Genomic DNA, 60948 nt, shown 5'->3' with positions numbered 1-60948 from the left:
CCAGGGATGGGGACTCCACCACTTCCCTGGGCAGCCTGTTCCAAGGTCAACATGGCTTTGGTGTAGGAGGATTAGCCAAGCCCTTAAGGTGGCATCTTTTAGTCGTTTCAAACCTCTTTCTACCTCGACAGCCAGCAGACACCATTTAACCCATTGCCCTGCAGAAATCATTGCTCGGGCGGTGGGTCTCACCGTCCCACTCCATGCTGGAGGAGGTGAAATACCCTCACCACATCCGACAAGAGCTGGGGCGTTGGGATACGGTCCCGAGATGAGGAAATCACAGTTTGTCTCCCCAAACTTTCACCGGAGACATCCCACCTCCCGTTCCCGACCACCTCTGTGGTTCCACTGCCGCTGTTCAGCGGGCGAGCAAAAGCCGACCCTCACCGCTGGGAGATGAAAAGACCCCGATCCTGCCAGAATCCAACCCATTTGAATCCCACTGACGTCAAGGGAAGCGGGGAGCAGGACGGGCTCGTCCCTGTTGTGTCTTGAAATGCCAAGAATGCGAATGCGAGTTTGCCGGGGCTCGCGGGGCTTTCCCCGGGTTAACGTCACATCTGGGGGGGCTGGTTGAAATTGAGGGCTCCTTGCTGCCGGAGATGGGATGCGCACGTGGTGCTGGGACCGTGTTGCACGGCAGGGTCTGGGGTGGGGGGTTTGCCGTGGCCGAGGGGTTGGAGACGGGGGAACCGAAGCACTCGCCGGGGAGCCACCGCGCAGCGCGTCCGGGGTCCTTGGGGAAGGCTGCGGCGGAGCTGCGGATTGAATCCAGACATCTTGCTTCCCCCGCCAATGCCTTCTCCCAGAGCCCGCGTTTCCTGCCAGCGAGGGCCAGCCGCTCGGTTGGAGGAGAAAATGTAAAAACATTCTCGAAAACCACCAGTTTTGGAGGGTCAGGCGGACGCGGAGCGGCTCAGACCCCAGGACACGGTTGAGGTTGCGTTTCGCAGATAAGATCCCCTCCCTCCCCACAGAGCTGCCTGCTCGTGCGAGACCGAAAGCCGCTACCATTTTGTCTGGGCAAGTTCTCCATTTCTCTCGTCTCCAGCCCCAACCTGCTGCTGAACCGCTCCGACTTCCCGGGCTGCTGTCTGGGCTGGGGCGAGGAGCCCGCTCGTGGTGTCAGCCAGCTGACCCGGGCAGACAGGCACCTCCTGCTTGCATACGAACTTTTATAAGAAACTTCTGCAAATAAAAAAAATGAGCTTATGCTGATGAACGCAGGGCCGGGGGTTTGATGGAGGCGACCAGACGCGGTTCCCTTTCCAGGCTGCTGGAGATGGATGAGGAGCAACCAGTGACTTAACAGCGGTTCCTAAATAACATCGCATTTGATTTGTCTGAGTTCATAGCCAGAAACCAGAAAAGTACCTTCTGCGTCGTTTTTAGCCTGTGACTAATTCCTCTAAGTCGGGGCTTTGTTCTGTGCCTAAGGGATGCCTCAGCGCTGGGTGAATTCACGGCTGAAGCCTCTCGGGGCTTGTTTTCTGGAGCTACTCTACAACTACCAAACTTACCGGTCAGGGATGTTGGGCAAACTTGCATCGATAAGAGTCTTTGCGGAAGGGCAAATATGAAAGCAAATGTTTGCACCGGAAAAAAATAATCCGAGGAAGGAGCAGAAGCAACACAACCTGGAGCCCATCTAGTCAAAGTGGCCTGACCGCAGCCCTGCTGCGAAATAGCATCGCCCGGAGTTATTCATAGAAGTGAAAGTAGTGAATAATTGCAAAAGGCAAACGCAGCTGGAAAAAATGGTGCAGGCCTGCAGGACAATTTGCAACTGGAATCAGAGGCCAGTTTTCTCAGAATTACTTTGCTGTAGGCGAGCCGTTGATGGCAGAGTTTGTGGTTGCTTCGTGTCTCTGCTGGAGGACCTTCACTGTTTCTCCAATAGGTTGCCACGAAGTTGGGCAGAGATGGCAGAAATCGGGGATTGATCACATAGAGATGATAAACACCTCGCACGGGAAGAGCTGGTCTTTGCCCAGGACCTTGCTTTTGTAGAAAATGGCCAATGCGTTGCATTGACGGAAATGTTTGGGGTGCAGTCATGGCACTGGCATTGCAAAAGGGCTGCCAGCCAGCCCGAACCTCATCTGTATCTTCTGCCTTGAGCTATAAGGTCGAGTCAATGAGCTGTGTGTGCCCGTGATTTCATGGGCAAGCTGCTCGAGGAGCAACCCGAGTGAGGTGGACCCGGGGTGACGACTGAATGCAGAGGTGCAGGATCTGCCCGCGGGGCTGAGCAGGCAGCTGCCCGCAGGCGACCTGTGCGCTGCCGGCTGTTTGCTCATGCTCCACACCAAGCAGCATCGCCATGGGCTGGAGAAACGCACTGCCAGCCTCCCGTCTGCTTTTCTCCAGCTGTCTGCGATGCTGCTGGGTGCAGACCTTGCGGCTTCGTTGGGCTCCATTGCTGCAATCGGTCCTGATCTTCCCGCCCCTGACCTCTGCCTTTAAATATCAGTTTTGGGGGCTTTTCCAAACCGTTCTCTTACTGGAGAATAACTATCAGCCACCCCGCGCTGGCACTGCTCTGCAAAGCTCATCTGCCTGCAGACAGGTGGGGAAAACCCTTGCGTGGATGAAAGCTGGTGGATTAGGCACATTTATAAACCACGCGTTTAGAAAGCACCTCCTGTGATCTGCCTCCCTCCCAACCCGCCTCCGTCAGCCCAGAACCACCTCGGGGGGAAGATGGGGAAAGCACTGGGGCTCAGGCAGGAGGGCAGGAGATGCCCGTGCCGGTGTCACCGCCGGCCACCGCGGCATGCCGGTGGCTCTCCCGGCGAGGCATTGCAGGCTGAAGTTTGGGGGGGAAAGTCTCCACCTCCAGCAAGAGGATATTCCATGAAGGGCTTTGGAAATTTAGCAAAGCTGCCGCGAGGCTTCTCCGCTGCCCTGTGGTCAGCGAGCGTGAGGTGGCATGACCCCGTCATCCTCTGCGGAGCAAGATGCAAACGATGCAGGAGGCCACCGTGGAAAGCACATCCGTGGTCTGCTTGGTTAAAGGGGCGTTTGGGGCTCTCAAGTCAGCGGGGTTGGGTTCCCTTTGCGATGCTGATGTCCCACAGGGAAGTCAAATGGATATAGGGTGTTTGCACTTGCCTGTAAAGCTGCTTTTGCTGAGACGTGACCCTAAGATGCTCTATCAGACCTGAACCAAAAGGGAAATCGGAGTTCCCTGTCTGACGCCAGCGCCCGTCGCAGGCAGCTGCCAGCCCCCTCCTGCCCTCCTGGGAGGGGGTGAGCACCCGTTCCTGTCCCCGCATCCGAGGGGTATTTGCAGACATCGCAGCCCTGAAGCAGCTCAACCTTTGGCCGAGGCTTGCGAACAGCCGGGTGCCCTTCGCGGGGAGGTAGGTGAGCGTGCGGGAACGAAAGCGATTCCCAAGGTTCATTTTCTCTCTCTTCACATTTGACTTCCCCAAAGGGATGGCTCGGCAGCCGGAGCCCAGCACAGCCTCACTTCACCCCGCCAGCACTCCAGCACCTACCCCGGCTGCTCTTTCGGTGTGGGGATGCAAGACCCTTCCCCAAGGGTCCCTGCAGGCACCCTGCAAACCTCAGCATAGCACAGGAGCACCCATTTGATACCCAGCATCACCCCAACATTTTGGGCCAGGCTGTAGGGAACAGCAACAAAAAATGCTCTTTAGGAAACCCCATTGCACATTCAGCTGCCGTACAGGGACAGGAGGTCGATTTTCCCACCTCACCAGGGATGGGGACGAGCGATGGGGCAGTTTTGCCAATGCACAGCTATTTTCTGAGGCAAGAAAGGGCTTTCTGCAGCCTTTTCGTGTTGCAAGACTGCTTTGCTCAGCACGTGCAGGAGGATTTCCCTGCACCCTGACCCTCGGCTCTCTGCCCGGGAGCCCTTCCGTGATAGCAACTCCTCCACGCGCCTCTCCTTGCAATTAGAAATCATATCGTGTTTTTCTGCGTCCACCCCGTTGTACTTTCCTCGTCGTCATGTGCCTTTCGGTTCCTCTTTCCACCATCCAGACGTTTCCCCTTTTTCTTTCCTTTGGAATTTTTTTTTATTTCTCCCCCTGTCGCGTTTTGGGTTTTGAAGGACTCAGCACCACCCCGGGCTCCGGCGGCACGGCCGTGGGACGGGCACTGCCCGGGGCCCCGGCGCTTGGTCCCTTCCCTTGTGGTTTCGGCTGTGCTGGGCTCCAGGGGCTCCGGGGAAGTCTGTCCAGGTGTCCCAGAAGCCCCACGAAACGCTCACCGTGACTTCAACCGTCTGCCTTCCGAAGTGGGGAACAGACACGTTGGAGATGTCTCCATGCAAGAAGAGTCCTCATTCCCCATAGGGTCTGGCACGAGGCATCGCACCCCCCTAAAACTCCTCCAAAACCCCCGAAGAGAGAGAAACTCCCATGAACTTGAATAGCTCTGAACAAAGCCCAATGTTTCCAGTTGTGCTCTCCACCTTTGGGCATTTTTGGAGGAGATGGGATGTCCTTAGGTGCTCCATAACCTTTGCATGAATAGTTCCTTTTCTCTGCATAAGCACATTCTTAAAGGAGCATTGGGCTTTCATTCTCCACTTCAACCGTCGTACTTCTCTGTTCACTTGTTTAAATCAAGCATAAAGCTCTAACTGTTCTTTGAATATTTATGACTAGTTTTTATCTCATGCCATGCATACAAAACATACTTGATTTCTTTCCTAAAAGTTTTTTCAAGTGCAAAGTTTTAAAAACATGTGGCTTTTATTGCAGGCAGGAATGAATAACAGCATTCCACCAGTAACCACATTAAATGGAACAGTAATATTCATATGCGTAAGGGCAAAAGCTGCCTTGTTTCCTATTTGCAGTTGAACTCTGAAATTAATTAAGAACTAAAAGGATCTGACAGTCATTAGGATCTTTTAAAAAGGAGTGGAAGTGGCAGATGGGACCCACGCTCCAAAAAACTCGGCCGTGCTATCAATAGCACAGAGGATGTGAGCCCTGAACATGCTCCTCATTGTCGGGCCGTTGTGGGGAGAGGAGAATCGCGGTCCCGAACAATGAAGAATGGCACTTTCGTGACTTCAGAACCGCAGGGATTCACGTCAATCGCACTCGTGCTCCTAAGTCACTTCGCAGCTTTTGAAAACCCCGTCTCATCCCGTCGGCACTGCACACGCTCGAGTATTTGCGCTACACCCGGAGCGCAGGGCGCTCGGCAAAGGCGGGTGCCAGGGGAGCGGTGGGTCCTGGCTCCCCTCGTCTGCTTAGAGAGACGATAAATCCCCCGAGGGCAGCGGCATCGCTCCTGATTCACCCCGGTGCGTGCACTTGGGGCTCAGCGCTCTGGTCCCCGAGTGGCCGAGGATGCGCGTGTGGGTGCACACACGTGCAGAATGTCCCCCTGGGGATGCTGATTGAAATGAGGACTGGTAATTAACTGCACTGGTATAAAATGGGGAGAACTGGGAGGACAGGCAAGCCCCAAAGCTGCAGGGAGAGTCAGCCACCACTTCTCCAGTGGTGGCCGTTTCTAGTTCTTCAAATGATGGTGAATGAAACCTGGTCGCAGGCAACCGGGTGGGAATCTCATGTTGATTTTCCCAGGTGACAACATTTCATGCCAGAATCTTTTGCTAAAGTCTTCCTCCTCCTCCTCCTCCACTTGCTGCCCCAAGCAAGGACGCTGGACGCCAGGCGCCAGGGCTGCGTATGCAGACAGCAAGGTGAATTTGGGCAGCCGTGGCCCCCATGGGGTTAATGGATGTCCCGGCTCAGGGTTTGATGTCAGGCTGCAGCCCTGGCCCTGGAAGCGGGTGCTGAGAAGGGTTTCCCCCACTGCGGGTATCGCCCAACCCCGGGGCGCAGCGGCCGCCGAGCAGAGCCCGGTGCAGCCCTGCTGGAGTCGTCAACAGGCCGGTCTCGCAGCTGGTCCCTCGCCCAAGCGCAGGCTTCCCCCTGATTTATGTCTGGGGCAACCACTGCCTTTTCTCCCCCCCAATTTCCCCTTCTTTCTTCCCCTGAGCCCCGCAGCTTCCTCCCGCAGGAACCTCTGCCTGCACCGCCCGCAATTGCCCCGTGGGAGCCCGTTTTAGCGGTGACACTCAGGGGTTAAAAATTGTCACCATCGTGCACCCCATTGGACCCAGCATCTGTTGTTTGATTTATGAATGAATAGCACGCTCCCTCCCTGCATGCTGCTCTCAGATCCCCTTCCCTTAACTACAAAATAGATCCAGACACCCGCATGGCCCTACTGAGCGCCGTGCTCCTGAGAGGTCTGAGGCAGAGTTTGCGATGAATTTTTAATAGAAAGCTTCCTATAAGCCTCTGCGCTCGCTTCCTTGCCGTCGAAACGAGCGGCTCTGCTGCTAAATAGCAGCTCAAATGAATTAAAAACTACAGAGGAGCCTGTAAGGGAAGTAATCCCAGCGAGTAATGATTTAAAGAGCCGCTGACCTCCCTGTGATGCGAACAGTAGCTTTTAAGTATTTGAAAAGAGGCCCATGCAAGTCCTGGGTCTTATACTCTATTGACCTCCTCCGGAGTGCAGGGAGGGTGGCGGAGGAATAATCCCCATGTGTCGATGTCTCCTGGTTTGCGGGAGACCAGAGCAGGGTGAGGTTTGCCCCCTGTTCGAGACTCTGAATCCCGCTGTGCTGAAAAGGATAATTTAAAAGAAAGATAAATCCCGTGAGGGCACGGTGCCATGGGTCCCCGTAGCTCTGGGACGGCTTTGCTCACTTGAACACCTCTTTGCAGGACCAGTGCTGGGTTGCTTTGCTGGGCTCTGCACGTCCGGGGGTCACCAGCCAATTTGGGGTTGGGGGGAGCCTGGTTTGCCACTGCCCTGTGTTTTGGGTGTCATTTTATATTTCTGCAAGTCGGCAACTAACTCTGCACCTATGCAGCGGAGAAGTGCAGCAGGGCCACACAACGGGTGATGGGGGTGAGTCTGTATCCTGACGCCCTGGAGTCAGGAACAAGCCAGGGTGGGAGGGCAGAGGGTGCGGGAGAGGGTGGCTTTTGGGGAGGGAGCAGGTACCCTGCGCACCTGGGAATACCCACCCTCAGTGACTGACTCAGGATGTTTTTGGGAGGCCGTCGTATGTCACCTTCAGGGGGTGATGTAATTAGGTGTCCTTCCTCACAGGTCGCTGCCAGTATCAAAAGGGATGGCGGGGCTGTGGGCGGGTAAAGCAAACAACCCAGGAAAGGCGGGAGATGTGAAGCTGGAAAGGAGCATCGTGCTGCAGGGGGGCAGCTCTGTCCTGCGGGGACCGAGCCCGAAATCACCCCATGGGGACACCCGCCCTGCACGGCTCCGGGGCTGCAGCTCCGGGGACGACCGGGTAACACCTCCGGGGCTGGGGCAAAGGCGGGGTAGCCCCGTGGGGAGGGGCTGGGGTGTCGGTTCAGCAGCGGGAAGAGGCGGGAGAGGCACCGCCTTGCAGAGGGCCGGGGGGGGTGTCAGCGGGCCGGGCCGCCCCTCCGCGCCCGCCCCGTCGCGGAGCCGCCACGGCGGAGCCTCGGCGCTAACTAGCGGCCGCGCCCGCGCACTGCAGCGCATGCGCAGTGTGCCCCCTCCCCGCGCACATCCCCTCCGTGCCCCCCCACCCCATCCCGGGAGGTACCGGGGGTGGGTACCGGGATGGGGACCTGCCGACCCCCCGGCAAACCCCGGCGTGGGGCCGCGGCGGCCCGGCCCGGCAGGTCCTCCCCGGCCCCTGCTCCGGGTTTTGAGTGGGTCCCCCCCGCTGCTGAACGGGGGGCGAAAAATAGAACTAAAGCCGGCGGCCGCTTTCACCTAAAAAGGGCAGGATTTCAGCGCCGGTAACTGCGGGAGACGGCCCGACACGCGGGGCTGGCGGCCGCCCCCCCGGGTCCCCGGAGCCGGTTGGGCTCGGAGCTGCCCCCGGCACCGGCTCGACGGACCCGGCTGGCCCGGCGCGGCTCCCCGGGGGGCCGGCGCAGCCACCCGCGCTGCCCGGGCTGCTAACGGCGCTGCGGCGGGGCAAGAGCCGCTCCTCCTAGTTTAAAAAAAAAAATCTATTTTTCTTTCTTTTGGACAAACACGGGGTTTTGCTGGGTCTTGCGAGCAGCGGGATGCGGAGCCCGGCCCGGGCTTGCCCCTCCGGGCGCTGCGGCTTGTGGCGGAAAATGTTTCATTAGTTTGCGGAGGGGGTTCAGGAAAAGGAGAATTTTTTTTGGTGTTGGGTTTTTTTTTGATTTGTTTTAAGGAAAATTGCATTTCACACCGCGCAGAGCCGGGAATGCTGCGGCCCGGCCGGCTCCGCTCCGACGGGCCGTCCCGGTCCCTAAACACCGTCGGCAGCGCTCGGGCGGAGCTCAGCCCCGCCGGGAAACAGCCGGGCAGCGCGGGCAAAGAAACCTCCGCCTCGCCTCCGGTTCTGCCCCCGGTTCTGCCCCTCGCCCGCCGCGCGGTTCGCCGTTTCCGCGGCCGGGGCGCCGCGGGCAGCCGCGGAGCGGAGGGAACAGACGCCTTCGTTGTGTTCCCGCAGAACCGGTGGCTTCGCCACGAATTTTCTCGCCAACGATTCCGACCGGAGCCGCCGGCCCTGCCCGCAGCCGCAGCCCCGGGGGAGCTGCCGGGGGCGCCGGGCGCTGCGGGAGCCCCGGGACCGCCGGAGATGGAGGCGGTTTTCATTTTTTTTGGGGGGGGAGGCAGAAGGCGGAGGTTGGGGAGCAGCGGTTTTCAGCGCAGGCCGTGGGGCGAGCCGACCCCGTCGGGGACGCGTGTACCGGCGGTCCCCAGCGGCTGCCCCGCGGGGGCGGCTCCCCCCGTCCCGCCACGGCCAAGCCACCGGCAGCGGGAGCGCTTCGTGGCGGGGGGACGTGCCGTACTCCCAGCCGCTCCGCACGGCGGTGGCTCCGGCCCCAAACCGGCCCCATCGCGCCCCAAAACCCTCCGCCGCCGCCGCCGGCGAGAAGCCACCGGGGCCCCGACGCGCGCCCGCCCCGCCGGGCCAGCCCAATGGGGGGCGTAGCTCTCCGCGGCCACACCCGTTTCAGCGGAGACCACGCCTCTTTCAGCCTGAGCCCCCGCCCCTTTCGGTTGTGGTCACGCCCCTTCGCCCCGCAGGAGCCGGGTGGTGGGCGGGGAGAAGGACCCCTGCGGCCCTCCCATTGGCGCGGCTCCCCGTCCGTCAGGGCGCGGCCCGCCCCCCCCGGGGCCGGCAGTAAATACGGTACCGGGCGGCGCGGCTGACACTTGGGAGCTGGTTTCGGGGCCGCCCGGCGGAGGGGACCCGCCTGCAGCCGAGGGCGCCCGGCCGCGACGTGGCTCTGCCGGGGCTCCGCGCCGCCTTTCCCCGGGCGGGGCGGACGGTACCGCAGCGAAACCACCGGGGACGAACCTCGGAGGCGGGCGGGAGCGAACACCCCGCACCGCTTTCCCCGCGTCGCCCCGCCGAGGACGGCGATCTGCCGGGACGGAGCGAGGCAGCGCGGGGCCCGGCCGCCGCTGCCCCCGCCGCGCCCCGCCACCGAGCCCCGCCGCAGCCGAGCGGTGGGCGCCGGGCCCCGCCGGGTCCCTCCTCGTACCCCCCGGCCGCGGCGGCTCCCTGACGCCCGCCGTTGTGATGCGTATTCCCGTAGACCCGAGCACCAGCAGGCGCTTCACACCCCCCTCCACGGCCTTCCCCTGCGGTAAGATGGGCGAGAACAGCGGGGCGCTGGGGGCCCCCGCACCGGGCGCCCGGGCCCGACCCGAGGTCCGCTCCGTCGTGGATGTACTGGCCGACCACGCCGGCGAGCTGGTGCGCACCGACAGCCCCAACTTCTTGTGCTCGGTGCTGCCGTCCCACTGGAGGTGCAACAAGACGCTGCCCGTCGCCTTCAAGGTAAGCCGGGAGCTCTGGGGAGGGCTGCGGCCGGGCAGGGAGCCCCGGCGGCTCGGAGCGACCGCCTCGGCTCCGGGCTTGCCCTCCGCCCCGACCCACTCGCCTCTTTCCCTCCGCCCCTTTCGCTTTAACTCGCTCCTGACATCACCTTCAAGGGAGCCCGGTTTATTATTTTTAATCAAGTCTCCGCATTGCCCCGCGGTCACAGCATCTTAGATATTCCGTACAGTTAGGAGCTCTCAGGCAACTTTGAAGTTTAATGAGAGTGGAGGTTAATTACCTTCCTGGGAGAGGGAGAGGGAGAGAGAGGCAGGGAAGGGAGATCTAATCTGCAAAAAGAAAGCGAAGAGCTGGAGCACCGGCACCGGGTTGCGCTGCCCGGGCTCCCCGCGGCCGCCCCGGCTCCGCTCCCGCCACCCGACGGGGCACCCCCGGGCCGGGCATCCCCGCTGCGCCGCCGGGGCCGGGGCTTGGGGGAACGGGGCCGAGGCGAGCAAAGCCAAAAACTCAGCAGGAGGAGAGGCGGGGGGAGCCGGGCAGGGCGGCAGCGGAGTCCCGGGGAGCCCGGCGGGCGTAGGGGGGGTGTTTGCAAACGGGGTTCCCCCGGCCGTTCGGGCGCTGGGAGGTCGGGGCGCTGCTCCCCGGGCGAGGGGGGGGGACGGACGGACCCTTCTCCGCCAGCCGGGCGCAGGCTCCGCGCTCCCCTCCGCAGCCGCGCAGCGCCGCCGGCTCCCCGCGCTTCCCCCGGGCCGGGCGCGGAGCTCCGGGGCCCCGAGAGCGGCCGCCCCGCGCTCGGCAGCGCTTTTTTTTTTTTCCCCCTTCCCCCCCCCCCCCAATTAAACAAAATAAAAGCGCGATTCCCCCCGGCGGGGCCGAGGGCGGACTGACCCTCCCCGCCCCGTCGAAGCCCCTCGCTCCTTTTAACCCCTTTTTTTAGCTCATTTTCCCCTTCCCCCTCCGATTTTCCAGCCTTCCTCAGGGGTTCGGATTGCTTTTGGTTTTGCTTTGTTTTTTTTTTTTTTTTTTTGGGGGGGTGGGTGTTGGGGAGGAAACCGTAGGGCAGGGTAGCTCCGTCCGCAGTTAATTTTAGCCTAAAACCCTCTCGTCCTGCCCTAGGTGGTGGCCCTCGGAGATGTGCCCGATGGGACGGTGGTCACGGTGATGGCAGGGAACGACGAAAACTACTCGGCAGAGCTCCGCAACGCCTCCGCCGTGATGAAAAACCAAGTAGCAAGATTTAACGACCTCAGATTTGTTGGGAGAAGCGGCAGGGGTAGGTACCGGCCAGGAAATGGTTGGCCTTTTTATTTCGCCTTTTTTTTTTTTTTTTAAAGGGTGTGGGGGGAAGGTTTAGTTTTGTTTTATTTTTAACGGCGTATTTCTCGCGGTGGTTTCGTTGCTGCGGACTGGGTTTGTCGCGCAGGGAAGAACCCCCCCCAGCCCCGAAGCGGTTCCCGAGCGGGCGATGGGAGGGGATGCGGGAGGCATGCGGGAACGGCTCTGCCCCGCTCGTCCCGGGGTTCATCCTCTGCCAAGGTGTCGGGAAAGGACGGTGCAGGGGGAAAAAAAAAAAAACTCGTTGTAAAAGCCCCGCGGTGGCGGAAGGCAGCCCCAAACCCTCCCGAATTTCTCTCCCCAGCGGGATGGGCTCGGTGCGTCCCCTCCGCAGGTGAAGGTGCTCAGGGGCAATCACCCACCTGGCAGCTCGGTTTTGAATAGTGAAAAATCAAGTGTTTAAAGTAAAATAATAAGGCAGTGCTCGGCCTGAAGGGAATGCAGCGGGTAGGGGTGCAGAAAGGCCCGTTTCGGCCGGGAGATGCGGGCGCAGGGCAGAGCTGCGAGGGCTTTGGGGAAGGTTCGCTCATTTTCTCCACGCTTGTCGCATGGAAAAGCGGGATAGAAATTTTACTTTCTGGCGGTAGAGGTTGGCTCTATCATTTAGCCTTAAACGGATCACGCTGCTGGTTTGTTTTTTTTTTTTTTTTTCAAACGTGCCATCCGAGGAGAGGGAAAAAAATCCCCCGAAAATATTGCACGGCAGCGGGTGCCAGGGGCAGAGCCCTGCCTGCCCTTCCCTCCCGCCTGAGCCCTCGCAGCCGTATCCTACCTGAATTTCAAGGAGTAGAAAAAGAATTGCAGCATTTCATCACCAATAAACATTGCAGATCGAAGCACTTAATTGTTCATTTAAACAAAAATAAGAATACTGTATTTTAATGGCCATATAGCAGCATTTTCTCAAAGGCTTCGAATGTATACACACAATGTCAGATATATTTTGACTTCTCTGCATTAATTAAAAGCAGTGATGTTAGGAATTATTTGCATGTAATAACTGTTTACTTGTTCCTCTTTATGAAACTTGAATAGTTTACATTCTTTCATACATTTCCTTTTTCCTGTTGGCTCCTTCTCCATGTTGCAGTTTCTTTAAAACTCTCCACTTAACTGGTTGCAGGTTGATGGATGGAAAATGTTTTTCTTTTATGAATTAAGCTTTCATTTCTGTAATCAATTATTCTCTTAGGCTCTTTTCTTTCTTTTTTTTTTTTTTTTTTTTTAATCCTCCTTACACAAATTTCCAAACTGAATGCAACCCAATCTTAGCTTGACTCTTGAATTCATTATTAACTTTCCTCCTCTGCAGTCCCAAGCTCTGAATTAACAGTAGTTCACAGTCTCAGAAAGCACTTGGGTGAATAGTCTCCTTCCTCGGGCAGAGTCCTGGCAAATACTCATTACAGCAGTGGAGACATCTCCGCTGTCTCTAACGGGCTTCGGAGCGTAACTCAAGTGCTGATTTTTCTTTTTAACATATTCTTATGGGATGAGGCTTTGTAATATTTGCAGAGAAATAACCCCATCGGGGCTCCCTGGGGCTGGCGTGAAGGTGGCACGGTGGGGTTTTCTCGCAGTGTGAAGCGTGTGCTTAGTTCCCCATGTCTGGCTGTGCTTTCCCGGCAAGGGGCTCTTTCAGACCTATTTAGTGTGAAAAATCGTTTCTATTGAATTTTTATTCCGGGTATCACACTTGCTTTCCCTCGTTTGGCTTAATCTCTGAAAGCCCAGTGCTGGTTTCGTTTATTCTGGCAGAAATCTGGATTTGCTGCAAAATAGTTTGTTGGAGCAGAGCTTTGTGTGTGTGTATAAATGCTTGTGTAAATCCGATGCGTGGACGCGTGCATCTGCCCCCGTGGACAGCCCGTACGTGCGCCCGAGCTGCAGGAGCTCTGTAAAATCAGAAGCAGCGAGGGTCTCGTTTTGAAAACGTGATCTGAAATGGTTCAGAATTGGGCATTTTTAGTATTAACGTGTCTGGGATCATTCCCCGGCACTGTGAGCTGGGAAGAGCAGGTCCTTACCCCCCCCCCAAATTACCATCTCCATGTGCAAGACAAAGGGAGGGGAGAAGGACCAGTTCCCCCCTATGCTTCGCTCAAAAAAAAAAAAAGCACCTTTTTCTGTTCAGACTGTACTGTATAAAATGAAAGCAAGGTCAGCGGGGTGCTGCAATGCCCGCTGCACCCCACTGCCTGCTATCCCGGCTGGAATATCCCCCTGGAGCACCCCACGGAGCCGTGGGTGCTCCCCAACCCACCCAGGAGCTGGGATGCAGCCGGGGCTGGGGCTGGGGCCGGGGAGCGGTGGGAACAAGTAACCTCAGCTCAGCTTCCCCAGAAGGCGGGAAATGAGTAAAAATGATGCTGAGTAATAATTGTCATTTTCGATTCATGGGAGGATTTTTGAGAGCTGTTAAGAGATGCAAAAATGCCCGGCCGGCCCCACGCTGCGGCCGTCTTCCCTGGAGGTGCCGCGCAGGGGTATTCGTGTCTGCAGCGAGCTGGCGGGGAATGAAACGCAGGGAAGTTATGTCACATGGAGAAGAAAAAATGAAAAATAAAAATATCAGATGTAGTAGTGAGTAGGGGAGCCGGGCGCGGAGCTGCTGGGCTCAGCCTCTCCGCGGGCATGACGGGAGGGTTTTGCGTCTCACAAGCCGGACGCAGGCAAACCGAGGGGCTCCCTCCCCTTGTCTCTTCTCCCGTGGAATTTCCTAAATAATTGCTCCTAATAATCCTCATCCCTGCATTCTGGTTCTGCAAACGTTTTGCTAACAAATATTGCGCATTGGTTGTTTTTTACGTGGCCGTGCAGGCGCCCGGGAGCCTTCATGCTTCGCAGGCTGCGGCAGCCCGGCTCTTCCGCGCAGGTTGTCAGCGCGACCGTTTCACCGAGGATTAAAATTGTATTTGGGAGGGTAAAAAAAAAATTCCTTTTTGTGCCAGAAAATGAGCTGAAACTTTGTGCGCTGTTTAGCCCTGTTTTTGAAAGCTGAGGTAGGGCATGGAGTGATGCTTGCTGCCTGCTTTAAAGCCAGCATTTCCCCCCCCACGACGCTTCCGTGGAGAAACTCTCCCACCTGGGATAATTGCAGGATGTTCTCCGGAGGAGATAATTTCATTTTTCCGTTTATTCTTTTTTTCCTTCTAGCTGTATAAATACTGTTTTGTTTTGCTATGGATATTCTCAGGTCCAACCCTGTAGACAGATGATGGTCGGGATCTGAAAACCCCTAATCCCTTTAGGGGAAAAAGGGAGAGGAGGTGGTTTCTCACTGCGTTTATTTGTGAAATAAAGGCTGGAGGAGCTAAGGGCTATTGCACGGGCATTTCCAGCCCGATTCCTGCTGGGGTTTATACCTCTGAAATACTTGATACCTTTGAAATCCCACGGCGATTGCTCTTGGGGGGTCGGTTAGAGCGGTTTGCTCCGTGGCATGTGCAACCTCCCTCCTTTACCCAAGGGATTCCCGAATCCGGGGAGGCTGCGGGAGAGCGGAGCCGCTCGCCCGCAGCCTCCCCATCGGCTGGACATCGAGTGGGTGACGGCAGCCGAGATGAGGCAAGGAGAGGGCAGAGGGGCTGGGATGAGGATGCCAAGGCTGCAGGAGGTGAATGGGTTTGGGGTGGGGGTGGGTGCTGGGAGAGGTACCAGGGTGCAGGTGTGATAACGCCCTCCGTGATGCCAAGAGGGTTTTTGGGCTGCGGATGTGTTGGGTTGACGGTTGGACTCGATGATCTTAGAGGTCTTTTCCAACCTTTTCTGTGATTCTGTGATTCTCTTCTGCCGGGTCATCGTTGTGTTCTTGCAAAATTGGGCTCCCAGGAGTTTTTCACTGCTTTACCCCTTTTTTTTTTTAAAAAAAAAAGTGACATGCTCAGTGCTTCCAAAGCATCCCTGAAAGCCCCCGTGATGGGATCCGAATCCTTTCCCAGCAGCGGGTTCCTGCTCTCTGGTCAGGGCTGGGAGAGGGGGACAGTCCCCGTAGCCAGCAGGGCCACCTGTCTGGTGGCCGCTTCTGGTGGCCAAAACTGGCCGGATTCAGTTCCCATCTTGTAGTTTCCAATTGCTGGCCCTGGCCCCCGTACGTTGGCTGCGGGTGCCCGTACGGCCGAGAGCCCGGCGCAGCTCCCCTCCAACCGTCCCCGTGTGGGAGCATCCGTGGGGCCAAAGCCACTGGGATGCCCCCGCAAACGCCAGCACCCATCGCCTGCAGACTGATGCCACCTCACCAGCTTGCTCCCATAGGAGCATCCCATGGGTGCCAGGACCCAAATCCGTCCCTCGTGGAGGGGGTCCTGTGTCCAGCGCCGCATTTCAGGGCTGGATTCCCATGGGAAAAGGGGAAGCATCCGAGTGGGAAGGCACCAGGAAGCTGCTGCGGGTGGAGGGGTCGATATGGGGACAGGGCAGGGGAGGTGGGGGACAAGTGACTTTTCCATCCAGGAAGGTCCTGGCTCCCGCTCTGAACTGGGTCCAAGCCTCTCTCCGCTGCAGCCAGCTGAACCCCAGCGGGAGCCGGCCGAGCTTTGTGTCTCGGCAATAATGTCTCATAAAATTAAATGATGTGTGTGTTGGAGTTCGGTGGATGTGGATATTTGTGTCTGAGCTTGCTCCAGCAGGAGCCTTTCGCTCCCACAAGAGCCGAACCCATGGGAATAGCCTCATTTCTCTTGTTTGTTTTTTTTTTTCCCCCCCACTTAGGAAAAAGCTTTACCCTGACGATCACCGTGTTCACCAACCCCACTCAAGTCGCTACCTATCACCGAGCCATTAAAGTGACTGTAGATGGACCCCGGGAGCCACGAAGTAAGTGATGTCTTTTATTTGGCAGCCACTGAGAAGCTCGGGGGGGGTTGCAGGGGGCCGAGCTCTCCGTGGCCGAAGGATGCAGGATGCTCTGCGGCCGGGCAAAGCCAGCCGGGGCAGGCACCGTTTGCCAACGAGTCGGCGTTGGCGTGGCCGAGCGAGCCCCGAGAGCGCGCGCTGCGGCGGGCACGGCATGGCTGCTTTTATTTTCTCCGTACAGCGGAGCACGGCGTGTGTCCCTGCCGGCTGCTTGCTCTCGCCACCTTCCGTATCCCATCGTGGAGGGGTGGTTTAATAGCTCCAGTCCTCGGGGTGGTTGGGATGTAGGGAAAATGCTTTGGGTTTCGACAGCAAAAATCCAAAGGACTCAATTCTGGCGGTGCGCAGGGCATTTCGGGGGGGTTACAAAGCCAGAGATGCTGTGCCCGGTTTCAGAGGCTGACTTGCTGATTATTAAACTAAAAATGTTTGCAGGTTTTCTCTGCGCCGTGCTTATATTTGCCTGTCTGTCCGCACGGGCCCGGGAGAGCTCGGAGAGCACCTTCCCCTTTTGGTTCTGGTGGTTTCGCTTTCGGCTGGCAGCGCCCGCGGCCGGGGGCTGCGTTGCTCGAGAAAACCAAAGAGACGATTCAACCGCAGAAACGTCTTTCTGTTTTGATCGAGTAGGCTCTCCTGGATGCAGGACGGTGCCTCTGGGTTGAGGGTGGCTCTTTGCAAAGGCGGCTGCGAATCGCCCTCGCCGGGTTGGGTTTTGGCGTCGGGCTGGTTTGAGCTCACCTTGGCATCTCCCGAGATCCGAGGAGCGCGGGGAAATGCTCCGGTGCCGTCGGCCGGAGGATTTTCCTTCTGCCATGAGGATTATTTGCCCTGTGGGACCCCCTGTGCGGTGGGACCTCGTCCCCGGGGCGCCGTCTCCGGCTTTTTGCTCCGGCTTCACCTTCCTGCTCGCTCAGCACCACGCCGGGGACTATAAAGCAGAGTTTGTTCCCTTCGCGTGCAAAGGTGTCGGTGCCCAAATTGAAGGGAAACGGTTTGATCCTTCTAAATAGGCTTCAGAAAATATTTTCTGTTGATGCTGTCGTCGGGCCATTGGTGCCCCTTGATGTCAGGCCAGGTGGAGGCTGTTACCTCCGCGTTTTATTTGCATCGGGGTTTGTTGGATTGTCTTCCCCCTTGATTTTTATTTTGGAGCGCGAGAGGCTTTACGGGAGCCTGTCGAGCTGCCGGGCTGGATTTGCAAAGCCGGCATCCAGGCGATGCAACGCTGTTGGTTTGGGGTTTTTTTTTGTTGTTGTTTTTGTTTTTAAGCCAGAAACCCAAGGCAGGTCCCTGTTGTGGGGCTGCGGCAGCAGCGGCGAGCAAACGTGGGTCGTGGTGGGTGCTGCAGACACCGGGACCGGGCTCAGCCCGGGGCTGGGAGGGGAAAGCAGGCAGGGGTTGGGCAGGGGATTTCACAACTCTTCCAGGTCAGGAATAGAAACCAGGTCTCCTGACTCCTGGCTCAGCCCCTTATCTGCTGCATCAGATTGCCTTTCTAATAATAATAATAATCAGGAATACATAAATAATAATACAAGGCGAGATAGTTACTACTCTTAGCGTTTGGTTTGCTCTGACTTCACCGATAGCCAGCGCTCGCCAAACCCCCGCTGAATCATACCCGCTCCTCCTGAATTTCAACATCTCGGCCGATCGCTCCCCATCTTTAATTTAAATTTTCTGATATGGAGGTGAAGGCTTCGTAACCAGGCCGGGGGAGCTGGGGGGCTGAGCCGCGGGCATGCTCGCCCTGCGCTCTTTGGGTTGGGGCCGTGCCTTCATTTGGCGTAATTAGGCAAAACCGGAGGATGGAGCGGCTTGCCTTGGCTCTGGCTTGTGTGCCCGAGGGATGCCCTCCCTGGGACGCCGTCCCGGGCTGCAAGGTCAGCAGTTTTCTGCCTTTTTTTTTTTTTTTTTTCTGATTCGCAGACCTCAAAATGTTTGTGCCGGAGGTGTAGGCTCCTTGAGGAGGTCTCTGGTGTTTATTCGCTGCTTATGCCCTTGCCTTGTGTGGACCCCAAAGGTCGATCGATCTCTCCCCCATCCCTGCACCCCCACAGCCCATAAATTGCTGATCTAAGGAGTATAGACCCAAGCTGTGATTTTTTTGGAATTTTTCGAGATGATTGTAGATTTGTTGGCAGTAAAGGTCGTATTTTGACTCCCAGTTTGACCCTGGGGCTTAAATTCATGATGGTTGAAAATCCAGTCTTGCACCGGAAGAAAAAAAATTTAAAAAACCCTTTTCTTTGCCACACTTTGGTTTGCATTTTCTAATGAACCTGAAATTTAAAAAAAAAAAAAAATAAAAAAATTAAATAACGCCCTTTGCCCTTCCCTCCCCGCAGTCCTCTGCAGAAACCCTTGGTGTGGAAATACCGGCTGCAAAATGATCCCAGCTCGCTCGTGGAAACCCAGCGTGGTTTTCCCGGTTAACCTGCCACTGGGTGGCTCTCCGGCATAGCACCCCTCGGTGCGCCGGCACCCGCCGGGCTCACCCGCCGGCAACCGGAGCCGGTAAAGCCCCGGTAATGGCCAAACACGATGGCTCGCGCTGCCGTCCCCTGCTTGGCTTTGGGAGGTGAGAGCTGCCAGCAGGAATTGCAGTTTTTATGTGTGTATATATATTGTATACACTTTTTAACATATATATATGTAAATACATATATGCAGGTATATATGTGCGTATCTCTCTGTGTGTGCATAAAAATATATGGGTTTTTTTTCGCCTTCTTGGCTGCAGCGTTGCAAATGAGGGGGACGCGGTGTGTGTTGGCTCCCGTGGCGCAGGATCAGCGGTGGCGGGGGCTGGTGTGAGCGGGCAGAGAAGCACCCTTAACGCGGAAAGAATCGGCTATTTGTCTTGGTATCCTGGGAAAGCCCTGGGCATCATCTTCTCAGATGCGGCAAAATTCCTCCAGCGAACGTTCTTGTGGGGTTTTGGGGTCAGAAACACGGCTGGGCTCCACACCCCACCTCTGAGCATCCCATTCATCTTCCACCCCTGGCCCATCGCTTCATCTCAGCCCTTGAGCAAGTCTTTTAACTAAAGCTGCGCCCAGAAAAACTTCTGAGGAGTCTGAGATCGAGTCGAGTTGGGTCAGAAATCGCAGGGAAGCGGGTGACAGCCAGAGCCCCTGGTGGGGCCGGGGGATGAAGCCTGGCTGGGGGGGGACCAGGAGAGCTGGACCACAGTGGTGAAGACACCCAAGCCACCTTTGAAGGACCCACAGCCAAGCGAGGAGCAGCGCCAGGGCGTGCGTGGGGCTGATAACGGCGGTGGCTTTGGCCGAGCCACCGTCTCGGCTGCTCCGCCGCGGTCCCCGAGCATCCCCTGCAAGCCATGGCGCAGGCTCCCTCCGAGCGCCCCGCTCGCCCCGAGATACTTCTTTTTTTTTTTTTTTTTTCCCTTGTGCTCAGGCTCTTTCTGGGTTAGATCTGGAGAGAAAAAGGACATTTTTTCAAGTTGACACCTTAGCTCTAAACAAATGGCGCAGCGGGTGCCAAGTGTTGACATACTTTGTACAAACAGGAAGTAATAAAATATTTGAACTTCCTGTGGAATTTCCTTCTTTTTTTTTTTTTCTTTCTCCCCCCTTCTCTGCAGCTCTTTATTTAGCAAGAGCCCGGCTCGGCCGAGCTGCAGCCCTGCTGCAAAGCCCTCTCGCATCCAGAGCTGCTTGCAAAATAATCCACAAGAGGCAGAACATGGAAAAATGAATAGCTGGAAGCGATACAGGGATGTTTAGTCTGTTCCTGGGTAAACGGGAGCATCTCCAGGGCCTCCCCCATCACACCCACCTGCTGGCTCTTCTCCCTTCCCTCTCCCTTCCCTCTCCCTTCCCTCTCCCTTCCCTCTCCCTTCCCTCTCCCTTCCCTCTCCCTTCCCTCTCCCTTCCCTCTCCCTTCCCTCTCCCTTCCCTCTCCCTTCCCTCTCCCTTCCCTCTCCGCTCTCACTTTTCCTCTCCCCCTCCACCTCCCCCTTGCAGCACCAGCCCCTTTCTGCCCATCTCCTGGGAACTCTTGTGCAGAGTCTTTTTTTTTTTTTTTCCCCTTTAAATGCCTTTTCCCCCCCTCTTTGACTTTTTTTCTTGCTGCCGTTCGGTCTTCCTTAACCTCTCCCCCCCCTTTCTAAATCTCCTTTGCCCTTAACCCCTTGTTTCTGATTTCCACCCCATCCCTGCTGTCCTGACCACCCTGTTGAGGAGGAAAGGGAGACCGAGAGGACTTGATCACCCACCATAACCCTTCTGGGGAAGCACATCTATTCCCAGCCACGCTTGTCCGGGGTAAAAACCATCCCTCGGGCTGTGAGCGTGCACAGAGCCCCGGTGCCGGGGAGGTGGGAAGGGGTGCGAGGCAGCCGCGCCGGGATGTGCAGAGCTCTCTCCATTTGCATGGCGAGGGCTTGGACTGCTTCGAGTGTAAAGTTGCTTTCTGAGGTTTAATGCTGTGTAAGTTTGGGTGAACGGAGCTATTTTTTTTTTTCCCCCTGCAACCCCAGCAAAGAAGGCAAGTAGAGGAGGGGGCTGCAGCCCTCGCCCGGCGGCGCAGACCTCCCTGCTCTTACGTTGCGTTTAATTTTCTCCTGACCTGGGCTGAATGATGAAATGGAGGGCGAGGGAAGGTTGTAGCTTGGGTTTCCACACCTGAAGAGCGAGGGGCTGTAGGGTTCCCCTGCCTGCCCTTGTTGCCCACTCGGCCACGGCAGCAGAGCGGATGCTTGCGGAGGTGCTGGGGGTGGTTGTTGGTGTCTCCCGCCCTGCTCGTTTTGGGGGTGCCTGTGTCAGATTCGGTGCTTTTCGTCGTGTCCCCACTTGGGGTGACCACAGTAAGTGCCAGGAGCGTGTCCCCACGCTGCAGCGTCTGCTGGCTGGGACCGGGAGGAGGAGGAGGGGGCTTCTGGCTGGGCTCCCCCCAGCCAGGCAAGAGCATTTCATATCCCCTCTCCCACCACGTGGTCCCTGCAGGGTTTTTCTGGCTAGGCTCCATCCTGCACAGGCACAAATCCCCTCCATGGCCACTTTTCCTCCCCAAAAGGCTTCTTCCCACCGTGTCCCTGGGGAGGGAGCGATGGGGCCATGCTGGGAGCGGTGCCACCCCGGCGCCCGCCATGCCAGCTTGCCCCGAGCACCCGCTCCCCACTCGCACGGCACGTAGCCGGCGGGTGGAAAGGCTTCTCACCTCCCACGGCTCTGAGTCGTTTCCAAGAACCGCCACTTTTTGCTGTCATATTTTCGAGAGCCTCAGCTGGGTGAGGGTTTCCCTCCCCGCCTGCCCCCTGTGCACGACGTCAGCCTGAGCCGCAGCCCAGCCCCGCGTTCTCGGATGGGAAATGAAGAGTTTGGGATCTGCAGAGGGTGGAAACCCCCTCGTCCGTGCCTGTGCAAGGTGTTAGTGGCATCTGTGTCGCCGGGGTGCTGGCAGTTGGTGGGTGCAAGGCTGCGGCTTGGGTGCTGCCTGCCCTGGAGCACCCCGTGCGTTGGGGGCTCTTGGCTTCAAGTACGAGGCGCAAAAAACTGGGAGAAAGGTTGAGTGTAAAGGGGAAAATCCTGTCTTGTAAAGGGCTTTGCCACTGTTAACCGTGGGGTGCTGGGGTGGCTGCGGGAGGAGGGTGCCTGTGGCCCCGGGTGCCCCCAGCCCCGCTGTAAGGGCATTTCTTCCAGCAAGCACTTGTGCTGCCCGGGTGGCAGCCGGGGCGGAGAAAGGGTTGTATCAGCACTTACCGGGGATGACACATACCTCGCTGTGGCTTCTCTATCCATCTCGAAGCCGTGCTGATAAAAGCAGCGCCCTGAACCACCCCGTCCTGCGTCGGACCCGCCAGCCTGGACACACCTCGGCACCGCTGCCCACACCCCGAATCTCACCGCCTCCATCTCGGTTCTCATCCCACGCCCAGCGCCTCGCCGGCCCCGGCTCCCCGAACCCCGGCGCGTCCACAAACCACCCTGAAAAAGCCTTTCTCACTTTTATTTTTTTTAATTTAAAGTGCACCTGAATCCATTTCTCTTGAGTTCAGAGGAGTCTGTGCTGTGGATTTTTTTCTTCCTTTTATTCCTAGTGGGTGCTCCAGTTTGAGGCTAGAAAGGAACAGGATGCGCAGGACCGCGCTTGCAAGGCAAGCGATCCCCCCGCTACCTCCCCATCCCTCTGCAGAAGAGTCTGAGATTTACTACCAGAAATAGCAAAACTGAAACCCGTTTTACTGAGGGAAGGGAAGAGAGGTGCAATATTCCACCCCGTTAATCAGAATAAGCTCTGTAGAGGCCCCAATATAATGCTAACAACTAGAAATCGCCAGGTATCCCCTATAAGATGGTGCTGCCCTAATTCGAGCCTCCCATCCTGCCCGATTTGACGGGCAGACTTTGGGCAGGGGGGCGGGAGGCCGAGCACCCGGGATCTGCATTCACCATGGGCTGCGTCGGGAAGCTTCAGCGCTTTAACTCAGGCGGTTGCATGCATGGAGTCGGTCCCTCCCCGCCGCCCTCGCTGCTCGACCCCCCAAACCAGCTCCGCTCCCCCATGGCCCCCGAGCGCGGCGGGGATGTGTTTATTTGGAGGCGAAGGCAGCTTGCCCAGAGCCGAGGCCGTGCCGTGGCTGGGTGAGGCCGAAGAGCTGAGTCAGCCCCTCCGCGCTCGCTGGCAGCGGGGCTCGGATTTGGGGGGTTTCGGAGCTGGGAGCTTCCCCATGGCACGACCTTCCAGGCTCCTGTTTGTTTTTCCTGGGGTAGAGCAGCCCTGTGCAAACTTGGTTCCTTCAGCAGTATCGTATTTTCATGCCTTAATGCCTTAAATGGCATCAAAAGTACAAAATGATGTGTTTAATATATTGCGGAGTTGGTTATTTCCTCGCTAACTTTTGGGTTATAATGTCTTTAAAAGCATTGATGGTTTCTGGCGAGATTTCTGGCTGCTTGGTAATTGCTTGTAACGAAGAGCATCTCTTTAGGGCTTCCCTTATTTGCACCATTTGGGGGGAGAAAAAGAGAGAAAGACGAAGCAGAGATGTTCCCATTACCTTTGGGAAAAGTGGCTGCACGGGGTAACACAATTAACTTAAATGGTCCGTAAATTCACCCGTCACATCCCCGCCGGACACTGTGCTTCATGGAAGGGAAATCACCGGCACTTTTGGGAAAGGCAGAGCCGCTCTCGGGGAGCGCGGCCGGTGCCAGGAACCCCACGGCAAAGCTGTCGTTTGCCACCCAAGCCCGGTGGGGATTTTGGCCGACCCGTCTCGGGATGCTTTGTCGCGTGGACCTGCGCTGCGGGGGGATTTCTGTAAATCCACGCGGTGCTTCCTCCACGCGGGGAGAAAAAAAAAAGGTTGTCTCATGGTTTTGTTATGGTTCGAAGTAACTTTGGGAGGAGACGGGGACCTGCAGGGCTCGGGTGCGCGGCGGGGAGGCTTGGGGCGATGCATCGTGGCCCTCCGGGATGCCAGCTCCATGAATCTGGATGGTGAAATAAAACCAGTAGCTCTCCCATTCCTGGGATATGGGGAAATCGGGACCTACCGAGTGGCAGACACGGGTGCGGGTCAGTGACCGACAGCCTAAAATAGCTGAGGATGAGGAAGAGGGGCAGCTGGTCGGGGTTACGGGCTGGAAGTCAAAGAGGAGCAAGGGCAAAATGATCCCCTATTGCCACATTCCTATGGGCAGTTTTGGGACCCCGTGGTCTGCAGCGTGCCCAGGGAGGTGACACCCTGTGTTCGCTGCGCCTTTTACCCTGGGAGATTTGATAGGGGTTTGGCAAGCGCTTGAGAAGAGATAATAAATTATTACAGGGTCTTGCGCTTCTCAGAAGCTCGAATGGAGACCCAGGACGGGGGCTGCGTCGTGCCAGTATTGTACGATTTCAGATCTTTATCTTGGCAAAAAGGCTTCCTCGTGGGGATGCGCAAAGCTTGAACTTGAGATGTTTCCATAATTAAAAGCAGGCTCGTTGCTGAAGTGCTCCCGTGGGGTGATAGTTTTGGGTATTATTAGGGTCTTTTGTTTTATTCCCCTGCTTGTCCTTAGCTAGATATAAATACACAGACATTTCCCAGTTTGTCCGGGAATTAGGAAAAAAAAAAAAAAAAGGGAAATAGTGACGAAAAAGGAAAAATAAGAGGAAAAAAAATATATAACTAAATCAATCAATCCAACAAGATCATTTAAATAAATAAATGACCTTGCCACTTCCTGGACAGTTATTTGTCAATGTAAAATTGCTATAATCTATTCTAATTTAAGATGCGGTGCTTAAAATACGCTGATTTCCCACTTCTTGAGACCTGTCCCCTTCCCTGGGGAGGAAGAGGAGGAAATCCTGAGTGACACTGTCTCGCCTCCCTATTAACTCTGTGCTCGGGGTGCGCTGCAGCCGGTAGAGATGAACGTTTAATGAATGTTTAAAGAAACCCTGCGGGCTCCGTACGACCGTCTGGGAGCTTTGGCATCGCTCTCGCTGGCAGGGGACCCGCCGCGGTGCTCCCTGCGGTGGCCCTTGGGCGCGGGGGGATGACGCTGCCCGGGGACATCAGGCTAATCCCGGCCGAGCTCCGGCTCCGGTTTGGGAGCTGGCAGGTCTCTGCTTCCCCCCGCGCTGATCCAGCCCCACGAGGGTCCTACCTGGAGGAGCAAAAGGGCTTTGGATGGGGCGTAGGCTTTTTGGGGTGTCCTGAAACAAGGCAGGCATGGGAAATCCTCAGTGGGAATGCAAAGTATTTTAATCTTTTAGTTTTATTGGTGTTTTCTCTGCTGTCCCCCGGCTGCCGTTGGGGTTGTGGGTGCCTGGGATGGGGCGCTTGCATGGATGGTGCCCGAGAGCCTCCTGCATGGAGACCGTCCAGCTGCATCCCACCCTTCCCTGTCCCATTTGCTCTTTGGGTGGAGACAAATGAAAAGCAAATGCCGGCCGGGGCGAGGGGCTGGGAGGATGGCATGGCATCGGTGCCATCGCTGCACACCCCACCAGGCAGCTCGAGGGGGGCACTACGCACCGCTCGCCCTCGCCCTCCATCTGCCAGATCCCTTAAAAATCTCCCTAACGCCCCATTTACCGGGGCCTTTGCAGCGGGAGGCAAAGGACGATGTTGAACCCGCATTTCTCGGAGCACGGAGGAGGCCCGCGGGCAGTGGGGCAGCAGCCGGCCCCCGGGGTGGGGCGGGATGAGGAGACGCCGGCTCCGGGCTCCCGAGTTCATGCAGGAGCCTTTGCAAATCGGTACTTGCTGCGAAGGAGGGTTTCTCTGTTTGTATTCCCATCGCTAATGTGTTTTGATCCCAGCGGGGAAATTTGCACCCTTTGGTATCTGCCGAGACCGTCCAGGGCATTGTTTTCTTGCAGAGGCAGTTCGGGACCGCTGTTGATACATGCATCGCAAGCAATTATGTTAAACTACCTCCTCCTCTAATTTCTTATAGGCACTGCTATCCAGTTAACCCCTTCGGGGGCCAATCCTGCAAAGACGAGGCACGAGGGAGTCGGGGCTCAGCTCTGGGGGGGGCTGGATAAAAATCCCTCGGGGAGAAAAGCAGCCTGGCACTGGGTTTCGGTGGTCGGGCTGTGGAAGACCCCCAGCCCCACTTGGGACCCGCTCACCCCCCGGCAGGGCACGGGGACACCCCGGGGGACGCCTGGGTGTGGGGGGGCTTGCAGAGCATTCCCCCCGGGAGAGCAGAGCGGGGACAAAGGTTGCCCAACTGCACTCAAAGCAATGGGTTTGCATCGCCTGAGCCTTTGGTGCTACAGCTCGAGGCTGTAATCCCGGCCTCAAAAGAAGTATTAATAGAGCAACCAAAATTATATGGGCTCCAGTAAATTCACTCCTCTAATTATTTTATTTGCCACATATAGTAAATTCCACTTCTCCTTTTATAATCACCTGGCACATAATAACTTCAAAATCATTTCATTTAAAAATGACCAATATTTTCTAAGCGAAGCAGTATTGAGAGTCAGAATAGGGAAATTATTTTCGCTCGCATTGTACAGAGAAATGTTTGTTGAAATTGCTTGCAACACCTCCTGCTTTTGAAAACTTTGGGAAAACCCCAGGGCACGATTCTCAGCTGGGGTGGAAGAGGCATACCTGCTCCTGCTTTGAAAATAAATCAGAATCGGAGAAGTCGGCATTGATAGTGTATTTGGAGAAGACTAAACTGGAGCAAAAGGATCCTCTGGTGGGTGGGGGGTGTTTGGACAATTAAGTTCCATTGAAGGCTTCTTGCAGAAGGATGTCGGCGGTGTTGCGATGCTGTGCGCGGGGCGAGTTGTGCCGGGTGCTGTACAAATAAATAGCAAAAGAAATTCCTGCGGGGTCCAAATGGAGCTGTGCGAAAGGACGAGTGGGCTGGGCTGGGATGCAGGTGAGGGGACGCGTCAGCACTAAAAGGGAGTATTTGGGAGCACTGCAGCAAGGATGTTGGTGAGCTTCGCTCCTTCGCAAAAGGGCAGTGTTTTGCCCCGTGCCTCAGTTTACCCATTTGTAAAGTGGATCTGATAACCTGCTGGGCAGCAGGTGATGTGGGAGCGTTGCATGTATGTGGAGGTTGCCCCGGTGAGGATTTATTGAGCCGTAGCTGGGACTGCACGTTGCAGGGTTATTAATGCAATGCGGCCCCGCTTCCCTCGGGCAGGATTTGCAAGCTCAGGACAGTGCGAAGGGTCACGGATTGGAAAAGAGGGGGAAAAAAAAAAGTCAATGCTAAAAGGCAAATTTCATTTCGGGGAAGACAACAGCTAAAGGGCTAGAACTATCAAACAAAACCACAAGATCACATCAGATGTCACGGCAGGACACATCTCCCTCTCCCTCTCGAAAGGGCTTATCAGCGCAACCAATCACTTTAATGATGTGGCGGAGGGAGGAAGAGGATTTGACTCAGAGTGAGATGAAATTTAGTTCCTAAGACCCTTCTCTTCCGCTGCCGGAGACCAGTCACCTGTTCTGCAATCAGCCAGAGATAAATCATATCCTGCAGCGGAAAGTGCTTAGACATGATTTTGCATTATTTTATCTTACTCTTTCCAGTGAATCGACGCACGGTAGTGGAAGAGGGGGAGAGAGGGGAGGGAAGAAGAGGGACCCAGCAAGCAGAGAATATCCCCGGTGCCCGTCTCAGCCTCCGAGCCTTTGCACGGAGGACGACGGCAGCTGAAGGCACTGAGCAGCCGAGCCCCATGCTGCCGTGCCTCCCGCATGGAGATTCCCAGCTGAGCACATCCCAAAACCACGCGCGGGAGCAGGCAGGCACGGAGCCCGGCGCAGCCCCCCTGCCTGCAGATAGCCCCTGCACAGCTCTGCGTTTTTGGCTTTGGAGGAGCAGCGTTGCAGAGAGGATTAAGGGTGCCGTGCAGGTAGCGTTGCTCTGGGGCTCTTGCTTATAGCGTTGCGTTGTGTGTGCTGGCAGAGCTTGGCAGGAGCTGTAATTATCCGACATACCAGCCAGTCTCTGGAGATGGAGCTTGGAGCTCAATCCTGGGATCGGGGGATATTAACATTCAAATGTCAGGGCTCGGCTCCAGCTCTGTCCTAGGGCAAAGGGGAAACCCAGCGCTCAGCATCCTCAAACCTTGGGAAAGTTTGGGTCTGATCTGGGTTGCGCTGTGTTACCGAGAGCACAGGACCGGCTGGCAAAACGCTGCTATATCCAGGCAGCTGCCGCGTGGCCCCGCGGCGTCAGATCCATCTCGTATCCATTAGCTGTACCACGGCGCATTCCTTGCGCAGGTCTGAACCCAGCAGATGGTCCTCCCCGTCCTGGGCAGAGTATCCTTAACCAGTGTCACCCAAAGGAATTTGATGTGCTTGCCCTAATGGAACAGGTTATTAACTGGGAGAAACCAGCTATACTGGTACCACACAGGTCCCATTTCAAGTTGTTAGATAGCAGGCATTAACTCACTGTAAATTGGCATCACTCCACTGATCTACGTAGTGACAGCTAATATGTGCAGCTGAAAATCTGATCTCAGACGTGACTGAGGCAATACCGGCTGGATGTATTTGAGATCTGCCTGCTTCCTCCCAAGCACCCAGCTCTGAAATCTTTGAATCAGGGGTTTTGCCTAATTCTATGAGAACTGGATCACAGCCCATAAATGAATTTTGCCTTCCTGGAAATGGGAGCAACTGCAGAGAAGTCGGCGAGGCTGGTGGTTTTTGCACCCTGTTACGAAAGCTGCTGTATTTCCCCCAGATGTGCACCGATCTGACAGTTTGTGACACACGGGGTGAAATTTTCAGATTGCAAATCAAAACTTTTAAAAAACACCTAATTCACTCTGCAGTCTCAGAGCCAGATTTTCAGAGGTCTTTAGGGATGGAAAGATGCAGGAAAGCACTTGCAGGGATTTTCAGCAAGGCACGAGTGGGCTAAATGCTTAAACCTGATGAATTTTACCCAGTCTGCTGCTGAGAATGCCCCCAGCTTTACCTGTGCTGTAAAGCGCTTTAAATACTTTTGCAAATCCAGAAAGACTCAGTCTCCCTGCTGAAACCCTGGGAATGGGGAGCCCGAGTCCTTCAGGGATTTGTGCCGAAGTTGCATGGAAATTTGGGTGTGATGTTCCTTTTGATTTGAACATGGGCCACAGCTCTCGCATCCCAGGAGCCTTTGGAAATGCTACCCTAGATTTCTGTCTAAATATCTGAATTAATGCCCTGCTTTGTTTTCCATCCAGAGGGCTTAGTTTTGGGGTCTCCCAGTGTAAGCAAAGGCCACAACAGGATTTATCAGAAGCTGCCCCGCTTGCGAGGCCGCCCATCGCAGGGTGGGCAGGGAGAGAGGCAGAGGCAAAGTCAAGGACTAACCCATAAGTGAGAGGAGATCAGGGGCTTGCAAAGCCAGCTAATCAATACCAGGCTGCCTCGAACGAACATCTCTCCCGCTGCTGGAGCTTCAGACAGTAAAAAACCTACTGTAAATGCAACATATCTCTGTGCTTCCTGCCAGCTGGCCGGGAGCCAGCCTATTTCCTTCAAAAAGAGGGATATTTATTTTCATCCTTTTAGAGGCAGCCAATTCATCTCAGACCACCACCAGCTAAAAAAGCTTTATAAATTAGCAGCCTTTTTTTTTTTTTTTTTTTTTAAAAAAAAAATTCTCTCCCCCACCCCCTTAAATATTATTTTCCTTTCGTTGTTCAAGTCGGTGTAAATCCTCTGCCAGGACATGCGAGCCGAGGCGCATTGCGACACACTCCCCTTTCTCTCCAAGCTGGAGAAAGACAGTAGCGGTAGTGTCTCACGAAAGCCAGAGGAAACCAAAGCAAAGCCTCGCCGTGACTGATTCTCTTTCCAAATGGCGTAAGCAGGCCAACTTCAAACATGTGAATAATGAGTTATCTGTGCTTGACTTTGTTCGGCAGCAGAAGAGACGGTTCCTTCTAACATTTTCCTCCTGCTCCCTCCTGTGAACTTCTGGGCTTCAACTTTTAGAAGTGGGCTGAAGTAGCGCTGGCACTTGCCAGCTGCTGCTGCTCACCGGAGCTCGGTGGAGATCTCCATCGTCCTCCGTGGAGACGTCATGTTTGAGTCCCTTCCAGCTGCCGGCACTGCGGGCAGCCCGTCTCCACGCTGTCCTCCCCTCCCTCCATCGCTGGCCGTGGGGCTCCACCAAATTCTTCTTGGCTGGGAATTTCCCATGGCGAGTCTCGAGCTGGAGGTGGGTTTCCAGGGAAAACCTGAGGGACGTTGACGTCTTGTGTTATAGGTGTGCACAGATGAAACCACCCCAACATCTGCTGTAAGGGACAGGCCTGCTGTTCCCATAACACAGGCGTTTCACATGTGGCTTGTTTCTGGAGCACATGCTGGGACTTGATAGTCTAGCCGAGACTCAGACTGGGAAAAAATTCAACCCTCTGTAGAGGATTGGCGTGTCTCTCTGAAGTACCTATTTTGAGGGCTACAAGAGGGATTTGAAAGGTGTTTTGCGCATCGAGCCGGAGTTTTATCCCCTGCTGATTGCTTTCTTGTGGTCCATTCTCACAGACGTGTGGAGACTAAGCCACTGGGTTGTGCACGGCATGGCTGCACGGGCTGCTCCTGGTGAGCTCCTTCTCACCGTAGAGTTTGGCTGTTCGTGTTTGAGCAGAGCCTTGGGTGAAGGATGGTGGGAGCTTGCCGGTGGGATGCTTGGAGCCTTGCTTTCAAGGTGGACGAGTGGGAGCCTCTGCGGCCGCTGATGGCTCAGCTCGAGCTGCTGCCCCAGCCCACGCTACCGTCTCCTGGTTCTTGTCTCCTCCTCAGTGGAGCTAAGGAAATGATCTGCAAATGTGTGTGTTAATGAACATCCCCCCCCGAGCTGAAACGCTCCGCGTTTCCTTCGCTCCAGCTTGCCGCCAGCGTTTCGCAGCAAGACGCCTGGGGAGGGCCAAGCCACTTCCCACCATCTGCTCTCCCGTCCTTTGGTAGTGTGGGGCTTCGGCGGGGGACGGGGATGAACGTGACACCCAAACCCGAACCCGCCGAGGGCAGAGCAGGCTGTGCAGCTCCTTGCCTCTCCCGACAGTAACCCCATATACATCTAAACACAGACAAATAGGGGACCGGGACCCCCAGACACCCCAGAGGGTGTTTTTTAAAATCAAATCTGAGATTTTGGTGTCACTCAAGCCATTAAGTTCCTGGAACCCCTTTCTACCTTTGATCGACTTTATATTCTGCATCTCAGTAATCTGGGGAAATAGGCTGCTTTTGGTGAATGCCGTAGACACCCCCCCTCACACTGCCTGGAAACCCCATCCAGGTCCCAGTTTCGGAAGCCACATCAGGTTGCACACTCCTAGAAGGAAGAGCAGGGTCTGTTTGGTCTTTGAAATGTTTTAATGCGGAAAGCATGTTTTTAAATCATAGCTTTGAGGGCCTGAGCTCCAGCGCGGCACACACTGTTTCGCTGTCTGCATTCCAAGAAAACACCCAAAACTTCCAGTATGCTTCTTATTACTGGCCTAAAGTGTCAAATTCACATCGGCTCTTCCAGCTGGGAAGTGTTCAATGGGATCGTTTGTTTGATATGCTGATACAGATCTTGTTACTACATCAGGATCGTAGGTGATCTGTCAGTGTTTACATCATGTCGTGTTCAATATCGGAGTTAACTGATTCGGAAACCCGATCCAGCGTTAAAACCCTTGCGCTGTTGACAAGAAAGTGCCTAAGGTCAGTAGCTGCCATCTTTTTATAGTACTAAGGACTGTTGTTTGCATAAATATTGACCTGCAAGCCAGTGCTAGCACAGCTGGAAACGCAGTGCAAAATCTCTAACCCAACAGCAGGTTTCGTGCCCCAAAATTCACAGGTCGGGGTGATTAAGACTTCTCAGACAGATTTCTTGGGATGAGGTCTGGAGCTGTTTGAAGTCGATTGAAAATCCGCCCACTGGCTTCGGGAGGCTTTGAGTCAGTCCTTGGGTTAAGCTAGAAACCACCTTCCTCTTCTCTAAGGTATGAGCTATTGTTCACTTGACGGCATTGGTTTCCTCTCCGTGACAGCTGTGGGTAGATGGGGAAGGGCTTTTAATGAAGCCAACCGCTGCAGAAATTAAAAAGCTCAGGTTGTTCTGATGAAAGAAACCCATTAATAGCGATTCTCTCTTGCGTGACAAAGTCTGACGTCCCTAGCTCTAAGTGACAAGCGGCAGGAAGTCCTGGGGAGACAGCCTGTACCAAAGGGGTTGGCAGTCCAAGCTGGTGGTTTTTAACTCGTTCGCTGCCTTGTTTCGTACAGTTTAGCGCTGCCCAGTCCCACCCGTGTAGATGGGGTGGGATACGAACCGGAGAGGGTCTAGGAGAGCCGGGAAGGGTCCTGATCCCACCGCAGCTCTCCTCTGGGCTTTCACTCCTAAATGAGCCCCTGTGTTTGCCTTGACTTACATTTGCATCAAGTTTTCTACTTCCTTTTTATCAAGATAGTTTTAGGTTTTTGGGGTTTTTGCTGGTAATTGCTGGGTCTCCCCACAAACCAGCCCCTTTTAGAGGGTGTAAGTACAGCACTGCTATTTGCTTGAGGCTTAAAAACCCCACGGGGCTGTGCCCGCGTTCAGACAGCATGGGGACCGGAGCAACCGCAGCGCAGCATGATGCAGCCACATGAAGCCCTCAGTTAAGTCGTACGGCTGAATAATCTTTAAAAACATTATCAGCATAGAGATCACTTGATTTATTTTTCAGGATTTTCTCTGTCACATGCCAGATACTACCGCAGGATAGGGTTTCAGCTGAGATAGAGGCAGAGAATTTAATTTCCATTAAATTTCTGTGGAACTTGGTCTTTGAAGTCCTTTTGGCTTCTCTGCTAAGCTCTGCCTCAGAAAACTGGTTAAAGGAAAAACGGAAACCTAGTTTTCTTCTTCTGCGCTCAAATGCATACCGAAATTATAAAATGTGGACCAAAACAAGACACCTCACTGCACACGCTTTGCCCCTTGGGGAAAGCACAAATACCGTGTGACAGATGCTGCTCGCGTCTCCTCAGATAACGCAGGGACGCCCGAGGTCTAGGGATGCACAGAGATTAGAAGAGATCGTTTAGGGTGTTGATTTGAGGTTTCCTTGGTTTACTTCACACAGCAGGGAAAATACATTTTCAAAATACCACTGGGTTTTGCTTTCTGCTGGGAGTCCGTCCTCACCAAATTTTGCTCTCTGGCGTCAGCATGTTTTCGTTCGGTTTGGACTTTTACACACCCGGGAGCCTGGGGATTATAGAGTTTGGGGGGGTGGTGGGGCTCACCTGGATGTGGAGCTCCCAGAGGAGGGTCAAAGCCCCTCAAAAACTGTGGCTGGGAGCGGTTTGCTGTTGGGATACCCCGGGAGTGCCGCCGTGGCAGGGAGCTCGCCTGGGAGCATGAGATCCCCTCCCGTCCGAACCATCCGGCGTCTCTGCAGACAGCCTGGCAAGTGCAGCCTGAGCGCGGCGAGCCAAGCAAATGCAAGATCAGAAGATATCAGACGTGAAATTTAAAGAGGGGGAAGTCTAGGGACTTTCTGTGACTTTGCTATAAACTGACACGGAGCTCACGCTACGCAGATGCGAGGGGGGAGGGAGGGGAGGTGCGAGCAAGAGGTGGCTGCGTTTTTCACCTTTCAGATGCGTTGCTTTTCTTCTTAAAAGCCACCGAGAACTGAGCTTGACTTGGTGGATGTTGGCCATAGGGCTGGATCTGATAAGGCTCAGCTCTCAGAAAAGCTGCAGAAGGGTTTCTTCCCAGCTCCTCTCCTACCTCCCCGGCATGCCTGCACACCTCCAGTGCCCCCGAGCTCTTCTCTCGATTACACCGGGATAAGGCGTTTGCCACCTTGGGAAGGTCCTTTCATGACAGGTGCAAAGAGCTGGGGGTGTTGCACGGCCGTCTGGCGGCGGCAGGTAAAGAGCAAGGAGAATCCAAGGTCTGAACCCAGCACTGATGTAAAACTGAAGCAGCTCCGGCTTCGCTGGAGTCCCTCCAGCTTTGTGCGGGTGTAACTGAGACTGGAATCCGGCCCAGAGAGAGTGAAGCCGTTCGGCGATGATTAATATAGTAAAATGCGAAAGTTATGTATCAAGTGTATTTCATGCGCCTCTTGCCTCAGGACAATTAGCATAAATTTAATAATTATTGCCCTGTTCCAGCAGCTGCTACCTAAGGAGCTGGGAGTGCTTTACAAACGCTCATTAGTTGCTGCCCTGCCTGGGGGAGGTAGGTGAATAGTCTCCCCATTTTACGGGGAGGAAAAGAGGAACAGAAAGAAGCAAAGTGAGATGGCCAAGGTGCGGTGCCGTGGCCGGGCTGCTCCCTTCGCTCCTCCTGCACCCTCTCCAGCCCTGCTTGGCTCTGGCCCCGTTGGGTGGGCTGAGCTGGGGAGGGGGCTGGAGTAAGACGAGAGTTTATTCTTCGTGCACTGAGCAAACGCTGTAGAAAATACTTAAAATTCAATGGTTCCTTTTCTGGTTCCCCAATCACCACCTTGCCAGGAGATGGGGTTTCTCCTGCCTTGCACGTGTCTCCCCTCCTTGTTCGGAGCGCGTGAGGGCTGGCGTAGGCTGGTCGCTCGTCACAGCACAGGGCATCCTGACCTGGCGCCCGCATCCTGCTCCCTGATCGGATGCCGACTTGCCGGACGATCTGGGGCCTCGCATGGGTCAGTCTGTGTCCCTTCTTCAGCAGGCTTCGTCTGGCTGAACTGCGAGCTCTTCCCGCATGTGTGTGCCGTGCAAAGCCCCCGGGGAGCCGATCTCCGCCGGGGCCGCCACGCATTACCCCCGTGCGAATAATAGCAAACCGCGAAGATGGAGGCTGCGCTGACTTTGTGTTTAACCTGGGCGCTCTAGCCAAAGGGTAACTGATTAGATATCAGACTCTCTTATCATGTTCCAGGGCACAGGCAAAAGCTAGAAGACCAAGCCAAACCCTTCACCGACCGCTACGGGGAGCTGGAACGGCTGCGCCAGTCCATGAGAGTCACCCCAACAACACCCAACCCCCGCGGATCCCTCAGCACCCCAAGCCACTTTGGGTCCCAGGCTCAAACTCCAATACAAGGTAACTGGCTGGGTGTCCCACCCTGGCGTCGCACCCCGAACCCTCGTGCTCCCAACACGGCCGGGCAGGGAGCGGAGCCGTCCCGGCCGAGCAAGCCTGCCACTGGGTGGTATTTTAGGGCTGGAGTCCAGCTCTCCCCTGGGTCAGGAGCCCTGCCTGGGGGACACGCCAGGGAGGGGTTGGTTGGGTTTCTTGACCCTGGAAGCCTTTTTGCACCCATTAAATCAGCAGATGACTGCTGAATCACAAACCCAGGCGATTTTGCTCCGTGCACCATTAGATATGGGGTCTTAGGACAAACTGAGCGGTTTCAGCGGGAACGCGAGGGAGATCAGAGCAACATACTTTGAATCCAGTAGCTTCTTTGACATGAAGACACCCGCGTAGATGGTTAAGCAGCAACTAGAAAGGGTGTATTATACTTTACATGCTAATCCAAATGGTTTCTTATCTTGTTGCATTGTGTTTATGCCAAGTCTGGTGATCCATCACCCAACTCCAGCATAATTCCCCACACGTATGCACACCTGCATGGGCGCACGCGTGCGCGCGCACACAGACACACACAGGTTTTGCTCTTTCCATATTTGCCATCAGCATAGCTGAGCCCTCGGGCGTTCCCCTTGAATCTGCATCGTAGCTTGTTGCCAGGAAAGAGTTAGGAATTGCCACCAGAGTTACCCGAGAGAGGTCAGTCTGCTAATTCCCATGCACCTGAATTTCAGCCCCAAACTAAGCATTGCATTTGAAAATACCCAGCTGCCTTGCTGCTCCCAGCTTGCTGCGCTTCTCAGCACAGCCAGATGCCACCAAGATGTATTAAGGGAGACCGTTCTCCTGTCCGCACGTGAGACGTGCTCCTTTTCCCTGCGTTTTTAATCTCGGTGGTATTTTCCTTGGAAAATTAGCAGAAACGGATAGTATTTATGCTGTTTGCATTTTGAGTTTTGGTGAAAAGTGACCCTTCTTGGAAGGTTCCGTATGAAAAGTTCCAAAAGCCTTTGTGTTGCATTTTCAGAAGTGACGTAGATGTTTGAAAACCTCAGTGTCATTGGCAAAGAGGGTGTCTCAGGCGCAAAAACATGTTTGAAAACGTTACCCGAACTGTAAAAGCTGCCCCGCTCCTCCCAACCCAAAATTACAGTGAAAATTTAATTTATTTCTCATTGAAATGCAAATCTTTATGCTTGGAATTTTCATTGATATTAGCACAGTTTATGAGAAGAACCCGGGCATTTTGTGTAGGATTATCATTTGATTTTTGTTAAAAAAAGCAAGAGAGAGAAAGAAAGAGTTTTATAGGCTCGTCCCATTGGCTGCATAATAAAGAAAGAGATTCTTGGGGGAAGAAAAAAAGATGCGTATTTTAAATTAGCACAGTCCCCTGTAGTGCCAGAAACCCAAAGAGCGTCGTTTGGAGCAAAGAATCAGGTGATGACACAAATTCAACACGAAAAAAATGAAACTGTCCACAAGCTACCGCCCGTGCCAAATTCCCAAATGTCAAGTGACAGCAGGAGTGGAGACACACAAAATTAGCCATCTAAAATCATTCCTGCGGAGTGAATCCAAAGTACCAGGAATGCTGCAAAAGGCAGTTCGTGCACGCTCTGCTCTTGGCTCCCTTGTTCCCAAGTTGGAGGAACTGTCTTAAAATTACTGTGGGTTCTTACCAGCGTAACTGGGAGCAGAATCAGCTCAGTAATTTTAATCTCAGCCCTGTCCTTTTGACACAACGCTGACTATAACCAATCATAATAATAATAAAAAAAAAAACAACCCTCTTTCTCTCACACACACACGGCTTATTCACAAAGATCATAATTTTTACCCAAGCAAGTGGAGCCTGGCCCGTGCCAAGAATAACACAGGAGTTAACAGGCCTGTAATTCTCACGACTTGGCACGTTCTTAGGTAACACACACGAGAAGCCGATTAGCAAAAAGCCTAATGAGGTACCGGTTAGGAGGGACGAACGGGGCAGGCTGGAGTTCACCTGGCCCCCGCTATCCTTTTCCTGGGTGCTTCCCAATCCCAACCTTAATGTTTTTAGCATCCTTGCACCCCTGTGCAGGGATTAAAAGGGGGCCAGCGAGGGGCAGGTTTTCCCTCCACGTTCACCTACGCCCGGCAGCCCTCCGCTCGTGTGCCGGAGGTGGTTGGCCTCCCGGTTCTGCTGACCCAGCAGTTTGAGCGAACGCTTCCTAATCCGCTTCTGGCAAAACCAGGCTGGAGAGCTGAGATGCTCAGAAACAGCCTCGGCCACCGAGGGGGGATTCAGGCACCTCAGATCCCTGAAGGCAGCACGTGGCTTTGCAGCAGACAGGCACGTAGGAGACGGCGTTGATCTTTGGGAGGAATGGGGGTCCTTTGGAGATGTTTGTCCTGGCCCGGTCCAATCTTTCCTCCCCGGGAGCGAAGGCTGTGGCTGCAGGGGAGATCACAGCAAGGACGCTGGTGTAAATGGGAGAAGAATCTGGCCCTCAGTCGTTTGCAGACGACTTTCAGTAAAGCAGCCCCCAGAGGTTATAAATAGCCCCCATGTAAAACGATCATCCTGAGGTTAAATGGTCTCAAACCAAAAACCTCCCGGTAAGAGAAAACCGATCGTTTCTGAAGGGCATGCCAGGAAACATGGGAGGAGAGCCTGCTCAGCACCATGGCCTCGCGGGTCAGATCCTGCTCTCGCTCTGGTTTCCCACTGCCCAGTGTCAGTGTAGTTCAGTGGCTTCAGTCTTGCCTTACTCCCTGCGGATGGGCAGAGAATCAATCCCTTCCCTTGCCTGTCTTGCAAACGGGTCAGACTTTTGCAGCCCTCCACACACCAGATTTCATTCCCATTTCCACTGCTTTGGGAGGAAAATAGGGTAATTCTGGGTTCACCCCAGTGTAGCTGTGATGAGAGTCTGGCTCGGTGGCCGGGCAGGTAGCACAGGCAGACCCTCATCTAGCGTCAGCCAGTGCTGCTGCCCTGGCTTCAGCAGAGCAGAGCCGTTTGCCTCCGTTGAGGATTTGGCCCAATACTTCTCCAGTGAGGTCTGGAAAATCTGAGGTTTTGAAATCCCGGCTCTCCCGTCTCCGCAGCGAGACACCAAGCTGTCATTAGGATGGCCTGAAATGGTTCCTTATTACGGGGCACGCGAAGCCAGAGCCTTGCGTGCTTGCTTCATTTTGAGTTTTGTCTTCTAGCTTAAAAAAAATCAAGTAGCTCTCAAAAGTGAAGCAAGATGTTAAAGGAACTTGCTTCTGCCCGCCTTCGGCTGCTTCTCGGGGCCCCCTTGCTCTGGGGAAGTGGGATGGTGACAGACACACGCTCTCCCGGGGAGAACCGGCATGGTCCTAGCAGCCCCCAGTTCTCCGCGCGATGCTTTGCCCTTGCCCATGTTTCAGCAGTGGTTCATGCTGAACCGTTTTATTCCCATTGCAACAGAGGAGGACCGCCCACGCAGCCGGCTCCTGTGTTCTAGCTTTGTGGTGGAAACATCTTCAACCACTCAAAAGCAATTGTGTGCATTGTCCGGCAACATGTAGGGGCCTTGTGTACACGAGGACAATTGCAAAGTGATTTTAAATTTGATCTACTCAGTAACGGAGCAAGCTGTTTTGATTAATGCACTTAACATCCCCTCGCACACTCTTCATATTGCTCCAGCGAAACCAAATTCCCTTGACTTCACAGGGAGAACAGTAAACGCTGGATCCTTTTGCAAACTCCATCCTGCCTCTCCCAGCCTTAGTGTCTGCTGAACGGTTTGGGAGACATCATTGTCTTTGCTGGTGAAGAGCTTTCAGATCTCCTGATCTGGAAACAGCTCAGCTTTAACCAGCTTGATTTCCAATCCATTACTTAAAGCCAGTGCAACGTTTTTAACATAGGCCAGTCATCAGCAGAATGCTTCACCATGTGCATTTAAAGTAAAATGTCTCTCTCTTTTTCTTTTTAAATATACATTTTTAAAGTATTACATTACTTTTAAGAAGCCTCTTGGCATAGGCAGCGAGTGCCCTATTGTTTCCGAAATGCAACGTGGCTGCTCTGAGGTTAGGTCCTGAATTATGGGCCCAGCAAATACACTGAATTGCTGCTTCCTAATCCCTGTCCAGATCGACTTATGGTTTCTTTAAAATATCCGTTTCTTAATGGATAAAAACATTCTACCATGGGCAGAGACTAAATTGTTTCCAAAGGAAGCTAGGCAAGCATTAGTGGGAAGAAAACATATTGTGGGATTCAGCTTCAGCCTCAAAGGAAGGAACACGCTTAAGATGGGTTTCCTGCCTGCTTTCAGGCTCCGCAGGCTTCTGTGCCTATCTTTAAACTGCTTTTCTGCTCCTCTCAATTACATTTGCCCGCGGTGCAGTGGATGTCCCTTAAATGAATTTGGCATGTAACAGTCAAAGCTGAACCACAGGCCAGTGCTGGACGGGAGCATCCCCCAAGAGAGAGGCCAAGCACCCGCGACCGCTGCTTTTGCCGCTGACGTGCAGCCGCCTCGTCTCCCAGCCACAGCTCAGGGTGCCGAAGTCCTGCAGTTGCTACGAAATAGCAGACGAGCGAAATAGCAGATGAGCGAAATAGCAGACGAGCTTGCAACGAGCCCGGCTGAGTTTGCCTCAGGCTCCAGGGATGCCATCCTGCCTTTGACGTGGGATTTTCGCTATGCTGGGATCCTCACTGCCAGCTTCAGACTGCCGGTGGAAAGCCTCCAGCCCGAGGTCCCGCTGCAGGAGGGCACTGCCCGCATTGCCGGGCTGCTTGGCTGCGGTGCAGCCCGGGAGCGGCAGAGCAGGGCTGGAGCCCTATCTCCTATCACCCCATCAGCCTCCCCTATCAGCCTGCCGCTCCGCAGTGGGTTTCCCATGGCAGACTTGGCCTGGTCCAAACCTGCTCGGCAGGCAAGGTGGTCTAGCTGCAGGCTGGGTTGTAAATTCAGCAACTTCCTTTTATGTAGTCAGGGCTTGTTAATTTTTTTTAATACCCTTTGAATACAGGTAAAGAGCAAAGCGCAGGCAGGCCAGAGGGAGTGTCTGCAAGCAAGGGAGCGTTTCCCTTTCAGCCCACCCACCCGCTCCAATTAGCACCGTTAGCTTATTCATTAGCTTTGCGGGATGGAGCGGCAGGGATTGAGCCCGATGCGGTGCGTGCCGGGCAGGGGGATGCGGGTAGAGGAGGGCTCTGGGGATGGCGAGGGGAAGAGAGGGGCTGTCACGGGAGAGGAAGCTGGGAGAGCCTGGCTTGTTTAGTCTAGCAAAAGGCAGGCTGGGAGCGGAGCTGATTGCTCTGTGTAAATACATCCAGGGGGTAAACATCAGGGAGGGAGAGGAGCTAATGTAAGCTGTGAAGGACAGTGCTGGCACAGGAGATGGGGCTGAACTGGCCCTGAATAAATCCAGACTGGATGATAGAAGCAGGGTCCTCCCCAGAAGGGCAGGATGGGTCCAACGAATGGCTGGGAGCATCCCAACAGACCTTGAAGAGTTTGCAGAGGAGGTTGAGATGTGGTGCGTGATTCACTGAGCTGGGAATACCTGGGAATTTCCCTGCCTCACTGCCCTGCCCGCCTGTATAGACCGGGAGGCGGTTGCCCAGCATATTTGGGGTCTGATTGAAAGTGCTGGGAAAGGACCCAGGGGAGCAGAGTTAAGGTTTGCGATGCTCACTGGGCTAGGTTTGGGGGCTGAGTGTGTGTCTGCACGGCAGCACGCAGTATTTGAAGAGAATTAGAAAACTGAGCAGCAAACCTGCTCGGCAATCTTGAGGTGGTGCCTGGCGATGCTGTGATAAGCGACGTGTGTGTTGTTGTGTTTTGGTTTGGGGTTTTTTGTTTTTTTTTTTTTTTTTCAAACTCTGCAGAGGAAGTACTTGCACCCAGTTCGTGAGCTGGTTATATCAGATACAGAACAATTGCTCCATGGGTGTGTAACAACGGATGCTGTTCACACCCTCATTTTTTTTCAACACCTCGCCTCCTCCCCCAAAATAAATTTTGCTCTATTTTTCATAGGGTGGGAGGAAGGGGCCGCTTTCTTTTTTAGTTGGCTCTGACTTGGAAACGAATGAACTTGTTCACATACGTGACAGAGGCGTGAGAGCGTGCCTGCATACGTGGGTGGGGAGGAGAGCGGCGCCTTCTCTAGAGATGAGCTGGGTCTTCAGAGATCAAATGCGTGTCGTGCGCCTTCCCGTATAGAGCAGATTCTCTCCATCTTTGGCCACCTGCCTCTCCGTGCTCCCAGATGGAGCCGTTATGATCAGGGGAAGGAAGCAGAGAGGAAAAGAGGTCAGAAAAATACTGAAAGACAACTTGGAGGTCCAAGCATCACAGAAACTAGTAGAGAAAAAATAGCTAAAGGTATATACAGAGAGAGAATTTCTGTCCCCACTCCGTCTCGCACATGCATGTGTATTATATACATAAGCATAAAGTATCATTAGTGTTTACACTGTCGTCAATCATCATGGCATAAGACAGGAAAGGAGGTTTTTTTTTCCCCCCGGGCTAGATTTTTCATGACAATTTTGCAAGGCACGTATATGCATATAAATAAAACGGTGATACATGGCAGGCTGAAGATATTTATATAGTCTATATACTTGGAGAGTTCCACACTATCAAGTTCCCTTTAAACTTCATTTATTCTCTCTGTGTGTACCACATACTTTGTGTATTTGTGTGTGTAATGTACACACATGCTTAGGTTTATTGCTGACTTTATTCAATAAGCCACTGCATGTTCCCCACATCTCTGAAATGGGGACCAGAGAGGGATATCTCGGGTGCTGTGGAATTGCTCAGGTTCCATACGTCACTGCGCGGCCCCAGATGATCTGATAATCTCCTCCTACTGCTGTACATCGAGGCCCAGTGCGGTGCTCTGCGCACACGCCCCGGGTGAGCTTCTTGTGTAGTTGTCCCTCAAAGCTCTTTCCATCCTGCAGCACTGAAGAGGTCCTGACGTTGCTTTTGCTGCCCTTCCCTCTCTCCAGGCAGAACAGATATTTTCCTGGGTTAGGAGGCAGTGGAAGCCCCCACCGCTTCGCTGGGATGGCTGCACGTCAGTGCCGTTAGTCCTTAAAACCTCTTGCAGGGTCTGTTGCCTGGGCTCCACGAACCTGTGTGGTCGGCAGCCTCACGAACCAGCCTCCCCACCTCCACGCTCACGACCAGCCCTCGCCGCCCTGCCCGGCTCTGCCGCAAACCAGCCGAGGTTTAGCTCCCATCGCCGCGTCGGCGCTCAGAGGCAGCTCTTTGCATTTATCTCCTTGCCATCCACCCAAGAAAAGACCCATATTGTCTCCGAGGCGAAAAGAAAGCTGCTGTGTCACTTGAGCGCAGTTGTTTTATCTGGAAAGGGGCTGAGTGGCTTTGAAAGCCTGTTTCTATCCGGCTCCACGTGCGGGGGGACTGGGGGGTCCTCAAAAGGTGCAAATTGCAGCTGCACAATTAAATAACGGGGTGTGTCCCGGCCTCCGCGGTCCCCTGGGCAGCACAGCCCTAACGAGGAGACAGTGGCATTACTAATCAGGGCTTTGACCTTTACATGGCTTTTATTTAATACACATTCCACACTTCCCCAAACTCCCATCCAAAACATTGACATTTCCGCTGATAGATTGGGTCAGATTTTGGAGTAGTTGGGGGACTCAATTCACTCTTACAATGGTTAAATTCTTACAGCTAAATGGGCTTATTCAGTTAGTGCAGCAGCTGGTGTGATTTCGAGAAGAAAATAAACATTTCCTTCAAATATTTTGATTGGCAACTGGACAACTGAAATACTCAAGCTCAGATTGCCAGGGTCCAAAAAAGCAAATGGGGGCTGGACGGCGAGTGAGTGAGGCAAACCGTAGTAAATCCTCCGAGGCAGCACTACCAGGCAGATGTGTGCGTGAGATGCGCTGGGCCCTGCCTGTGCTGGGGAGGGGGACAGCGAGATGTGGGTTTTAAAGCACGTTGTCACTGTGATTTTGAAGGGACCGCGGGGCCCGAGGGTACAACTTCACCCGCTCCTATTTCCCTGGCACGTTGCTTGCTGCGGGTTGCTGTTTGATGGCTGGCTGAGCGTGACGGAGGGTTGCTTTGCTGCTGAGTTAGGTGGTTATGGAGGGTATTAATGGCGATGTTTTATTTGGACCTTGCTGGGGCTGTTTCAGTGGGGATCTCCTCAGACGCAGGGCAGGAGGGCCGATGCCCCCAAACGGGGTGGTGGGCATGGGGCTGCGTGGCTCCGACGCGCATGGATCCGTGAGGTGAAGGGGAAGCTCTGAGGCGAGGGAGCTGAAATGGAGGGCAGCCCTGAGGTGAAGGAGTCGAGATGGAGGGGCAGCCCTGAGGTGAAGGAGTCGAGATGGAGGGGCAGCCCTGAGGTGAAAGAGACGGGATGGCGGGGCAGCCTTGAGGCGAGGACTGATATGGAGGGGCAGCCCTGAGGTGAAGGAGTCGAGATGGCGGGGCAGCCTTGAAGTGAGGACTGAGGTGGAGGGGCAGCCTTGAAGTGAGGACTGAGTTGGAGGGGCAACCCTGAGGTGAAGGAGTCGAGATGGAGGGGCAGCCCTGAGGTGAAGGAGTCGAGATGGAGGGGCAGCCCCGAGGTGAAGGAGTCGAGATGGAGGGGCAGCCCTGAGGTGAAGGAGTCGAGATGGACGGGCAGCCTTGAAGTGAGGACTGAGGTGGAGGGGCAGCCTTGAAGTGAGGACTGAGTTGGAGGGGCAACCCTGAGGTGAAGGAGTCGAGATGGAGGGGCAGCCCTGAGGTGAGGGCTGAGGTGGAGGGGCAGCCTTGAGGTGAGGACTAAGATGGAGGGGCAGCGCTGAGGTGATGGCACTGAGGTGGAGGAGGGACCCCGCCGTGAGGGCGGCCCGCGCCCGCTCCCGCCGCCCCGGCTGTCGGTCCCCGCCTGGCGGATCGCCCCGCCGAGCGCGGGCGGCAGCGAGGCCAACGCGGCCGCGGCTCCCTCTAGCGGCCGCCTCCCGCCGCGGGCCCGGCGGCCGTTGCCCCCTGCTGGTGGCGGGCCGGACCCCGGCCGGGGCTTCCCCTCAGCAGGCGGGCGCGGAGGCGCGTCGCGGCCGCCTCCCCCCGCCCTGGGCCCTGCGGGGAGCCGGGGTCGCTGCCGAGCCCCGCGGCGGGCCGGGCCCGGGACAACATGGCGGTGGTTAACGAGGAGGGCCCGGGGGCAGCCGCTCTCCGCCAGGCAGCTCCGTGCCTCGGCCCGCCGACGGCCACCTCAGCCCCGTGCGGCCGGGGCGGCTCTTCCGCCCGGGTGTCGCGGCAGGGTGTGGGGATGGACGGGCTTCGCCTCCCCGGGGGCTGCTGGGGGCCACGGGAAAAGAGAGACCGACATTATATGGCAGAGCAGCCTGGTGTCTGGTTGCCACAGCCTGGGAAGGCCGAACCCCCCCTCAGGTAACGCCGAGACAAAATACACAAGTGGTTTTTGTTTTCTGGGGTTGTGTTGGGTTGTTTTTTTTTTTAGCCTCAGACTGGTCAGGGAAAGCTGGAGCTTTATTCTGGGCCAGGCTTTAAGCCCAAGGCCCAGCGAAGATGAAAGCGAGTTGGTCACGGTCGTTTGGATGCCCCACTCCGCGGGGCCGTGGGTTTCACTGGCCGGGGCAGGCACAGCCCAGGGATTTGCTTTCCAAGGCATTCACACCCACACGCGCTCAGCCTGCAGAGGCCCAGTCCTGCAGAGTGCTGTCTGTCAGAGACCGGGGGGTTCAAAGCCCGGCACCTGGAGAGCTCACCCGCTGCCCGCCGGTGTTTTGCAGGCAATAGCCGGAGTGTCTCGAGACCCGACGGTATCGCTGTGCTTTGCTCGTCACACACACAGTCTGTAATTAACACTCTGACACGCTTGAGTCTAAATTAGTAGCAAGAACCCATTGCCAAACGTTGCAAGTTCAGGCCAATAAAACGTAGCCTTTAAAAAAAAACCCCTTTGAGTGTGTTATAGAGGAAAAGGGAAATGTGCCCTGAGCACTTAGGTTTTATTTCGATTTGCATTTTATGGAATATTATTTATGGGCATGTGAAAGGAGCGACGAAGGAGCGCAGTCTGATCGCTGGAGATTGTCATCTGCTCTCGGGAAGGTAGCAAGCAGCAGTCTGGGTTGGGGGGGATTTCGAGAGTGCTTTCTCAGTGTAATGGCAAAAGAGTCCAGCTACTTGGACCACAGTGGCAGGGCTGCGTGCGTGTAAGGAGCAGGTATTCAGAAAATAGTAATTTTTCTCTCCAGTCCAAGTTCAGCCAGGATTTTTGACCCGTGATGCTGCTGGATTGCTAAAGCTACGGGCGCCGGTCAAGCTGCTTCTTGCAGAGCTGGTCTCCAAACCTCAGCTCACAGCGCCTGACAGCAGTTTTGGTGCCGCTTTTGCAGTAGCATGGCTTTGGGATGGGGCAGAGCGTCCTGCTGGCAGGCTGAGATGTGAAATCAGGTTGGTTTGGTCAGTTGTGAGCATTTTTTGCAGCGTTGTGCTTTCCTAGCCAGCCCAAGCACGCTACCCCTCCACATAGCATGCAAGAGAGACGGCCCTGTGGCCGGGCAGCCGCTTCCACGCTCGGCTCGGCTGCATCCAGCCCCGGGTGTGTGCAGAGCGGTGCGGTTCGTGACAGCTTTGAGCTGCTCCTCTCTTATCTCGCACCAAAGCCGCAGCCACGTTCACAAACCAGGTGCTCCCCCACCTTTCTCCTTCGTGGAGCCTGCGTGGGAAGGCAGGCGCTGCCGATCGCCCGCAAAATGGCTGGAGGGGAGGGAGGAACCTCCCCTCCCCTTCTCCTTCCAGCGGCCGATGGCTGAAGGACTCACCTGGGATGAGAAAGAGGGTTCAGATCAAATCCCCTCCCTATCTGCTTCTCCAGAGCATGCCCTTGCCGCTAGTTAGCTGGAAGGGATTAGCTCAAGTATTTTTTCCTGGGGAAACGCTGCAGGGCCTGGAACACCAGCCCTGAAAAGTTAAAAATGCCTCATCATAATAAATATATATAAAACACACATCCCTATGCATGCATAGCAAATATACAATCATATGAATGTGTGTGTCTATATACATATGCATATCTAAAACCAACAAGCACGTTTATCATACTCATCTCACACATTTTCTTGCCTGAGTCGATTCAAAATCCAGCCGATGTGACAAAAAAAGTTGCTGAGGCCAGACGACATCCACTACCAAAGCAGAGAGGCGCGATGCCCCTGCTTTTAACAAGGGAAAAACAGGGGGCTTGGGGGTAAACAGAAAGGGTGTAGAGCCACCTCCAGCTGCCTTTGAGCTCGGTGCACCAGCCGAGCACTTTGGGCTAGAACTGCTCTTTCTAGAGGTTGTCATCTCGTGAGGGGTGTTAAAAGGCTGAGAAAGGCACAATCGCCCCGTTTCTAGCCATGTCCTCCTGCATAACCAGTGCCAGAGCTCGGCGTGGGCCGCTGAGGTCTCGAGGACAGGGGTTTCGCATCTCTCCTTGGAGAGCAAAACTCATTTCTCTCTGTCTCAGGTGCGCCAAGGCCAGCGGTGTGCTGGGCTCTGTCAGGAAGCGGCACCAGCCTCGGGACAGCTGAGGTAGCCACAGAAGAGCCTTGAGGTCCTCAAAGGATCTGCTGGTCTGGATGCCCCTCTCTAACCTGGGCTTCCCACTGGAGGACGGGACCCGGCATCTCCGGGCAGAGGTCCCTCTCCTGGCTGGCTGGCTACGACCCCCTTTGGGGTTATACCCCCCCAAGAAAAGGCATGGGGGGGCTCCAGCATCCAAGGGAGCTGGCTAATGACCCCACCATGCTGCCCCTAGTCTCCCTTCCCCCAGCAGAAGAAAGCCTGAATTTCTCACTCTCTTTACTCTCTTGGAAGGAGAAAAATAGACAGAGAAATCAAGCAGAGGGATATTGTGGCTCCTAGCTTGGGAGTTTTCAGCTGTGTGTTTATCAGCTCCATCCCCTGATGGTATCAGCACGAACAGGCCACCCACAAGAAGGCTTAGCAGGCTGGTCTGGACTCCAGCTTTTCCTCCCTGCCTCCGTGTGTGTGTATATACACCAGCGACGATCTCAGGGACTGGCCGTCTGGGGCCTGCATCCATTTATTTACTACACAGCTGATGTAATGGCTAAACATTTTTTTTCTGTGTTTATGGGGTTTTTTAATGTGCCAGAGATGAATAGACCCCTAGAGAAGTCAGCTTAGTCGTGTCCCTTCTTGGATAGGAAACAACAAATTTTAGGACAGGAAATGGGAACAACTTAAACAAATGGGTTTAGGATTTTTGTATTTAAGTTCCCCAGCTCTCTTCCCTGGCAGATCCAAGGGATGATTTTCCCTCCGACTTTAATTCCTTGGGCAGAGGATGGCCCAGGCTGTAGGACAAACTCTACAAGCCTCAAGGATAGCGCTTTAACCACCCGCTTTCTTCCTCCACCCCACAGGCACGTCAGATCTGAGCCCCTTCTCTGACCCCCGGCAGTTCGATCGCTCCTTCCCGACGCTGCCGGCTCTCACCGAGACCAGGTTCTCCGACCCGCGGATGCATTACCCCGGCGCCATGTCCGCTGCCTTCCCTTACACCGCGACGCCCTCCGCCACCGGCATCGGGGGCATCAGCATGACCAGCATGCCCACCACAACCCGTTTCCACCACACTTACCTGCCGCCCCCCTACCCCGGCTCCACGCAAAACCAAAGTGGACCCTTCCAGGCCAACCCCTCTCCCTACCATTTGTACTACGGCACGTCTTCGGGCTCCTACCAGTTCTCCATGGTGGCGGGCGGCGAGCGCTCCCCCACCCGGATGCTCTCTTCTTGTACAAGTGCCTCAGCGGGGAACAACTTAATGAATCCCAACCTGGGCAATCAGAACGACGGGGTGGATGCGGACGGGAGCCACAGTAACTCGCCGACGACCATGACGACTACTGGGAGGATGGATGAGTCGGTCTGGAGACCCTACTAGGAGGAACTCAACTGGGCACCGATAGCTTTAACTTAATCAGCCACCGTTACGTTACTCCTTTTGGTAGTGAATAGAGCAAAATGATGCCTAGGGAAAAGGCAAACCAAAGTCTCCCAAACCAAAAGCAAACCAGGATTTTCTGCATGCAAGCATGGGCAAACATCAAGCGAAGATGGACCAGGACCTGCGTTACATTTCAAGACGAACGTCCACGAGGCTTGAATTTGTCGCTTGATGTGGTTCCTTTCGTATGTTTTAAGTATGTGGATTGTACATAGGGGAAAAAAAAGGACATGTGGAATCAAATGTTTGTTTCTTGCAGAACACTTCTCAGTCATCTCACCCTCTTCCCACACAAAGCATTCAAAAGTTACAAAAAGCTCACCCTTCTTCTGCAAAATGTTTCAGAGAAGAGAAAAGACCAGGGAGTCGTCCAAGCCATCTCTCTGCCAGTGCAGGAAGACTGAACTGAAAAAAAAAAAGGAAAAAAAAAAAAAAAAGAAAAACCCCCTGTTGTCTCCTCTCCTTCCCTCCCCACCAGTGTAGGGCCCCTGACCACCAAAGAGCTCCGGGACGACGCCAGAGCCGCACGCGGCACGTGAGAGTCTGGTTTACAGCACAACCGCGGGGACTCGGGCACGCGCGGGGGCTGCGCGCTCCTGGCGGGTCGGCCGGCATCAGCCATGTGAACAAGAGCTGTGATGTGATTATTATTATTTGTTGTTGACGACAGAGGTTGTATTGTTCATTTTTATCATTGTCGTCATTTTAAAAACAGTAACGTGGTTGATCCCGTGCCTGACAGGCCCCCCTTTCCTGTATGTTTACATATGAGATGTACTTTTTACGAGACGTGTTTTGTTTTGTTTTGTTTGCTCTTTTGTCCTGACCTCACCATTCAATTCTTTGCTCCTCTTAGCAAATCTCAGTGATGGTGGCTGAAGCGAAGGCGGCGTTCAGGACAATCCAAGATGTATGAGATGCACTTCCAAGAGCGTTAGCTGCAAAAGGGACTCGGGAGCCTTTGGCATGACCCTGCCACCGGTCTCCGGGTCTTCCTTTCATCCTCTCTGAGTGGCGACACATGCAGCTGGTGGCAAAGCATCATATTTCTCTTATGATTCTTTCCCATGCTTTCACCCAGAGCGGATTGACACATGCTGACTTTTTTTATTAAGAAACGACTTTCACTTGTCAGTTCATACCGAAAGCTCTAACTGAGATTTGGAGAAAGGAGCAATTTCTACCCAGTCCTTTGGTGGTGGGAATATTGCGAAGCAATGTTATTGAGCATTTTCCATCCCCTCACCCTCCTTTCCTTTCCCCCAAGTGACCCGGAGCACGGGTATCTTGCTGTAGATGAATAAGCTGAAGAAGGGGCACTGAAGGTACCACCGGCCTGTTGGTAGCTGGTTGCATCATGTGGCGTTTGGAGGAACCAGGTCTCCCGGGCACCACACACCCAATACCAAAGGGTTTGCAACCCGAACGGGACCGCGACGGGAGGTCGTAGGCAGCCGGAGAGGTGGCAGGGGCTCCCCCAAGGCCGGGTTGGTGGCCTGGCTCTGACGCACACCGCAGGGTTATGTCACCTCCCGCAAGCCGGCTGTGCTTTCTGCTGGTGTGGGAATTCGGGCTGGATTCGGGATTCCTCGTGCCGGCAGGGCTGAGGGTGCGTGGGCAGGTTCCCGGGGAGCACGTTGCTGCGGTACCCGCTCCAGAGCCTACCCTGTGGCAAGGGGAGACAGTCCCCAGCCCCCAGTGCTACCAGTAACCAAGCCTTTTTTCTCTTTCATAAACATAAGAAAATTGAAACCCCACAGCTGCCCTCCCAGCCCCTCTGTCTAAGTTACACCATTACAGCCGCGCCGCCTATCACCAAATCTCAGTTGGCAGCTTGTCAGCATCGGTTGAGGTACAGAGCGTTGTAATTGCACTACCACGTCAAGACTGGAGCAAGACATCCTGGCTTCATTGGAAAGCTGCGATGACCACTCATGAGTTAAATAAGCAACAAGGAGAACAACTCTTTTAAATAATAATAAAAAAAAGCCTTACCCCAGCAAAACTGCAACCTTCACTTGCCTTAGCGACAGCGAGCACCTCTCCGGTGCTTGCCAGCTGTAGAAACTGGACCACGGCAGCCTGTGTTTTGATGCATTGACGTTTATCATCCGATCGCGCCACTGATTGAAAGCACAAAGAAAACAAGGCATTCGTAGTACTAGGTTAATTTAAGACTGTTCGTAGTGAATTTAAAAAATAATAAAAAGAATGGCAACGATGTTATTTTTATGACATATTGTCATGTGAAGGTGTAAATATATGCACCTCTATTGTATGCAAATGGTCACAAGACAGGCCAACATTTTTTGCTTTGCACTATAATTTGCTTTTTTAAAAGAATGCACAATCGCTTGTACAGTAAAACCCCTTTGTCTGGCTCACAGAATATTTAACTATAAAATCTAATTTTTGGTCTTATTTGTTATAATAATATAATTCTTAAATGTGTTGAAGGATCCAATTCTTAATAATGCTTCTAATACTTGTATGTGCAGGGTAAAATAACAACAAACAACTAAGGAGATGAGAACAAAGATCTTTGTAGATAAAGAAGGCTAAAGTTGTTGGTTTTTTTAATGATGTCTTACGATGGACATTAAAAAAAAAAGCTAGTGATACCAAATAATGTGGTTATTTGTGTAATATACCAGCCCTACTTGAAGGTAATGCCCTATATTTAATATGTAGCCCATCTTTTTAACCTGTAGCACTTGTCACTGGGGAGGGGGGAGGCGGGGAGGGAGGGAGAGGAAGAGGAGGGTCTGCTCCTGTTGAAGTCATTGGAAGAAGCTCTCGCTGGAGACGTCTCTGCTGCGCTGGCTTCAATGAGAGCAGAGTCGGACTCGGTCGTGAGCGGGTGGAAATCGCGTTGGTACGAAGCCATAGCAAAGTGGTCAGTTCTGCTTTTCTATTATCGGTGTCGATGTTCTTATCCAATGTACGTGATTATATCGTCAGGCCTCCGTGTAATCATTTTAATGACTTTCCATGTGGAATAATAAACGTACGGTTACAAGTCTCCCCGGTGCCTTCTGCCTGCTCACTTCTCGCCGAGGGGAGCAGATCTGTGCCCCGGTACAGAGGAAGGTTTGTCACGCTGCTCTTTCTCCAGATTTTGGCACCTCTCCGAGCATCCCGGTGCCCGGATCTGGTGTCTGGGGGGGCTCGTGGCTGCGCTTGACCACGGTTTGGCCCGAGCAGGCGTTGCAAGGGTGTCCAGGGAGGAGGGCGGGCAGGTGCCTTCACAGGGATGCAGGGAGCCGATGGGTGCGGGGGGACCCCGGGCTGTGAGCGCTGAGAAAACCCCTGTAGGCTTCTCCAAGGTGGGGCTGGACCACTCACACTGCGCCAAGCTAGACCTGGCAGGTGATCCCTGCGTCCCCAGCCAAGCATCCCGCGCCCCGACCGCCGCCTGTCATCGCCGTGCCGCTTCCCGAGCCACAAAAGCTCCGGCACAAATCCTAAACAGGACCCAAATTCCCAGGCGGTCCAAGCCCAAACCCCTTAGCACTCACCACTCGCCTCCAGAACCCAAATGACAACTGAAAAGCAAAAATAAAAAAAATCCCAGCCTACAATAGCGTCTGAAGCCAATGCACTGTAGGCTGGGGGCTGCCGAGGAGCCAAGCCTCTCAACGCAAGCGTTATTCATGAGCCCGGCAAAGGCAGCGGCAGCGGCGTGCCGGGGCGATGCCAGCGCCTTCCCCATCGAGCAGGGCTCGGGGCGGACGTGCCGGAGCCGTTGTTCTGCCTCTCCTTTGCAGCATCTCTGTAAGCGTAACTCGGAGCGGCGCTTGCACGGAAAGAGAAAAAAAGAAAGGGGGGGGGGGAAGAAAAGCCCGAACAAAACCACAATAAATGCTAATATGGGTGAGAACCCGGCTCCGCAGCCCTGGCCAGCGGAAATATGTTTCAAGTCAAACCCTAGACATACCCGCCTTTTCTTCACAGCTACTGGGAGAGAAAACACCCCGAGGTGTAGCTATTATTTACAGGAACTTTCCATTCCAAATTGATCCACGCTTTACTCGCAGCCTCGTTTAAAGCTGCGATGAAAAGAGAGAAGAAGGAGGAAAGGGAAAAGAAAAAAAGGACAAAATAAAAAGGGCTTTGTTGTACCAATGTGCGCTGGGTCACCCGCGGAAAGGGGCTTTCGAGGGGTGCAGCCCCTCTGCAAAGTGGATTTGGTGATGGGGCGATGCCCGTCGGGGGGGTGAGGTTGTGGCTGGATCGGGCGCTGCCGTTCGAGGCGATGCTGGACCGAGCCGGTGCGGGGAGAACACAGCAGCAGCTAAAATACAGCTGGGAGGTCCAGGTAGCGCAGCGAGCCGATGGTGTTAAGTGCACCCAGCACCTGAGGGCCAGATGGGCGTTATTTTTATACGGGCGTTATTTTTATATGGGCGTTATTTTTATACGGGCGTTATTTTTATACAGGCCACCTACCAAGCACAGGACCCAGCGTGCTGCGGATGCTGGGGCTGCATCTTGCTTATACACAGGTTTTACACCAATTTAATGAATTAAATGGGAAAGCTGGACCCTGGCAGCGTGGGACGTGGGGTGCATCAGCCTCTCCCGGAGGCCCTTTGAGAGCCGAGAGCGGCCGCGGATGCCGGTCCAGGCTCTGCCAGACAGCAGAGCCGAGGGCTCCCGCTGTGCTGGGGGGGACTCTGAAAAACAGGGCAGAAAGCAATACTGTGGGACAGCCAGAGCAGAAATGTTTGGTTTTTCTTTTGCAAATGAAAACTGAAAGGGGAAAAAAAAAAAGCACTGGAGCTTGGATGACTTTTTTTTTGAACATTCAGATATTAAATTGAGTGGAGTTTGGGCTAAAAAAATCTCTTTGGAAAAATGAAGAATATTTCCTTTGAGAACAAAGCTAACAAAAGTCTCAGCAAAAATCTTATTATATTCTCTTTCCAGACCAAACTCTAAACCCCAGCCTCTATTTTAATGGCTGTGCTGTCTCCAAACTGCCCGTCTTAGTAAACAAACTTTTAACATGCAAAAAGTTTCTAGGCTTCGCAGGACACGGGGGAAGGAGCCTGCCTTGCTGCCGCGGGGTCTCGCCTTGCCCGCACCATCCCTTTCCCTCGTCAAGCCCTTAACGAACCTTGCACAAATGAGCAAGCAGCATCATTCAGGCGCAATCCTCTTCCTCTGAAATAGTGGGGCCGAATGGCCCCAGCGAGGTGCCTAGCACCCTTCCCGCACCCCCGGGGACCCCCCGAACCTGCAAAAAACGACCCCCCGCGGATGCCCATCGCCTGGACCAGCGTGAAATGGAGCCACCGCCTCCCACTTCGACATCTTCTCCCCGGGCATCCGCGGGGGGTTAATCCCGCTGCAGGGCCGTCCTGCTGGAAAGGATGGGTGGTTCGGTGAGGTTGGGGTTTGGTGTGTTTTTTTTTTTGAATACTGCCTATTTAAAAGCTAAATGGTGGAAAACATGGAAAATTCATTAGGGTGTCTGGGAAAGTGTTAGGTTACATGTCGTTCACATCTACTTACTCAGCGGGACCTCACGCCTTGGGGGAGATATATATTTTTATATATATATTTTATATATATGGGTTGGTGGGGGGTTTTTCTCTCCATTCAGTTCCCAGACAGACGCAAAAATGAGTCCTTTCGCTTCTCACGGGCTCTTCAAAACTTCCCCCCCTCCCCGAAGCGGAGCTGCCGCCCCTTCGCCCGGCCCCCCTCCCCAGCCCTCCGGGGCCAGCCCTGATGCTCAGCACCTCTGGGAAAGGCCCGCTGCCCTGCCCATCCGCTCGGAAAAGGCAGGAGCTGTTAAACCAAGGCCCGTAAAGGGCAAATCAGCAGCCACGCCAGGACCTGCTGGCAGCGAGCCCCGGCTGGCTGTTTCTTCGGTGCTGGCTGGCAAGAGGCTTGGCGAGGATGGGAGCTGGGAGAAGAGCCGGGGGGGGGTGGAGGGCTGGTTCGGTGCCTGAACTATAAAACCCGAAAAAAACAATCCTTCATTCCTGATCACTTAGAATTTCTCCAATTTGGTGCAATACAAAAACAACCCAATAAAAACATGGTTCCAGGGTCACAAGAGTGGTGTTCAGCTGCAGGCAGGATGTTTCAGGTCCGCGACAGCTCCTCTGCTGAGCTCTTTCTCCCCAGCTTCAGCCAGTCCCGATGCCACCATCCAGCCCTAAACCACAGCTTGTCCAGCTAAAATCAACCCCAAACCTTTCCATACATTGCAGAGGAAACTCTCTGATTCAAACAAAAAAAAGGCAGGCTGTCTTTTCCCACAAACGGGATTCCAACAACAAATCCTCGCTGCTCGGCCCGTGCCAGGACGCCCGGTTTTCCCCACGCCCCCGTGCAGGGAATAAGGCTGCGGCACGGCTGTATGGAAGAGCTGTCCCTGCGGCACGTCGGGGCTTTGGACACCGGATCGGGGGGAGGAGGGGACAGCCAGGGCCAGGGCAGCCGGGGGAGCCGGGACTCCGGGGGCTAATCCCCCCCCGGGGTGCACTGTGGCTCTCCCGGGTGGGGAATGGTGCAGTTGGAAGAGTTTGGGTTCATTTTTAGTGGGTCTGGGGCACTTCCATAACACCATCCCAGGTACCCACCTTGGAAATCTCTCCCTAAAGCCAGTTTGGGATCAAGGCTGCACTTGGGGCTAAAACAGGCAAAAAAGCCGGTGGGAATTAAGCACCCAAATACTGTTGCACAGCTCAGTCGTCTTTCCCACTGCCAGATTTAAACCAGTTCCCCATCAGCCTCCTCGAATCCCTCCTGCCCTGCAGGGATGTCACCAAGCAGGGCCATCTCACCGGGGCATCCCGATGGCACCCAAACCCGCACGCCGGTGCTGGCTGCACCAAGAACGGCAGCCGCATCTCGAAATCCCCCCGCAGCACCTTATCTGCCATTCTGCACGAGGGCTGTAATTTAATAACATATATTATTTTTTATTTAAGCCATGCAAACGAAGTCGCCAGTATAACTGTTAATTCCCTGACGGCAGCAGGCTGAGATGCAGGGAAGGTGTTTTCTTGCGCAGAGGTTGGGCTGGGCCGGGAGATCAGAAGAGTTTAAATTAAAATAGGCTCATGCCCTGTGAGTCTTTATTCTTGGCTTAACCCACAGAGGCTAAAAATGATGTTAGGGACATGGTGCTGGGATCCCGGCTCGCTCCACCGCACGCCTCCCGCCGCCGTCAGACACCGGGCAATGAAAGCAGCTCGACTTCAAAGGCAGGGGAGGATGGAGAGCGAGGACTCATTAACCTTGGAATCGCGTTAGATGGGGCGATAGCGGGCTTTAATTAGGCCAGCCGAGGCGGGCAGGGGAGTCGAGGCTGCATCCCGGCGGGATCATGTGTGTGTGTGTGTGTGTGCGCGGTGCCGTTTCGGCGCACCCCCCAGGTGAGCACCCCCGGGCGTGCACCTGCCTGCGTGGGCAGAGCGCACACGCGTGACGGGGCATGTCCGCGTGGCGGAGGGCGGGGGGGACGACGCGCTCCCAGCGGCACCCGCCACCTCCCGCCAGCCCCGCTCGGGCACCTCCAGCCGGTCGGGTCCCCCCGGGGACGTGCTGCTGCCCCGGGGATGCTCTGCGGCGCAGCGGGTCAGGGCGTCACCCCCCGCCGCTCCGGCCCCTGAGGGCTCGGTCCCGCGTCCTGCTGCCGGTCAGGCGGGGAGCTTAGATGGGTGCTGCTTTTAAACATTTTTTCATGTGCCCTGGTTCCCGGCAGACAGCCTGCTGTTCGCCTCCGGCCCGACACTGCGCTCCAGCTGGAAATCCCACTGGTGTCTCGGGTGGGCAACCAAACCGCCCCTGGGATGGCACCGGGGCCAGCAAAGCGGTCAGGCCGAGAGCGGTGAAAGCACCGAGGTGCTGCCTAAACTCCTGCCCGTGGCACCGTGCTGCCCGCGGCCCCACCAGGCAGCAAAGCGGGAGGGACAAGAAAACACCAGTGACCTTTTTGGGCTGGATTACCCAAATCCTGGCTCTGTCCGCCGAGCGGGTGGGCGGCCAAGGACCAGGTCGGGCTCTCCATCACCGCACAGAGCTCCGGTGATCCCCCTCCGGTGATCCGGCGATCCCCTGCCCCAGCCCCCGCCTGGGCTCTGCTCAGCTCCAGGAGGGACATTTCACAGCGGTTTCCTTTCCATTCGAGGGACATGCAAAGCCCCCCGGGTCCCTGCAAACATCTACAGCTCATTTTTTAAGATGGGGAGGAAAATAACCAGAGAGCTGGGTTTGGCTGCAGAGAGGGGACCTGGAGGTGCCGTCCCCGGTGCCGTCCCCGGGGTGGCTGCAGCCCGGTCCCCCCCTTGGCAGGTTTTGCTGTTTGTCTTTGCAGCCGGCGGGTTTATTACGGCCGGGAACACCCAGGTTTTTTCGCTGTCTGCCATGAAATCGATACAGTAATTTCATTTCTCAGTCATAAATGAAATGAGCTGTAAAGTAAAGTTGGGTGTTTAAGCCAGAGTGAAAGAATGAATTGTTCTAATGGGGGATGTTAACGAGGGGATTAAATGTTCCTGCAAAACCTGGGGGTCCCCGGCCGCCCCTGCCTGCCCGCCGGGCGCTTGTAGGGCTCCCCACACCCCTCCCTCGCGCCGCCTCGGAGCTGTGTGGTCCGGCACCCCTGGCCAAGCCTCTGCCGTCCCCGCCTGGGTGGGCGGCCGCGCTTCGCCCACTCACCTTCCCCGCGCCCCGCCGGGGACCCCGCCGGGCACCGAGCGGCTCCGGAGGGTTTTCGGGGTGCTGGCAGCCAAGGGAAGGTGCTTGCTGCGGGACGGGGCCGTTGCGGCAGCTCTGCCGGCCCCTCTTCATCAGCATCCTCATCACGACGATGGCTCGCTCCCACGTGGAGTTAGACTAAAAGCAAATGGGGAAAAAAAAAAAACCCAAACCAAAATGTGTCTTAACAATAGCCTTTCGGCTGACCCAAAGTATCTGGTTTTCTACCCAGAGTTTTTCTGGGGGACATAAGACCCCGCTGCTTTCCAGGGAGGGTGCGCAGAGGTTCGCGCTCCCAGGGCCGGGCAGTTTGCAGCACGGGGGGGTTCCCCAGGTACGGAAGGCAGGCGCTGGCCGGCCCCCGGGCGCCCGGATTCACCCGGCTCCACACCATTAAATATTAAGCCCAAAATTCGGTCTTTGGTTTCCTGCCCGCAGGCTGGCAGCCCCATCTCGGGAGCCCTCCTCTCCCGGCAAGCGACCGAGACCCCCATCTCCCCTCCTGCCCCTGCTCCACCATTTATTTTCCAGTGAAAAATAACCCAGCACTGATCCAGGGCAAGAGAGAGCACTTTCACGAGTCCGAAAATACGAGGGCCATGTTATCTTTAAGCCATTAAAAAAAACCCCACAGTGAAAGCCCTATTGGGCCAGGAGAAACTCCAGCCAAGTTCCCCGCGTCCGCCCCCCGCTTCAGTTGTATTCCCCTGGAAATCCTCGCAAAGAAAAACACAGGGCATGAAAAAAATTTGGTTTTCATTAAAAACCTCGAATGTGAGGGGTTCTGTAGCTTTCAATGGGGCTTTGATTCCTATAGATGATGGAATGTTTTCAGAACATTTAAAAAATGTTCTCCACCTTTCTATCTTATATCGGCAGAAAACGGCGCTGGTGGTTTTTCCCCCCCGCCCGGGCAATAGAAGTGGCGAGCGTTGAATGCGGATGCAAACCCTTGCCTTTATTTACCTTGAGGCTTCGTTTTAAAAATACGATGATATTTTCTTGTGGCTTTGGAACCAGTGGAGATAATCCACGTGGCGGGAAAAGAAATGTGCGGAAAATGCTGCAGGAATTTTCTTAAAGGGGGATTTTTATTAATTTTTTTTTCATTGAGAGAAAACAGGGTCACTCAGCACTTGTAGCACCCACGTACCTCCCTGAGCACCATCGTCAGGGAGCAGAGAGGTATTGCCAGCCCCGTAAGTCATCGCCGGCCTCCTGGAGATCATTGTCTTCGCCTAAAGAGATTATTTTATTGCTGTGTTACATCACCGCTCCTTGGGTGCACCAGCCGGTGGCTTTTCGAAATGCCCCTTTTCATCAGCCTTTTATTTTATTTTGGTTTTTTTACCGACTGTAAAGTAGGCTTCAGGCCTTTGCATTTTTGAAGGTGAGGATTAAAGAGTTGGGACTTGAGTGGACAAAGCCGGGGGGGGGGGAAATGTCCCTTCCCATGGCACCCGCCTCCGCCCGGTGCCAGCGATGCCCGAGCAGCCCCGTGGTGCTGCGCTGCTGCTGCGCTGGGACAGGCGCGGGTCCCCTCCAGAGCCAGGGCTCGTCCCCGCCGAGCGCGGCCCCATTGTGCCGGGCGTCCCCGGGGCCCGTATTGTTCTCTGCAAAGAGCTTTTCTTCCCAGCCGTGCAGCCGGGGGCCGTGCCGCGGCGCTGGCTGCGGCCGAGCCAGGCCGTGTCGCAACCCCAGCGTCGCCCTCCAGACCTCGCCTTCCCCATGCAAACCCCAACCCAGCTGGCATTTCGGGCGACATCGTGCTTTCTTTTGCAGGGGAAAAAAAAAAAAAACCCAACCTTTCACGCACCTTGGCATCTCGGTGCCGCGTTAGGGCACGCGGCGGCGGGGAGGAGGTGCGAGCCCAACCCTGGGTGGCTTGTGCCGAAATGCAGCACCCCAGCACGGGCTGGTTCAACCGGTCGGGCTGGCTGAGCAGAGCCCGTTTCACCCAGACACGCCGTGTTCGCCCCTATCTCTGCTTCTTTTTCCCCCCCTCCCTTATGTCAGCTCACCTGCCGGGGTATATGAAAGCCTCATCTCAATTACAAGAGTCATTAGTCACCACCCAAGAAAGGGCCACCCAGTCTGCGGTGGCAGGGTGCCACCGCGGGTGCCTGGCCCCGCTGCCCCGTGCCGAGGGATCACCTGCAGCGCTCCCAGCCCGTATTTATCAGCGATTCCTTCCAGAGGGATTAGAAGCAGCCCAGGGATTTGAATAAACCCAAGGGAGCCGCGCAGGCGACGGGTGCCAAACCCCGAGGATGCCGTCGCTCCAGCCCCGCCATGCCGACCCCACGCCCTCGGAAAAGCAGCCGCCGGGTGGTTTTGTAGCTGCTCCCCGTGCCGACGTCCCTGCGCGACGGCGGGGTCCGGCCGAGCAGCAGCGGCCCGGGGCGGGGGCTGGCAACGTGGGCTCCACGCCTGGCCACGGGGCTTCTCCTGCCTGCTCCTCTGCAGGCAGGGATGAGCCCGCTCTGCCTGCAGGCAGCTGCCAGGCTGGAGCGTATCAAAGGGGTGGGAAGCATCATGGAGTTAAGGCTTTGCCTTCACCCCTCCCCGAGTGTCCCCGGGCTCCCCCAGCCCCTGCACGGGGGGGCTGATGGCCCCTGCCCGTCCCAGCACCCTGCCCCGGGTGCCGAGGCTGCAGGAGGTGGGGGAGAGCCGGGCTGAGGCGTTGCTGCCTGCCGCAGCTCACGTAGGCAGGAGGTGCCGCCGACCTCGGCTGCCTCCTCTCCATCCCCAGCCCCTCGCCCGACGGGCAACGACCTGGCCAAAGGCATCGGCCAAAGGAGATGTGGCTGCTCCGCGTTTTAAGATGTGCACAGCCCCTCCCTGCCCCCCGAGAGCCCCCGAGCACCAAGCGGCCAAATAAAAGCTACCCAGCTCCTACCTACTACAAGAAATACAACCGTAGTTAATATTTCTATATATAATGAACTTCTAATAAATGTCATCCTTGCACTAGGAGCACAGTGACCGCTGTCACTTCAACGCCGCGCGTATGGAAGTTATAAATCACCCTCGCGGAACCTTTACGGATTCGAGGATCCCCATTAATTAGCAGGCAGGGGTGGGCAGGGTTAATCGCCGAAGACCTCACGCGTGTGCTGGCCGTGCACCATCGCAGCATCCCACCGGCCGGCGGAGGTGGATGCTGGTTCGGGCGGCGTTGAGCCCCCCCGGAGCTGGGGAGCCGCAGCCGGGGCATCTCTGAGCCCCATCGGGTCCCTCGCACGGCTCTAAACAAGCTGAAATTATTCAAGGCAAACGTCAAAGGCCCCTCTATAACCCGGCGCGGGGCTGATCTGTGCCTTGATGAGCTCTAGCACTTGCCTACGGGGAAAAAAAAAAACCCTTATTAGATTAAAACCAAGCCCCTCTTCATGAATCCTCTCCCTCTTCCCAAACCCAATCATTTTAAAAAGCAGAGATGGAAAAAAAAAAAAAAAAAGGATCGTTTTAAAGAGACTCACCCCTTCACAGGAGATACTTCGTCCTTCTGTAACTTTACAAATAAACTTTGCTTTAAAAGTTTGACTTGTGGCACAGTTTTGGCAAATTCAGACCCCTTAAATACACCGTTTCCTGCATTCTTGATTGCTATCTGAAGGCTTGTGAAAATACACAGGTGGATGGAAGAAATTTTAACTCTTTGCTCCCCAACCTCACCCTCCGAATCGGAAAGCTGCCGGTCTGACGCAGAGCTCAGGGCTCCGGAAGGGACCGACGTTCCCGGCTGGGGACCAAATCTCCGCTCCGGCAGCACGGGGAGATGCTCAGGATGGGCTTAGAGAAAAATAGGAATTGGGCCTAAAGGAAAGGGCTGGAAATCAGGCTCAAGCCCAGCTTCCCGCTGCCTGCGCTGCAGAAAAACCTAAGGACAAGCGGGACGGAGGGGACGGAGAGTCCCCGCTTCACCGGGCGACTTGGTTTGCCTGTCCATGAAATGGCCTCTCGCCGCAGCCGGAGTCAGTTTAACGCACATTTGCAGAAGCCCTGCGAGGCTCTCGCTTCACAATTGCAAAGGAATTTTTATTCTTGGTTTTTTAAAAAAAAAAAAAAAAAAGGGTAATAATAATAATTTATGGGATGCCGGGCTTGAACCTCTCCCAAGCCCAGGGATGGGGAGGCATCCACCAGTGCCGGTGGTCCTCCGTGGGCAGAGCTCCATCCTGTCCCGTCCCCACGGAGCCCCACGGCGCAGGAGGGGCCACGGGACCAACCTGCCCACGGAGCTGCACCAAACCGGGTCCAACTTTGGACCAGGATTAACTCCCCTGGGAACCACCCGACCCCTTTCTCCGCGGGGCAGAGCTTCGCTCTCGGCGAGATGCTCGTGTTGAAGGTGCTTTGCCCCCCGCCCCTTGGCCGTGACAAGCGGCCTGGGGGGGTCGTGCCTGGCCGGGAGCCTCCTCCCCTTCTGCCAGCATCAGCATCCTTGGGGGAGAGCAAGGCTTGGACCTAATCCCATTATTTCCCACTTCTTTCCTCGCCATTCACTGCTCGGATGCTGCCAGGGCTCTTCCAAAACCAACGGGGCTGTTGGCGTTGGCTCCTCTCTGCTCTTGGACCGAAGGGGCTGGGGGGTCCCCAGCCCACCCAAGGGTGCCCAGGGATGGAGCTGGGGGGGGGGGGGGGGGTCAGCGTGGGCGATGCTTTGGGGAAGCAGGC

At 55.1% G+C, this 60948-nt stretch overlaps 1 protein-coding gene across 1 annotated transcript; it reads left to right on the top strand.

Moving 5' to 3' along the window:
• Window positions 1-9230: 9230 nt before the first annotated feature.
• RUNX3 (RUNX family transcription factor 3) lies at window positions 9231-47993 on the top strand. The gene is made up of 5 exons (XM_075173433.1): window positions 9231-9838; window positions 10955-11111; window positions 15884-15988; window positions 34387-34551; window positions 46964-47993. The coding sequence occupies exons 1-5, from the start codon at window positions 9578-9580 to the stop codon at window positions 47485-47487; spliced, it is 1212 nt and encodes a 403-aa protein (XP_075029534.1). The 5' UTR covers window positions 9231-9577; the 3' UTR covers window positions 47488-47993.
• The last annotated feature ends 12955 nt before the right edge of the window (window positions 47994-60948 follow it).

This window comes from Calonectris borealis, chromosome 25 (assembly GCF_964195595.1).
Source record: "Calonectris borealis chromosome 25, bCalBor7.hap1.2, whole genome shotgun sequence".
Lineage (NCBI taxonomy): Eukaryota > Metazoa > Chordata > Aves > Procellariiformes > Procellariidae > Calonectris > Calonectris borealis.
The sequence above is the reverse complement of the archived record's forward strand: the minus strand, read 5'-3'. Positions and strand labels throughout refer to the sequence as shown.

Excerpts from the sequence above, each read along its gene's own strand:
- RUNX3 (XM_075173433.1), top strand. The coding sequence starts at position 9,578 with ATGCGTATTCCCGTAGACCCGAGCACCAGCAGGCGCTTCACACCCCCC. Across the intron at positions 9,839-10,954 it reads CGCTGCCCGTCGCCTTCAAG|GTGGTGGCCCTCGGAGATGT; the intron begins GTAAGCCGGGAG and ends GTCCTGCCCTAG. Across the intron at positions 34,552-46,963 it reads GGCTCAAACTCCAATACAAG|GCACGTCAGATCTGAGCCCC; the intron begins GTAACTGGCTGG and ends TCCACCCCACAG.